Below are 55,692 nucleotides of genomic sequence, written 5' to 3' on the forward strand. Positions count from 1 at the left end.
AGCAGCTGATTAATCAAGTGAATGTTGCTGGTTTGAGACTGTTCAGATGCTGGCATCTCTGAAGTGAGATTCTGGTTGAACATAAACACTAAATGAACTTTGGATTAGATGGACAGGTCTTGGGCTGGCTGAGTCACATTTGCTCACAGCTAAACCCTTCTTTCTAATGAAATCTCTATATTTCTTTTCTTTTTCAGCACCGTAAATCATCTGACTCAGAACAAAGGCTACTGGAGATTTGAGAAGGCTGACCAGATGAATGCAAAGACATTAAGAACAGTTATTGCACACAGTATTTTACTAACAGCAGTTATTTTGTTTTTTTAAATGTACGTCACTGCTTTTCATATTTGTATTAAAGAAGCCAGTAAGACTAAAAGAAACATAAATGAACGATGTATCTCCATCTGCCACAGCTGTGCGAAAAATAAACACACAGCACCTGGAACACAAAACTTTGAAAATGCAGAGCTACATAAATCAGACACCTTTTCATTTGCCACCAGTTGGGACTGAACCAGCTAATATTCATCTGCACTAAGTTGCAGAATTACTTCCTAATTACCAGTGTTGGGCAAGTTACTTTGAAAAAGTATTTAATTATATTTACTAGTTACGTCTTCAAAAAAGTTAGTAACTGAGTTACAATATTCTAAAAGTAATCAATTACTTGAAAAGTAACTATTGCGTTACTTTAGAAAAAGTTTAACCCTCAGGGGTCCAGGGTATAATTGGCCATTTTTAACTACTTTTGATTTTCCCTCCACATTTCACCTCTAAAAACGATTTACTTTGCCTTGTTTGGTCTCATCCTTTTCAGCACAACCTCACGTGTCTGAATTTACAGTCATGTTTTCATTTTGACAGACTGTATTAACACAATTGAGCTAAAATCAGACAAAAAACATAAAATCAGAGTAGAAAAAGTTATATTTTTTACTGTAACAACCACAAACATGTTTGATGAATCATAATTCATAACTTTAAATCCAAATATAAATTGTCAATTTTAAAATCCTATGCACAAGTTTTGCTAACAACAGTTATTTGCAGCCATTTACCTTTTACTTCTTTTTTAAAATAACCATTTCAAACATTACAGAACAATCAGCTGTTCTTCACTAAGATGCCACAAATTATTTGTGCCACTCCAAAAAAATTATTTCTGTCCACTATAAAGGAAACATCACAGCCTGATACCTGCAGGTCTGACAGCAGCAGGTGTGTCACTCCTGTTTCTACCTGGAGACAGCAGTCGCCTCATTGTTCTGACACACAAAACTATCCACAACACTACACACTAACTACACAAGACAACACATTAACTACACACTGCAAACACGCTAAACGTCACAAATCTCTTACATCTCAAAACTCTCTCTCTCTCTCTCTCTCTCTCTCTCTCTCACTCCTAAAACTTCCCCTGTTTTTTGGGGGGTTTTTTTGCTCATGAGCAGAGCGTGCTCGCTGCGCTGTCCTTAGAGCGTAAACGTGACAAAACTATTGAGGAAAAAACACTGCGTATATATTGTTTATCGTGACTCTGGTTTTAAGTGGCCTATCAACAAAATTTAAAAACTGGTATATGTCACCTTGTTGCTTTGTCTTTAAGCGGTCATGTGATTGTCTTACCATGACTACTTTATTCTTCCTCAGTCAAACAGCAGCACTCATGCGATTGTTTTGCCCCCTTAGCTCCAGGTGTTATGCTAGACCAGGGGTCGGCAACCCTAGGCAGGGGTTAACAAGGGTTAACTGATGACACGGCCATAACTGGACTGGCCATCGGGCATACCGGGCATTTGCTTGGTGGGCCGATGATTTTTTTATTTTATTTTTTTTGTAACGGTATAAACAATGAAAGGTGGTGGATTGGCCAGATGCTGGCCGGTGTGTAAAAATAACTCAGTTGTTTGGTGGTGGCTATGGAGGAGCTTCCACAGATTCAGTAAGAAGTGGTGGAGGCCAGCTGTGGTCGACTCCTTTGTCACGTGGTGTGAACAGAATCATCTGCAGCTCAACGTGGCAAAGACCAAGGAACTGATCGTGGACTTCAGGAAGACCAGGAAACACTTGACCCCTGTTTCAATCCAGGGGGTCAGTGTTGACATTGTGGAGGACTATAAATACCTTGGAGTTCACATTGACAATAAACTGGACTGGGCTAAAAACACCACAGCACTTTACAGGAAGGGCCAGAGTCGTCTCTATTTTTTGAGGCGACTGAGGTCCTTCAACATCTGCCAGAAAATGCTGAGGATTTTCTATGAGTCTGTTGTGGCCAGTGCGATCCTCTATGCTGTTGCATAAAAATATTGACAAATTCACACACACACACACACACACACACACACACACACACACACACACACACACACACATTGGAGCCATTCAGGGATCATTAGCAATACAAAATAATACTTTTTTTTGCCTTAAAAATGCATCTGCAACACACACATAGACAAAACCTGGTCTGTGCTCTGCATATGGCTTATTTACAGAAGTAGAGCAGTGGCAGTAAACATGAAAGCTTTACAGTTTTACTATTATTTTCATTCATTAGATTTCTTGGATTGCTAATTTCAGGTTGGTGAGATTGTTCCAACTTTATGAATGGGGAATTTAGTTCCATGCCGTCTACATATAGAGGGATGTAGCTTTAATAGCGTAATACCCCGAACAGAACAGTGATCAGAGGTCATTAACTGGTCTCAGTCATGGTGGGAATTGCTAGCCACACTCAATACAGAACAAACAGCTGCAGTTACATTATAAATTAACAATAATAACGGTAGATCAACACAAGACAACTGGAATAGTTGTAATAACACTGAATGCAAGATCAACAGTCCTATGAGCCCTTGGGTTCCTCCCCTTGGCCTGCTACATAACCCCCACCTGAAGAGGTTGGTCATCCCTGACAACTGTGTCACCCCACACAAAGTCTTTCTTTCAGTGTCCTAGAGCCCATCTTAGGCGAGCAGGCTGATTGAGGCCAACGGGGGGAGAGTCATTCTGATCAGGACGCGGGGTCCAGCTGGCACCCCTTGTCCAATAGCAAGTGAGGCCAACAGAGAGAATATCCACATGACTACTCATAACTTGAAAAGTAATCTTAAATGATGTTGCAAGCCACAAATGTCAACCTGACACCTTAGCATTCTCATACACAGGCCACACAAAAAGGCCAATGTGACAACAACAATATTTATAGAAAACAAAAAGTGTTACTGCAAGCTACACACAAAATATGTGACAACAAGTCGAAATGCATTACAGGGAGTGCAGAATTATTAGGCAAATGAGTATTTTGTCCACATCATCCTCTTCATGCATGTTGTCTTACTCCAAGCTGTATAGGCTCAAAAGCCTACTACCAATTAAGCATATTAGGTGATGTGCATCTCTGTAATGAGAAGGGGTGTGGTCTAATGACATCAACACCCTATATCAAGTGTGCATAATTATTAGGCAACGTCCTTTCCTTTGGCAAAATGGGTCAAAAGAAGGACTTGACAGGCTCAGAAAAGTCAAAAATAGTGAGCTATCTTGCAGAGGGATGCAGCAGTCTCAAAATTGCAAAGCTTCTGAAGCGTGATCATCGAACAATCAAGCGTTTCATTCAAAACAGTCAACAGGGTCGCAAGAAGCGTGTGGAAAAACCAAGGCGCAAAATAACTGCCCATGAACTGAGAAAAGTCAAGCGTGCAGCTGCCAAGATGCCACTTGCCACCAGTTTGGCCATATTTCAGAGCTGCAACATCACTGGAGTGCCCAAAAGCACAAGGTGTGCAATACTCAGAGACATGGCCAAGGTAAGAAAGGCTGAAAGACGACCACCACTGAACAAGACACACAAGCTGAAACGTCAAGACTGGGCCAAGAAATATCTCAAGACTGGTTTTTCTAAGGTTTTATGGACTGATGAAATGAGAGCGAGTCTTGATGGGCCAGATGGATGGGCCCGTGGCTGGATTGGTAAAGGGCAGAGAGCTCCAGTCCGACTCAGACGCCAGCAAGGTGGAGGTGGAGTACTGGTTTGGGCTGGTATCATCAAAGATGAGCTCGTGGGGCCTTTTCGGGTTGAGGATGGAGTCAAGCTCAACTCCCAGTCCTACTGCCAGTTTCTGGAAGACACCTTCTTCAAGCAGTGGTACAGGAAGAAGTCTGCATCCTTCAAGAAAAACATGATTTTCATGCAGGACAATGCTCCATCACACGCGTCCAAGTACTCCACAGCGTGGCTGGCAAGAAAGGGTATAAAAGAAGAAAAACTAATGACATGGCCTCCTTGTTCACCTGATCTGAACCCCATTGAGAACCTGTGGTCCATCATCAAATGTGAGATTTACAAGGAGGGAAAACAGTACACCTCTCTGAACAGTGTCTGGGAGGCTGTGGTTGCTGCTGCACGCAATGTTGATGGTGAACAGATCAAAACACTGACAGAATCCATGGATGGCAGGCTTTTGAGTGTCCTTGCAAAGAAAGGTGGCTATATTGGTCGCTGATTTGTTTTTGTTTTGTTTTTGAATGTCAGAAATGTATATTTGTGAATGTGGAGATGTTATATTGGTTTCACTGGTGAAAATAAATAATTGAAATGGGTATATATTTGTTTTTTGTTAAGTTGCCTAATAATTATGCACAGTAATAGTCACCTGCACACACAGATATCCCCCTAAAATAGCTAAAACTAAAAACAAACTAAAAACTACTTCCAAAAACATTCAGCTTTGATATTAATGAGTTTTTTGGGTTCATTGAGAACATGGTTGTTGTTCAATAATAAAATTATTCCTCAAAAATACAACTTGCCTAATAATTCTGCACTCCCTGTAAAGGAGACTTTGATTAGCATTAGCAGATGATATGAAAGCAATCATCACTGACAAAGTACAGGGAGAAAGATGGAGAGAATGTGTTGGTGTTGCTGGAGGAATGACTGAAAACTCCAGTGAACCAAGACTCTCTGATCAGCAAAAAGAGAGAATTAGACAATGGCTAATGGAACAATAACAACAGGACCAAGACCATCAACAACAGCCAATGCATGAGTTGCAGCACCTGGAAGGATGAGGAGCACAACCTGATGGAGGAGCAACTGGAGAGATAACTACAGCAACTGCAAGAGATGAAGCTTATGTGCTTAAGTTCAATAAAGAAGGTCTCTAGTCACTCATATGTCTGCTCCCCAGGTGTTTGCAGCTAGTCTAAGCTTTACATCAAGCTAAAGATAAACAACTGCTGAAGTAGCTGTTGGTTTCATTTAACATTTTCTGGTTCCTTTTCAGACTATTGGCTCTCTTTCTGCTCTTTGGTATCATTTCTGTGCCCTGTGGTCAATAATTTAATGGAAGAGACCTTCGAGCTCAGAGAGGAAACATTTGTATTACAAACTGACATTGGAACAGCAGGAAAGTGTTCTGAAAGGTAAGCTGAGGAAATATGCAGGTTGAGCAATGAAGTTGAGACCAAAATACGTGCTGAACAATGGGAAGAGTGTTTCAATGTTGCTGAGGAACTGATTAGAGCGGGTGCTACACCGAGGATTTCTGAATAAGGAGCACGAGCAGCAAAGAACCAGATTAAATAATCACACTGTTAGATGCTTCATTACATTATTAATAACCTCTAATCAAAGCTGTAATCAAAAATGATTTCTTTTTTTAACACTCATGTGAAAAATTCTAAAGTACACAGTTTTTTTTTCACTTCGGTGGCCTCAGAATCTCATCTCTGCTTTTTGCGGATGATGTGGTTCTGTTGGCTTCATCGGGTGAAGACCTCCAGCTCGCACTGGAACACTTCGCAGCCGAATGTGAAGCAGCGAGAATGAGGACCAGCACCTCCAAATCTGAGGCCATGGTGGAGGGTGGAGTGCCCACTCCGGGTCGGGGATGACTTCCTGCCCCAGGTGGAGGAGTTCAAGTATTTCGGGGTCTTGTTCGCGAGTGATGGGAGAAGGGTGCTGCGGCGGATTGGTGCTGCGGCCACAGTGATGCAGACACTGCACCGGTCCGTCGTGGTGAAGAGAGAGCTAAGTGTAAAAGCAAAGCTTTCAATTTACCGGTCGATCTACGTCCCTACCCTCACCTATGGCCACGAGCTTTGGGTAGTGACCGAAAGAACGAGATCGCGGATACAAGCGGCAGAAATGAGCTTCCTCCGAAGGGTGGCTGGCCTCTCCCTTAGAGATAGGGTGAGAAGTTCAGCCATCCGGGAGTGGCTCAGAGTAGAGCAGCTGCTGCTCCACATCGAAAGGAGCCAGCTGAGGTGGTTCGGGCATCTGACAAGGATGCCTCCTGGGCGCCTCCTGGGCCCCCTGGGCAGACCCAAGACACGCTGGACAGAGTATATCGCGTCCTGGGCCCCGGGGCAGACCCAAGACACGCTGGACAGAGTATATCGCTCGGCTGGCCTGGGAACGCTTTGGTGTTCCCCCGGATAAGCTGGAGGAGGTGGCTGGGGAGAGGGAGGTCTGGGCTTCTCTGATTGGGCTGCTGCCCCCGCGACCCGGCCCCGGATAAGCGGAAGAAAATGGATGGATGGATGTTTTATAAAGAACAGAGAAAAAATGTGGTTGGTCTTGTTTTGTCAGCCTAAAAAAATTGTTTTTCTTTTGAAGAATAATATTTTTTCTTTCTTTTTCAATTTTAAGCTGTAATAAACTCACATGGGGATTGTTCATGTGTTTACTTTTAGGAAACAGCTGCCAATAATCATGCAGTAAAAATAAAAACTTCTCTACTTAGGCTGCTGCCCCCATGCCCTGGCCCCAGATAAAGCGGTAGAAGATGGTTGGATGGACATTTTTTTTCATTGTAATTATTCATTTTCTTTCATTTTGTTAATCGTGCATTTCAACCTTTGTATGTTCGATCAGTATACTCTGGTCCTAAAAGAAGAAGAAGAAAAGCTTAACACTATAAAACCCAACATATCAAATACTGGCCATTCATTTATATACATATAATATATATCATGTGATAAATTGAATTTGAATGGAAATTTACTGGTTTAATTAAAAAAATTTTAATCTTGAGCAAAAATTGTTGCATGAAAGAAATCCCCAAAAGGTCATTCTGTTCATCTGGACAGCTTTTTCAGGGGGTTTGATATGCAAATTGTCATGACCATTGATCAGTGTCTGTTGATCAATGGTCATGACAATTTGCATAATAATGACCAAGGAACTGACATTGCGCAAATGTACTGTTTATAAGGTTGGAGAGACCTGCCGTCAGCTGAGACTGAAGAAGTCACTTGAACGAGTGAAGAAATTTTCTCCCACTGATGAACAGAATTAACTTTGTAGATTTCCTTACCTGGATGATTGAGCATGCATACAGATTAATAAATAAATAAAAACATAATCTCATTCATTTCAGTCTTTAATTCATTTCAACAAATAATCAACACAGGTTTTATGGTAATTAGAATGCTGTAGTTTTGTAGTATTTAGAGGCAGTCCTATGTTACTCAATGATGTGCAGAATCATTTAAAGAATTAGATTACTGAACAGTTACAGTAATTACTCAGTAATGTGATTCAGACCACATAAATACGAAGGATGCAGGATAAACTACGTAGCAATGAAAGTTTATCTGCTTATAAATTCAGATCATTGCAGCTTTTATCTCTAAAAAAAATGTCAGGATATTCAGTTCCTGGGGTTGCAGAGTTCACAGGATACTGCTGTGTAGCATCTTTTTGTCTATAATGCCTCCCTGAGGGTAAAAGCTCAAAGTGCAGGTAGTTATCATTCACAACTCAGGGAGGTTTCCCCTTTAGGTTTAAATTCACCAGCTGAGACCACATCTTACTTTTAGCTCTGACAGCATTGCGAGTAGATTATTGCAGATGGCTTGGGCATGAATTGAGGCTGCTTTGTTGCAAATATGGGGAAGGAGCGACAGAAGAAGAGATCAGAAGAAATTCTGATGAGAGGGGGGAACCTGAATAAGGTAGCGATGGGGCTGGACTGAACATAAGCTCTGGTGGTGAAGCATGCTGGGAGTTTCGAGGCTTGAGGTAATGGGCCTGCCAGATCAGCTTGAGTTTATCATAAAAGCAGGAGATGGAGAGGGGGTTGACTTACTGTTTGTTTATTTCATTTGAACTGAACTGCTGTAATATGAATCCAGTTGAATTTCCACCTCAGCATGCATTCAAGTTGTACAGAGTCTTGCTAATGATCTACTAATTTTATTCAGGTGTGTTCAGGGATGCATGTAAAAGTTTCAGGACACCGGCCCTTGAGGACCAGAGTGTGACAACTGTGACAGATGATGCTGGTGAGAGCACATGAGAAATGAAGGGAGCATCTTGAGGAATTATGAGGGGAAGGATTTGGAACCAGTGGTTTGGGAGGATGAACTGCTGTTAAGTCAAATTGTTAAATGTGTCATTGTGGTTCTTAAATTTGTAAAGTCTTAGTTCAAGCAGTAGGATCAAAGCCATTCCTTTGTCTTTGACCACCTCTCCAGCCACTCTGTGCTGGGGGAGGTTTTATTGTAGATGCATCCTATCTGAAAGATCTGTTTCTTCTGTTGTAAGCTTCCTGCTTTTATGACCCTTTTGGTGAGCAGGAGGTCAAACAAACGCACCCCCATGACACACACGCATACACGTGCACACACATACACACACATAGTGCCTTGTCTTTGTAACCAAGGGGGGTTTTATGTAGGGTGGTGCTTACTTGTGTTGTATTGTGTGAACTGTAACTGTAATGGGAATAAAAGGCTACGAGGACAGCTGCTCGTTCAAGGATTTGGGCTAGAGACAGGTGATGAACATGGCTCCACTGCCTGGTTTTGACCAAAGCTTCCCTCGTTAGTGAGTTAAAGACCGGTTGAAGATATTCTGTCTTAATTTCACTCATCATGAGGAATAAGTCTCTAAACTAGCGGGGCCTGTGGAAACACAGACTCAGCAACTGCTGTAGCAAAGAGAGGCATGAATAGCATTTGACTGAAAAAAAAGACCTGAGCTGTAAACTTGGCCACATGTTACTGAGAGCTGCTCTGACTGTCCGGTGCCACAAAGGTTAGCTGCTGCTTTTTGTCAAGAAGGGAGCAGTAACAGAGAAACTGGCACCCTGGTGTAGTAATGAAACTACAATGAAACTAACTCAAACTAAACTGAATTTAAAAAAAAAAGTCTGATGGATTCATAATAGATGATATAGCAATTCTTAAAAAAAGGACTTTTATCAGTAGGTCATGAGCCCATAACTAGGATCGTTTCTATTCAGAAGCTTTGGCTGCAATAGCTGCTGTTTTCAATCTTTGTTTTTATCTCTTCATATTTACATAGTTTGATTTTCTTTGTTTTTCGTGTGAAAGCTCTCTTAGCTAGATTGGGAAGCCTTGGGTTGGTCATTGAGTTGATAACCACTTTTGTGCCACCACTTACACAGATTACACATAATGGGGTAACTTAACCCAGATGTGTAAAGATATTATGTGTTGTGAGGCAACAGTGCTAACCACCGTACTGCGCTGCATACAGACGAGTGAGGGGAAATGTAAACAGCATGCACTGCAGAGCTGGAGAAGCTGGCACCTTCAAGATGAAAAGGTATTAAGCAAACCCGTGTGGTTTTAATGCCATTTCCTCCTTGCACAATAAGATGTAGAGTATGTGAACATAAAACGCCTCCCTCCCGTCTCTGTATCTGCACCATCTTCACAGCTAAATACTTTGTTATTTTCATGTATTCTGAAAGAATAGAGGGAACAATTTATGTGTGAATTTTAGTGTAAATATTCAGCATGTCCTGGTACTGGGTGAAATCTGTTATGTCAAATAATGCCTGCTTCCTCCCAGTATACACAACGTGGCCTTTGCTGTCTGCAGTTCTGTTTTAGAGACCCATAAGAGCCATTTGAGAAGTTTAGTTACAGATTTCAGCTAACTGTGCATTGTATTTTTTGTTCCGCCCTTTTCCTACTTACAAATTTGTTTTATTGTCAACTTGCTTCTGACTTTCACTTTCACTAACTCTTTAGGTTTATGCACTGAATAGTAGGAAATACTAGGAAAAAATTAGGAAACATTTTTAGATTGTGGTCCACTGAAAACTGACAGACCCACCTCAGCGACGCTGATGGGATGAGACCATCCTCAGTCATGTTGTAGCTTAACAGAAAATTAAAGCTTAGATACAGTTAAAGTGATGTAATCTATCTCAAGTCACCTCACTATTTTTCAGGATATTACTAGAAAATAAAAGGTGAAGGTCTGTGAACCTCTTAAGCCCCAACGCTCCCTGATACGGGTGCAAAAGGCAGGAGATCAGGTAGGCTTGGGGCATTAACCTGAAATTTATTGTGCTGACACACAAGAACAAGGTTTGGAATTCACTGATGGTCTTTTTAACATCCATGTTTGTTATTGTTTTTCAATCTGGAGGCTATTAAGGCTTAAACTTTAGCGTCAGACTTCACAACAACAGTTGCCTCAAGGCGCTTTATATTGTACAGTAGATCGTACAATAATACATCCAAAGATTTCGGTTTTGGTGAGTAAGGTATTAATATTTTATTAGATTGTTTCTGCACTGATGAACAGCTTGTTACCTAAGTCTTCTATCATTAGTTTGTAGCTTAGTACTGTAAAATGGTCACTTCCGGTTAAAATAAAAACAAAAAACAAAGAAATAACAAACAACTGGCAGTCACACCTGCTCTTAAATTGAGACCTGATAATGCCAAATCTAGCTGATTGTACAGTGAGCACATCCATCATTTAAATTAGTGTATAAAACATTAAACTAAAGGAAGCACAGGCATGATCACGAAGGAAAATTGTAGCAAAACTCTAATTTAATAGACAACAAGAAAACGTTTAAAGATTGAGATTTTATACATTAACAATAACTCAATGAAATGCAAATATGCTTTAAGAAAAAAAAAACAGGAAATCCACGGTTTCCTGTGCATATATGCTTCGAAGGTATATACTGTTGCTCTGAGCAGATGCAAGATGCAAACCTCAGCCACTTTACATAATCTGCTACACTGACTGCTGTTTTGGGTCATCTCCATGAACAAATATCAAGCCCATCTACTGCAGCCTTTGCCAGTTGTCCCATGATGAACAGCAGAGTACACCCTGGGCAGGTCTCCAGTGTATTATAGGGCTAACACAGGGAGACAGACAACCTTCATTCATGCTCACATCACAACTGCAGGAAATACATGAATTGCATGTCTCTGGTCTGCGGTAGGAAGCCAGAATCCACAGAGAGAACCTGCAGGGAACAGGGAGAACATGCAAAACCAGCCCATAGATTCAACCTTAGGACCTTCTTGCTGTGAGGCAACAGTGCTAACCACTGCACCACCATGTAACCCCATTTTATCCATAATTCAAATAATAGTAATAAGAATGGTAAAATGTATTACATATGTAATAATTTTAAGTTATTTTCATTTTTTATCATTGTATTTAAAAATAAAAAAAAACAATATTATTCTGATGATCAGAAATGTTGCACAGAGAGCTGATTTTTCAAGAATACCTCTAAGCCCTCCCCTTTTCAGAAGAGCTTTCTACATTGTACAGTTTGATTTTCTCTTCTTTTTTTTTCAAAAAGGAAATGCTTGTGGTCTTCTTGATGCATCTTTACATTTCAAGCTGCAGCTCTCATCAGAAGTAAACTGTTGTCCAAAGATGAAGGACTTCCTGACAAATTTTCCCTTTCGGGAACTCAGCATCTTTGTCACCATCGTTGGCAGCTTTACTTACAATCTTTTGCTTGAGAGAGATATGGCGTGCACCTGCAAACAAGGAACTCCTGACTGTGGCATATACATGGCTCTGCCAACTTGTATTATCTTCATCTTAATACTTTGGACAGACAAGAAATTTAAGACAGCCTGCAAGTTTACGTTCGCGTGTAGATGTGAAAGTTCAAAAAAAGATGGTGACTCACCGTCACCATCACCTGCTGCTGTTGCATCACAGGAGCAGGAGCAACGGCAGGAGCAGACTAAATGCTGTAGGACAGAGTTATGTGGAGTTCTTCTCACTCGTATTCTCAAAGCAGGCTGTGTTGGTCTGCTGTGGGTCGTTTCTGTGCTCATGGATGGAGACTGGTATGTTTGCTGTAATCTAGAAAAGTCTAATAATCGGACAAACTTAGCATGCAAAGACAAACAAAACATCACAGCTGAGGAAAATATAATCATCATTGAAATGAAAAATTACTCAAGGGTGAGTAGTTCTTACCTTATTTTCAGGTTGTACATTGTTCTTATTCTGACCGATCAGCCTGATGTCTTCACGATTCCTTTTCAGAACATTGGCTTCGTTCTGCTCTTTGGCATCATTTTTCTGGCAGCCCTGATGTCACTGTTCGACTGGAAGAGATGCTGTGAATGCTGCTGTAGCAGAAGAATTGTATTTGACACAGTGATCTTGGAGGAGGGAGAATATTTACTGAAAGAGATTCTCACAGAAGCAGCAAAAGAAGAGCTAACCAGAACAATCTTTAACCAAATAAGTGAAACTCAAAAGGACTGGATAGAATGTCTCGACGCAGCTGCAAAAATGGTTGAAAAGTCAAGTGAACCAAAACTTTCTAAAAAACAAGAACAACTAAAAGATGAGCTACAGATGCGGCCGCAGGAGATGCTACCACCACCGAATCCAAAGCTTTGTCTACATCAACATATGCAGCGCTGATTGATTTTATTTTGTGAAATGCTGAATCATGGTGCAGTTTCCTGAAATCAAAATTTCAAAGTCCAGCTAAAAGTATATCTTGTTTTTACAGATTCATTTCATTTTTACTATACAGTTTAACATTTTTAACATTTTATATGAACTACGCCGGGCAGCTTTTTACCTCTCTCTTCCTCTTTTTTTGTTTCTTTGCTGTATGTTTTCTTTTTTTTTACATTGTTGTATATTACATTGTATTTTGGCAAATACGGCTGCAAATATATAATAATTGTTGCAAGAAGACAAAACATTATTTCTGTCAATCTTCCTGTCTGTTACTGCGATAAAGGTGCGTGATGATGAAATATTCATAGGATGTGATATCAATACACGGTCAAATACGCTTGCAAGTTTATTATATCGCTATTGTCAGAGTCGCTGTACACTACAAGTTGTGACTAATAAAAGTTTGATTTGAAATGACTTGAATATTTTTCATGATTTTACTAATCTTACAATTTAATACGATCATATAAATTGTATTGTTTGAGATATTCAAAGTTGGTGGGAGATCTCTCCTCTCCCTGTTTTTCAGCTACACAACATAGCAGGGGTGAGGAACTCCAGGCCTTGAGGGCGGGTGTCCTGTACATTTTAGATGTGTCCTTGTTCCAACACAGCTGATTTAAATTGCTAAATGACCTCCTCAACATGTCTTGACGTTCTCCAGAGGCCTGGTAATGAACTTGTCATGTGATTCAGCTGTGTTGACTCAGGGTGAGATCTAAAACCTGCAGGACACCGGCCCTTGAGGCCTGGAGTTCCCCACCCCCTGCACACTACATTGCCAAATGTATTCACTCAACCATCCAAACAACTCAATCCAGATGTTCCAATCACTTCCACAGCCACAGGTGTATAAAATCAAACACCCAGGCATGCAGAACATTTGTAAAAGACTGGTCACTCTCAGGAGCTCAGTGAACTCCAGTGTGGTACAGTGACAGGATACCACCTGTGCAACAAGTTCAGTCACGAAACTCTTAATGCTTTAGGATACCACCACAATTTGGACAATTTCCTGCTCGCAACTTTGCAGGAAAAGTTTGGGGATGGCTCCTTCCTGTTCCAACATGTCTGAGCACCAGTGCACAAAGCAAGCTCCATAAAGACATGGGTGAGCAAGTCTGGCCTTCACAGAGTCCTGCACAGAGCACCTCTGGGATCAGAGTGGAGACTGTGAGCCAGACCTTCTCGTCCAACATCAGTGTCTGCCCTCACAAATACGCTTTTAGAAGAACAGTCAAAAATTCCCATAAACACTCGTAAAACGTGTGGAAAGCCTTCCCAGAAGAGCCTAAGCTGTTATAGCTGCAAAGGGTGCGCTGACATCCAATAAACTCTATAGATTAATAATAAGATGCCACTCAAATATATGTGTGAACAACACGTGTGAAGGCAGACAAGCGAATATTTCTAGCAGTATAGTGTATGTGCCATATTGACAGGGGATTCCTAAGAATCTCCCAAACAGGTCACATAGACATGTGGTTTGCTTAGTGATCCTAAAAAGGGCACATTTCATGTAGCTGATCACACTATGTACAATTTTCTTTTAACACATATACTCGTCTGTCTGATGTTCTGTGGCATTTAGGGGTCAGTTAAGTCTGGCCTGACTTTGGTACCACAGCTTCTACAGAGTCAGTTGTGCATTGGTACCCTTTGAGAGCCACCCCACATCTAGACCGCTCTGAGAGCCAGTTGTTACATAAGAGATATCAGGGGAAATATATTGACTTTCTCACTGGGATAAAAGACCCAGTGTTATCTCATTTCTTTCTGATGCTAACGTATGCACCTTCAACCTACTTTCATTGCTCTAAACTCTGTATTTTCCTTGTTCTGCATTTCCTCAGTTCTGATGTATCTCCACGTCTCTGCTGCTGCTGAGTATCAGTTGAGTGGGATGAGACTGCACTTTGCGGCAGCAAACCTGGAGACTCGGCTCCACCCGGGGACGGAAACCCAGTAGAATCCACCCTCCATGCAACATGCAACTGAACACAGAGAGAAACAAAGACCTGCCCTGACCCTGACAAAGCCTAACTGAGCACCACTATTTTAATAATGACGTTGCAATGCAAAGAGAGAGCTAAAAAGAGCTGTGAACACAAACTATAACAAAACAAGCAGCTCTGCATTTCATTGTTATACAGAGATATGACAGTACATATAAACTAATTCGAAAACAGAAACTTTGTGGCATCTGTGGTGCAGATGTGGTTGTAACATCTGCACCACAGATGTGACAGTGTGATTAGTATCTGTTTACTATTGTGACAATAATTTTACTTTTTAGAATTTTGTGTTTGACAGCAAGACAGAAAGAGAACGTGAGAGGAAAGCAGGAAAAAACACATTTGTCTTTTCTATAGATTGTTCTCCTTCCTGTCACCCGGAGTCAGCCTCAGTACGCAATGCTGAAGGAACTTTTAGTTTAGTTTAGCTGAGAATGCACAGCAGAATGAAAGCTCGATCATATTGACTTCTCATTATATCATATCAGTGCTGTATAGTCACACCAGCACTTTTATTTGATGTTTTGCACCCTCTGCATGCTAAGTTACACACTGCACATTTTTTTAACTGAACCAAAGTCAAAGTGCAAACAGCATAGTATAAAAATAACTTCACAGACATGTTTTAAAGATGTTAAAGCCAAAATTCTCCTCCTGCAACTAGATTAAAAAAAAAAAAGCAGAAAACAACAGGCTTTAGGTAGTAAGAAAAAACAAAAGATTCACAAAGCTGTGCACCTGTAACCATGAACACTTGTGGTTTATGTTCAAATTTGTTCTCAGCCCAAATAGTTCCTCCTGAATACAGTTTCACACTTCCTGTGTCTTCGTCTTTGTGCCATCTTCATTTCTTCTTCTGAAGTTTTAAGATTCACTCAAACAAATTAATTTGAATTCACTGAATTATTCCATGTGCTGGACCCTGATCTTCATCCTCTTTTGCCCTACAAGTTACAAAAGTTTTTTAAAAAGTCAGCTGTCAATCCCACATCATATGTCTTTGTTTGCATATTGTCTTAAATGATGACAATATTGTCTCCATAGCTTGGTTAGCAACACTTTTGTTTGATTTAACCAAAATCTTTCCAAGTGAAGATTCTTTCTACTGAGATTTGAAGGACTGGGTCAAATGTGAAAGTGGTCACAAAAACATGCATGTTTTTAAAAGGCTTTACATTGTGCTACATTTTGTTCACTCTTTGCAGCTGCAGTGTTATCTGGCTGATTTCTTCAATAGTTTGTAATTTAGAAGCTTTTTCTTTTTCTTTTTTTAAGAACAACATACAGAAGAAATATTCAGAGAAATAAGAAAAAATGCTGGAAGAACTTCTCAAGATCAAAGCCCAGGAAGATAAAAAAGAGGCTTCAGTTATTCTTCTGTGTACAGGAAGAGCACAGTTTCCTCTCAGAATATTTAGTTTAAGTTTCAGCTCTCAGCAGACGCCAACTTCAGCACCCAAGATGAAGACCTTCTTCCCAAAATTTGCCATCAAACAATACAGCACGTATGTCGCAATGATTGTGATTTTTGTTCACAATTATGTGCTTGACGAGGATTTAAACTGCACTTGCGATGCTGATATAACAACCTGCTCTTTCTACTTGGTTCTACCTTTTTTAATTTTATTTTCTTTACAACTCTGGACAGACGAGCCATTCAAGAGAGTCTGGAAATACACATGTCCTACATGCACATGTTGTTGTTGTTTTTGCAAATGCAGGTGCAAACTTTTCTTGGTTTTGTGTTTACAAATTATGAAGGCAGTTTGCATTGGTCTGCTTTGGGTATTGTCCGTGTTCATCGATGGAGACTGGTTTGTTTGCTGTTGCAATACGTATAAAGAACATCCACAGTTAGGCTGCAAAGACAAAGAAAACATTACAGCTGAGGAACGAGTCCTGATTGCGAAGCTGAAAAACAAATCCATGGTGAGTAAAGTTGTTGTTCTTCACACATCATACAGTACCACTCTGTGTTGCTCTCTCGACTTATTGTGTTTTTTTACTCCTTTATCTACGATAAAGCTGAATATCTGCAGATATAGGGAGTTTGTAATAAGTTTATTTCACTTAAATTTTAGATCTCTTTCACTAATTATACTTGTAAATTACAAGTATAAATGGATGGTATGGATGGTTACATCTGACCTTGAAGAGTCCAGTTACCAATACAGGAAGACTTTGCATCAGAGAGCTGCTGAAACCATCCAATGTTTGGAACAAAACAACCAAATGTTGATATGTTTTCACGTGACTCTACACACTACACTTAATGAGCTGTTTTCTGTATGATTTTCATATCATTGTGGTCCAAATCCCTGGTCCACCTTTCTTTACAACATTGCTTCAGTTCATTGAGGTTCACAGATATTTGTTGATGAACGGCTCTCTTCGGGCAGTTCAGTCAGGTTGAGGTCTGGAGTTTGACTGGGCCAGAGCAGCATGTTGGTTTTTTTCTTTTTCAACCACTCTGCTGGAAATTTGCTGCTGTTCTTGGAATCTCTTTTCTGTTGTATGACTCAGTTGGGGCGAAGCTTTAGCTGTCAGCCAGACAGCCTCACATTAGGATACTTTAGCATACAGAGGAAATCACGGTTCCATCAAAGCAAGGTGACAAGACAAGTGGTTGCTAAACAGCCTCAAACCCTCACAACTCCACCACCATGCTTGGTAGTCGATTTCAGGTGTTCACCACCTAACCCTTGGGTCGCATTAATCCAAAGGATGTTGTTCCAGAAGTCTTCATCAGCTGATGAGGCTTTTGCACTCTAGTCTGTTCCACTTAATTTTTTTCTCTCTACTCTGACTTCACACCTACTTTATAGGAAGGGGTTAATTAGCAGATGCACACCAGATTTGCTGGTTTTTGTAACTGTACCGTCAATTGTCGATGAAACTGATGAGTTGAAAAGAAAAAAAGAACACAGACTGGATTCTTTCCAGATATCACCTGTTTAACTAAATACATGCCCTCTTTTACAGTTTTGTGATTTCAGAATATGAGTTTAAAATATAATCTTTGTTGCTTCTCCTTCAGCTTATTGGCTTGGGTGCACTCTTGGTTGGCTTTGTTTTTGTTACCTTTGTGTTACCACTTGGATGGAAGAAATGCTGTGAAAAGAGAGAGAATTGCCCAAGTTGCTGCGACAGAAAACTTCTCTACGACCAAATGATTTTGGAAGAGGAAGAAAATGTACTCACAGAGATGATAAGAAAAGCAGCAAAAGATAAGCTGACCGAAGAAATGCAGAAGAAACTTGGCAGTGGAACATGGGGGGAATGTTTTGATGTTGCTGAAAAGCTGATTGAAAACAAAACTCCACCAGGACAGAAGGTAATATCATGTTGCTCTATGAAGACTCCAGTGACTTTTTAAAAAAAACATGTAAACCACTTCAGTCCAGATGTGACTGAAGAACAAGTAAAATACATGATCCTCTGTTCTGTGCTGACTTTACTTTGTTTTTCTTTGTTTTCTATTCAAACTTAAGTAATCTAAGTTGTGTGTGTGTGTTTTAAATTTAAACAGGAGGACAAACTAATGGAGGAGTCTGATTCAGAAAAACGCACAACAGAAATGTGAGGAAATTATCGTCACTGCGACCGTCTTATCAGAATTCAGAAGTTTCATTTTCAGTTTATCAGAAAAAAAATATGTCTGTACGTCACAAGTGAAAGGAAACTATAGTAAGATTGTTATGTTATGCTTCTAAATACCATGTTGTGGTGATACATGTATGTTTCATATATTTCAAAGTTGTTTTTTTTATGTCACATGAGGGTAGATTTTTAATGGTGCTATTTTTACGCTATGATATTGTTTGAATTTCACAAATGTGAGCATGTTATAAGGAGCTTCTACAGAAAGCCTTAGAGTCATTGTGCATCACTTGGTAGCTGACAGCTTGTCTCTATCTTGTAGCCTTTGGTTGGCTTGGGAACACTTTCCCTTTATATTTGGATCAGCTGTAGTCTTCACTCTCCCTCGTGGCCACTTTATCACTCTGTTAGTTTAGTTTAACTTTTGACCTGCTGGCTTCACACTGACGTTGGCTATTTTGTTTCTAGTTGCTTTATGTGTGACCGTCTCTTTAAGCTCAAATTTTACCAGTAGCCTATTAAAGACATTAATAAGATAGTTTTCACTGTTCCTGTAACATTTAATGCCACCTGTGTATAAACAACATGCTCAAAGAAGCTGTGAAGTTTCAGGTTTGACAGAAATCATAAAAATGAAGCTTTTGGGTCTAGAAAGAGAAAAACAGAGATTTGGATTTTAATGTGCTAAGCTGATATTTTAATAAATACTTTCAAATGAAATGCACAATTTGAACTGTAATATGTGTTTCAGTAAAAATGAATAAAAAAAACATGAGCTTTGCATTTTGTTATTTGTCGTTCCTTTTTTCCACTGAACATTTAGCTGTTTGTGCTGTTTGTGGTTTAATACGAGATCGGCGGTGACATTCTGCATCTCAAATGTTTTCATACTTCAAGTTACAGGTAATGCTGAACTGTAACTGTTTCTGCTAATTGTGTTATCTGTATCTATAGGTTTCCAGAGGTTTTTAAGAGATGATTTCAGACCACATGAAGTCAGATGTTTTGGACACCAAAAGATTTCAATGGTTTTCAGCTATTATGTCAGTTATTTTTTTATTAAATAGTAGGAGGTCCTAACTGATGAATTCAATATTTAAGTATTTATCTAATCATCAGTTTAAAAAAAAAAGAATCTACTGACAGATCTCTTATTTTGGCGCCTCCTGGAGGACAAATGCTCAAAGTGCAAATATTTTTGCCTCATCATCCAGGAAACTTTGGTCCATATTGTATGTTTATATATATTTTTATTATTATTAATTGTCAAAAACAATTATTATGTATATTTAGCATATTCCTTCAGGTGTTGTGGCACACAGACTCACAAGGATGGCTTTTCAGTCTGCACTGCATCGAGAACAGATTCTGTAATGGCGATCACTGCATGGGCTCCTGAAAACCACTGAGTGTGAGTATATGAGATGGTGTCTCAGATACTGCAAGGTGGCCAGGTCCAAAATTTGATGTTTGGAGACAACATTATGATCTGTTGTTTGAGTGACAGCAGATGGAAGGGAAGATGGAGATGTGGGGCCATGTACTGCAGAGAAGAGGAATGAGAGTCAGTAGATGAAGACAGAAGATAAGTGTGTGAATGGGAGGGAGAGAGTGCACGTAGGGCGGAGTTGAGATGAGTGCAAGGAGTAATTTGTGAAAAGCAAAGTTTACAAGGTGGGAGTGAGACCTTGTATGTATGATGTGTGGTTTGTCTGTTTCCGGGACAAAAAGACAGGAGGTAGAGTTGGAGATTTTAAGATTTTCATTTGAAGTGACCAGAATCACTGGATTAGAAATGAATGGGTCAGAGGAACAGAGGACAAGTTAGAGAGGCAATGCTGGTGAGGTTTAGACATGTGGACAGGATTGATGGAAAGGTGGAAATATTGGACAAAGCCTTACAGCTCCATAAAACTTCATCATTCTGAGATGGACAGAGGTGGTCCTTGGTGGCGACTCTTGAAAGGAGCAAAAGAAGTCAAAATTCATAAAACCTTAGATATTAAAAAGGGTGTGCTTTTTTTTTTTTACCTTTGGCCTCCAAGGTATTACAAAAAGCCCCCCGAACATGACATGTGGACATCAGACTACTTCAAGATTTATATGTACACTGCCAGCCAAATGTTTGGACACACCTTCTCATTTAAAGGTTTTTCTTTATTTTTACTACTTCCTACATTGTTGATACATACTGAAGGCATTACATATATGAAGCAAGATATATGGAATTACTGTATGTAGCAATGAATAAATTGATAAATAACTCTAAATATGTCTTATATTTTAGATTCCTGAAAGAAGCCAGCATTTGCTTTGTTGACAGTGCTGCAAACTGGCCTTCTCTCAATGAGCTTCATGTTGTAGTCACCTGAAACGGTTTCCACTTGCCTTGTCAGGTTTTACATGTGAAATTTCTTTCTTTCCTAATGAGGTTTGAGACCATCAGTTGTGGAGTGCAGAAGTGCAGAGGATTAATTCATCCGAGTCACCAGCCTCAGAAATCGCAAGTTAACATCAGCTCTGATCAGAGCCCAGATAAATGCCACACAGAGGTCCAGTAGCAGAAATATCTCTACATCAACTGTTCAGAGGAGACTGTGTGAATCAGGCCTTTATGGTCAAAAACACCAAGCAGAAGTGATTTGTTTGGGGCAAGAAACAGAAGGAATGGACATTAGACCAGAGGAAATGTGTGCTTTGGTCTGATGAGTTCAAATCTGACATCTTTGGTTCCACCTGGCGTGTCTCTGTGTGATGCAGAAAAAGTAAAAAGATAGTCTTTTCATGCACAACCGTGAAGCATGGAGGAGGAGGTGCTTTGCTGAATTTATTCCAAACTGAAGGCACAGTTTGGAATAATAAACATTATTTATTTTTCAACAGCAAAATGAACCCAAACACACCTCCAGGCTGTGTAACGGCTATTTGACCGAGAAGGAGAGTGATGGAGTGCTGCACAGGATGGCCTGGCCTCCACAGTCACCTGGCCAAAAGCCAGTGGAGATGGTTTGGGATGAGATGGAGCGCAGAGTAAAGGCAAAAGGACCAACAAGTGCTCAGCATCTCTGGGAACTCATTCAAGACTGTTGGAAAACCATTTCAGGTGACGACCTCATGAAACTCAATGAGAGAAGCCCAAGAGTGAGCAAAGCAGTAATTAAAGCAAAGGGTTGATATTTTGAAGACTCTAAAATCTAAAACATGTTTTGAATTTAATTTTTCTATCAAAATATCAGATATGTTGAATGAAGAAATCACTTATATAAAATCCTTCTAATGAAGCAAACAACAACACATCATGCCAAAATCTTATTAAACAGCTGAGAAACAAAGTCTGCGATATCTATCAGTCTGGAAACGATTATAAAGCCCTTTCTCTGCCTCTGGGACCCCAGTGAACCATGGTGAGAGCTATTATCCACAATTAGAGAAAACTGGAACAGCAGTTAAACTTTCCATTAATAGTTGCTGACCAAAAGTACTTAAAGAATGAATAATGACTCATTAATGACTCATTCAGGAGGTCAAAAGAACCCAGAACAATATCAAAAGAACTGCAGGCCTCAGCACAAAAAACAAAATGGGCAAAATCTACACACATGCAAGGGTTCCAACATGAAAATGACTTCTGAGCAACAATAGTTTAATAATAGTTTAATAATTTATATAGCACATTTAATTACAGCAGGAGCATTGACCAAAGTGCTGAACAAGAATACAACATACATAATAAAATAACTTCGAGTATTGATAGCAAACACCAAATATGGATTAACAAATAACTCTCATGCTGTATTAAAAGCCGGTAAATAAAAATGTGTTTTAAGATAAGATTGAAAAGATTGACAGTAGGAGCCTGTCTGACGTATAGGGGCAAATTATTCCACAGCTTAGGTGCTGCGACTGCAAATGCTCGATCGCCTCTATGAACCAGCCTCGACCTTGGTACGGCTGAAAGCCAAAGATCACTTGATCTAAGAGATCTAAGGGGGTATAAGTCTGCAAGAGGTCAGACAAATACCCGGGAGCCTGTCCATTCAGGGCTTTGTAAGTCAACAATAAAATTTTAAAATTAATTCTGAAGTGGACAGGGAGCCAATGAAGACAGGCAAGCACCGGGGAAATGTGCTCACATCTTTTATTACGTGTCAGAAGACGAGCTGCAGCATTCTGGACTAACTGCAGCCTTGCCAGGCAAGTCTGGCTGACTCCAGCATATAAGGAGTTACAATAGTCCAGCTGGGATATAATAAAAGCATGAATCACCCGTTCAAAAATGATCTCACCTTAGATAAAAGCCTCGGTTTGAAGAAAGACCGCTGTACGACTGAGTTTATGTGTTTTTCAAAGGTGAAATTGCTGTCAAATATAACCCCCAAATTTTTGGCATGTGATTTGACAAAAGGTTCAAGACTGTGCAGGTTAAAATTAGAGGTGCTGGGATAGCCGCTTGGTCCAAACATTATCACTTCGGTTTTGTTCTCATTGAAGTTAAGGAAGTTAGAGGTCATCTAATGGGGAACACAAAAGCTTGTTTTGTATTTGCCAAAACTGTTCATGCTCAAACTCTCCAGTGGGGCTGAATTAATGCAATTCAGCAAAGAAGTCTATTGCGGCCACCGGTGGCACAAGCAGTCTTTTTCAGACAGAGCTAGGAGCATTTAGTTGGATTTCCACTGTCTACTATTAAAATTTGTTTAAGGATCTGAAACATTTAGGTGTGGCTGGCTGCCTCTATGTCACAGCTAAGAGTGGTTAAAGTATCAATATTTTATCATGGTTAGATTGACACTTTTAAATTTGTTTCAGTAACTATACTTCAAAGTACCGTTGAAAGTATTCTGGAGTCCAATAAGGGCTTTTTCAAAATGGAATCAACAGAGCACCACTGTGATGTTGAACAGGAGATTCTCAACATCTCAACAAGTTCTGAAGGCAAAAGGCGCTCCAACATGATACTAGCAAGGTGCACCTAATAAAGTGTCAGGTAAATGTTTAATAAAAATGATAAAAATAATAGAAAATAAACAGATAACAGAGATACCAAATACAGCTGTAGGTATCTCAATATATTTGCTTGTATTTATACTTCGTATTTACACTTATTGAAAAAAATGCAAAAACTGATTAAAAAAACACCTGATCAATATGCAGCACACACTCCATATTTGATTATACACTCAACAAAAATATAAACGCAACACCTTTGTTACTGCTCCCATTCCCCATGGGATGGACGTAGAGACCTAAAATTCATTCCAGATACACAATATAACCATCCCTCCCAAACAGTGGTCACAAATCAGTCCAAATGTGTGGTAGTGGGCACATCTGCTATATTGAGATAATCCATCCCACCTCACAGGTGTGCCACATCAGGATGCTGATCTGACATCATGAGTAGTGCACAGGTGTACCTCAGACTGCCCACAACAAAAGGCCACCCTGGAATGTGCAGTTTTTTGCGCTATTGGGGGTCTGGGGACCCAGAACCGGTCAGTATCTGGTGTGACCACCATTTGCCTCATGCAGTGCAACACATCGTCGCATGGAGTCTATCAGATTGTCAATTGTGGCCTGTGGAATGTTGGTCCACTCCACTTCAATGGCTGTGCGAGGTTGTTGGATATTCGTGGGAACTGGTACACGCTGTCGTATACGCCGGTCAAGCACATCCCGAACATGCTCAATGGGTGACATGTCCGGTGAGTATGCTGGCCATGCAAGAACTGGGACATTCTCAGCTGCCATCTGCCCTGAACAATGTGAACCATGATTCATCCGTGAAGCGCACACCTCTCCAACGTGCCAGACGCCATCGAATGTGAGCATTTGCCCACACAAGTCTGTTACGGCGACGAGCTGGAGTCAGGTCAAGACCCCGATGAGGACGACGGGCATGCAGTTGAGCGTCCCTGAGACGGTTTCTGACAGTTTGTGCAGAAATTGTTTGGTTGTGCAAACCAATTGTTCCAGCAGCTGTCTGGGTGGCTGGTCTCAGACGATCTTGGAGGTGAACCTGCTGGATGTGGAGGTCCTGGGCTGGTGTGGTTACACGAGGTCTGCGGTTGTGAGGCCGGTTGGATGTGCTGCCATATTCTCTGAAACGCCTGTGGAGACGGCTTATGGTTGAGAAATGAACATTCAATGCACGGGCGACAGATCTGGTTGACATTCCTGCTGTCAGCATGCCAGTTGCACGCTCCCTCATTGCTTGTGGCATCTGTGGCATTTTGCTGTGAGACAAAACTGCACATTCCAGGGTGGCCTTTTGTTGTGGGCAGTCTGAGGTACACCTGTGCACTACTCATGATGTCAGATCAGCATCCTGATGTGGCACACCTGTGAGGTGGGATGGATTATCTCAATATGGCAGATGTGCCCACTACCACACATTTGGACTGATTTGTGACCACTGTTTGGGAGGGATGGTTATATTGTGTATCTGGAATGAATTTTAGGTCTCTAAGTCCATCCCATGGGGAATGGGAGCAAAAACAAAAGTGTTGCGTTTATATTTTTGTTGAGTGTAAATACTAGGATCTATGACCAAATAACCACCCAAATGCCACAGGTTCCTATTTCAACCAATTCATCTGTCAGTGTAGCAAATACTAAATCTTCATATTTTTCTTTTCATCCATTCAACTTAAGAGTAAATGTGATCATAAATCCTTAATATAGGTTGTCAAAGGATCTTGCAAAGAAAAGCGTCTGGACTTCTGCCTTCTGAGGCCCTGGGACCATTTTTGTACATTTTAGTTTTTCGGTTACAAGCCATTTGCACTGTGTTGAACAGAATATAGCCAAATTCTCTAAAAAAAAGTTTGGCATAATTTCATTTCAAAATTCAAGTCTGACTTCCTTAAATTAGCTTCAGTGGCTAAGCTAACAATACACATCCTCTTAGAGCCCTAGGGGCCGTTTGCGGCCCCATTGACTTCCATTATAAACGCTATTTTTCACTGCAGAATTATTACCGTTAACGTCTTGGTGATTACTTAAGTTTCGGTTTCGTTTTGGACTAGGGGCCTTAGAATTGTAATTTTTTTATTTGTCCACCGGGTGGCGCCCTTGCTTCACATTTGACCCCTGCTGGAAAACAGCGGGCTGCTTAGACAGACCTGCGGGAAAGGAAGCCTCATTCCCGGCGTGCAGCAGCGGCTTTGCCCGCTGATCGGGCGGGACCATTTTCGGTCCCTAGGGCCATGAGAGGGTGCTTTTTTTTTTTTAGTCAACAGGAAATGACGTATTTGTTGTCACGTGGTATCGGACGTGTGTGCTGTAGAAAGGAGTCCCACGCAACATGCCCCGGTGATCGTCGCGACTTACCCCGGGAAGATGCACTCCTTTCGGCCTAGAGGAGCAGCATTGGGCGCCTGGGGACCATTTTCTGGTCCTGAAAAAAAAAATAAAAGTGGATCGAAATTAATGTTGGTGCCAATCTTTGGTCCATCTAAAGGCCTAATTATAATAACAATCAAATATTACTTCAAATGTTTTTTTTTGGAAAATATTTAGTTTTTTTGTTTTTTGGGGCTAAAAAACAGGGCGCTCATGTAATACAACTGGGATTTAAAGGGTTAAAACAACGAAAATATAATTAAAGCTTTGTATGAATATTTCAGGGAGAAGTAGTTTTAAAAGACTGACCAATTTAAAGTGAAAAAAAATATGAATATATAAAGTTTTTATAGCACTTTTTGGGGAATTGTCCTTAGGCATAAAGGTGGATGCATTTTTTTTAAAATCTGCTCCTGCAAAAAAAATAAAAGTGGATCGAAATGAATGTTGGTGCCAATCTTTGGTCCATTTAAGGCCTAATTATAATAACAAACAAATATTACTTCAAATGTTTTTTTTGGAAAATATTTAGTTTTTTTGTTTTTTGGGGCTAAAAAAACAGTGCGCTCATGTAATAAAACTGGGATTTAAAGGGTTAAAACAACGAAAATATAATCAAAACTTTATATGAATATTTCAGGGAGAAGTAGTTTTAAAAGACTGACCAATTTAAAGTGGAAAAAAATATGAATATATAATCTTTTTATTGCACTTTTGGGGCGGGACCATTTTTGGTCCCTAGGGCCTTAAAAGGATGCATTTTTAAGGGCCAGTCAGGATTAAGTTGCTTGAAGACGTTTCACCTCTCATCCGAGAAGGTCAAATGGTGGGGAGTCCCAGATTTAAACCTTGAAGGACATGTCCTGGTCAAAAATGACTCCAAGGTTCCTCACAGCATTACTGGAGGCCAAGGTAATGCCATCCAGAGTAAGAATCTGGTTAGATACAATATTTCTAAGATTTTCAGGGCCAAGTACAATAACCTCAGTTTGATCTGAATTAAGAAGCAGAAAATTAGCGGTAGAGTTGGATGTCTCGAGACCACTTTTATGTACCTGCAGGGGCGCACGTGTTCATGAAGTTTTTAATTTGAGGATCGATGAAAACGGAGTCACTTGGACAGGAGGACGTGATAATTTCACAGCAGTACAGGACTGAGGCTGAATTTTTAAATAGTCACCATGTTAACAAAAACTGTGATACTTAGATACAGGAAATAATTTTACTGCTTTAGTTTTAGAGGAAGGAAGCTTCACTCTCAGCACACAGGATGGTAAATAAACAAAAACAAAAAAAACCTCTTTCAATGTATTCGTCGTGACCCATCCTGGTAGGTATTGTCGTTTTTTTCATTACCAGTACCTCTCCTGTTGCAGCACCAAAACTTTCCGATGCACTGAAGCTATAGGTGTGCAGTTTTTAATATTTAATATTTTTCTTAATGCTGCTGACAAACACGACATTCCGAAGTGCTGCAAAACACGCTGGGACACTTCTGTTGTTGTCAAGCGCGTTATCAGAGCCTTTTTTAATTGCTTTGCTGTGGATTGCAGCTGTGTTAGTTCATGGTGTCTGGTACTTCTGCTGTAAGACTGACGAGAAAAACATCAACAACAGAGCAACTCAGGCTTGTTAAATTTGTCAGGCAACTGAAATTACAGCAATAAGCATCCTGAGCAACATCCATTATCATAGCATTTGTCTCAATACTGGCTAAATTATTACCATAATAAGCAGATGCATTTAGTGGAATTATTGAAACAACAAACAGATGAACAGCTGTTCTCTTTTTTTTTTTCTAGGGCAGTGATCCGCCTGCACCCTTTACAATATACCAAGACCTGTCTTGGTTTAGTAACACGTCCATATCGAGTTGTGTATCTGGGTGTTGTAGTGTCTTTGTCAGGGGGCTCCACAGGCGGAGGCTGGGATACCACAGTGCTGTCATGACTGTTGACTGTCGGTTGAATGGACTCCTCTCTTCCTACACTGTTTCTGCCTTCGCGGTGGTGTTGGCGGTTACGATGATAAACTTGTCCTGTAACTGTGGTTATGTTGTAGCTTCTGAGCGTGTCGGCACAACGCGTGACCACAGCTGGTTTCTAGGAACCTTCTTGTTGAGGGAACTAGACCGGTGTGCCAGGATGTAGTTGAGGCAGAGGTCGGGCCGCCCTGTTGAAATAAGTCTGCTGGCGCTGCTGGCAGACTTCTCTCCTCTCACATACTGTTTGCTGGCAAACTACTTGTGGTTCCAGCTGTTTTGGTGTTGCAGGGAGGATGGAGTGGAGTCTCTGGCTCATGAGTAGTTTTGCAGGCGACTTTAAGTTGTCCACAGGGGTGTTCCGATATTCCAATAGGCTCAAGTAAGGGTCCTTATGTTCAGCTTTGGCCTTGTGTTCTACGTTTTTTTTTTTCGGCTAGGCCGTTGCTCTGTGGGTAATGGGGGCTAGTAGCGGTGTGGGTGAAACTCCATGTCTTTGCGAACTGTTGGAACTTACTTGAAGCCATGTGGTGTAGCTCTGGTCCCTGAGACACCCTTTTGTATTTTGGTTTGGGTTCTTGCTACAAACAACAAGACTATCTACTATTTAGCAGAGATCTGTGCTGTTTGTGCAACAACCACAGTCTGTGGATTCACTTTGCTAGCCTAGCTAACTTAGCATTCCACCCTCTCATCCAAAACAGTGACTTCTGTTGCCGGTCATCTTGTGAAGTATAAGTATTGTAAATAATGCTGTGAAAATAAATTGAAAAAGGAAACAGTTCAAATTTTGCTCATTCATTACAGGTACATATGTGTCCTACTGCTTGCCTGATTTTTATGTCAATACCTGCTATGTGAATGTTTTTTGTCCTCAATTGTAGTCAAGTTACCATTTTCTTTTGGACTGCAGAACCTGCCGCTCATTTCATAGTCTACAATATAACCAGAAGTAGAAATATAAATGTTCTGAGGCTGAATTTTAAAAGTATCACAAGAGAAATTTTACTTGAAAAACAGCATGCTTGTTTTCCCATGATTATAACTTTAGTGAACACAAGCTGCAGCTAACTACTCAGGATGAAGCATCACCTGAACAATATTCTTACAGAACTTTTTAGGGACCTTCAGCACAATTACCAGGATGTTTGCCTTCAGTTTATTTTCCTTGATGTGCACATGCAAAGCCATCACCATCACTTTTATTTATATGTATTTATTTTGCTTTGTTGTGCACATTTTTCATCATTTTATTTTGCTTGAACACAGTGAGATTTTTCCATCTGCATCCGTTTTCTTTTTTGTGGAATTGTTTTAGGCTATGTTGATGTTTTGCTTCCCTTTTTTTGCATTTAGCATTTTGTGATATCAAATGGATCAAATATTGTGGCAAAAATAAAATGTTTAGGAAAATTCTTATTCATGGCATTTAAACCTAAAAAGTGAAAGGTTGTCATTACACTTTAAAAGCAGCTGTAAGAGAAGGAGGAACTTGGAGAACCTGTAATTCAGACAGCAGCCACTCGAGGTCGCTGCTGCATCACAGTCCTTTCACATACTGTCATTTTACTTTGTTCTGTCTTTATGTTATCTCGTGATTTTATAAATATGACTCTTTGGTCAGCAGCTGATGTTTTTTAATGTGTTATTTAAATAACTTTCCTGATTCCTTCCCTTCACTTCACATTTAAATAAGGACATGAAATTACCCTTAGTAAAATGCCCAGCAGCTGACTGGACACTGACTGCTCTTCAGTAAAATCATATACACTCAAATCACACACACACACACACACACACACACACACACACACACACACACACACACACAGAGTTAGTTTTGACAAAAGTAAGAACTAAATGTGAAGATTATTGGCCATTCAGACTAACAATTGTTATTTTCTTCTAAAATTCTACATTTAAATTAATTATTTCATTGAGCAGATGATACAAATAACCAACAAACTTGTAGTCAAGCTGAAAAAAAAATAAAAACAAATTTTTACGTTATGCACAAACTGTGTGTCACACAGTGGAAATTTGTGTTTTTATGTTTTATCAGTCTGTGTATTGGTACATAGTGTTGATTTTATTTGCATGAATTTATTGTGAAATTTATATTGCATGGTTTTATCCTCATCTTTATATAATATTATGTATTTTAGTGTTGTTGCACAATATTCTTCTAATCCACTGTGGACGAAGAGGACAATTGTAGGCACTTGTGAGGTGGGGGCGTTCCCCGAGGTGGCCTATCAGCCGCCAGATTGACCTTTTAAAGGGGATAGTGAGCGCAGAGACAAGAGGAGCGACGCACGAAAGGTGAGCAGGAGATAAAGAAACGCGTGTAAGCCCGCACATGTGTTGGAGGAACTGCTGCCTGACTGTGGGGGGCCACGAGTCGTTCGGCGATCCGGTCCCAATGGCAGGAACAACAACAGTGAGTGGCGATGGCCGCAATTCACAGCAGGGCAGGGGTGCCCCTCTGCCTGCATGTGGCTGTGCTACGAGGGAGGCCGTGTTCAGGTGTGGAGTGGGGCGGGACTGCAGTGACGCGCTGTCAGGAGGAGACATGTCTGCGACAGCAGCCCCCTCCTTGTTCTTCTGGCCGGCGTGGTTTCCACCCCAAAGAGAAATTCCTGTCCTGTTTCAGAAGAGCAACATGCTGGACTGTGGGATTATGGGACCGTGGGAGCGAATTTTAAAACTGTGTGTTTAACTCTGTGCCCTGAGCGCTGACTCACTCACTCCCCTCCCTCTTGTATGTGAACGGACTTGGAGGTGAACATTTAGGTCCACCAGCTTTAGCAGCCACATGTGCATTCACAGGAACACTTGTGGTTTAGGTTCAAGGTTCCTAAGCCAAATGTTTCCTCCTGCAAATATTTATTCAAGTTGGTGCATCATGTCCTGTCATCTTATCTTTGCACAATCTTGACTTTTTCCTCTCCCTGGGTGAGGGTGGATGTCTTTGGTATTCATTTATGTTCTTTACTTCTTTCACATCTTCATTTGATCCGGCTGCTTTTTCTATACTTTATGTTCTAAGTTCTACTTAGAGAAGTTAGAAGTTCTACTTAGAACATAAGGTAGAACTTAAGTTTTACTGTTCTAAGAAGTCATTTTCTAACATCAAGAGATATATAATGAAATCTTCTCTGCCACTCTGAAGAAAAACAATAACTTTAAATAGGCCCAAACTCAGTGCTGAAAATGTTGGGAAGCTGTGGAAAATGCAAATAAAAACAGGGTTCCAACTCTCACAAACTCATATTTTACTCAGAGCAATACACAGAATCAGACATTTAAACTGAAATATTTTATTATTTAATGAAAAATATAAGATCAATTTGAATTTGTAGATACATATCAAAAGCTGCGATGGTGGTAACCCACCACTTGAGAAAAAAGGGCTCCTAAAAACAAATCGCTGGATGAAGATTTTGCAATAATAACAAGGATGCCCCTTGGGCGCCTCCTGGGCGAGGTTTTCCAGGCATGTCCCACTGGGAGAAGGCAGACCCAGAACACGCTGGAGAGATTATATCTCTCTGCTGGCCTAGGAGCACCAAGGCGTTCCCCTGGATAAGCTGGAGGGGGTGGCTGGGGAGAGGGAGGTCTGAGCTTCTCTGCTTGGGCTGCTGCCCCCACAACCCGGCCCCAGATAAGCGGAAGAAAGAGGATGGATGGAACATTTTGCAACCTGGGCCGGTTCTAGACAGGCATATATGAGGGGGCAGACGGAAATGTAAAGGAGGCAAAGGATGGCAACAGAGACAGGAAAGGGGTGGGGTGGTGGTGGGGTGCTCTGAATAACTGTTTTTGTCATGTAATTGGATTGTCAGGCATCTACCCTAAGAACTGACCAATGTTGGTGTCCCACCTGAAGACTAAGCCTCTGCTGGTCCAGCTCTTAGGGTCATTGAGGCACGCAACCCCCCCGCCCTCAACCATGTCAAGGGGGCTAAGAAACTGAAAAACACTTCTCATTATAGCCAACATACTAAAAAGTGTAAGCCAAGTTGTAAAAATAAAGGTCAATTCACCAAGTCTTGGAAAATAAAACTGAAAAACAGGATAAAAAATTACAATAAAGAATAAAGTAAAAAATAATCCAGATCTTTAGAACCAACAAAATAACATTTATCCTAGGATAGCCTAATTTAAATAAATTTGCAAAATAAAGTCAAAATAAAATAAGAGTTATCCATACATTATAGCCAATATTTACAAAGCTAAAAAGAGTTGGCATAGGATTTAAAAACAAAAACAAAAAAAATATGTCTTTTCCTATTTCCTTTTCCAATTCTCGAATAATTTGTAGAACACAACAGATTTAGAACAAAACATTTGAACTTTTTTTCTTCTTTTTTCTTCTCTTGTTTTAAACGTGTTTGCTTTGCAAGGAACTGAACTCTCTGTTGGCAACTGAACAGCTTCAGTCTCATCAATCCACTCTACAACAACAGTCTCCTGCTTCCCTTTCCAAAAACCTTTTTGCAGATTCATCCCAATCCATTTATAATCACATAAGGCTGGATATTAAGAACTTTTATCCGACCTCTCTCTCTCTAGACCTCACGTCGCCTGACAAGGTGTATAACATGTCTGTGGTCACTTGCGATGTTTCTGGAGCTGCATCACTTGATGTTCTTTTAGGTGGATTCGTTAAATAACGGCATGGTGTCTCTGTTTTCTACAGGGCAGAAAAATGTTTTTGTCAGAAAACAAAGAATTGTGTCTGTACAGAGCAAACTTATTATATTTAAACTGGAGTGAAAACCAAAATGAACTGTTTAACTGAATGAAAATAAACAAGACTTGAAAAATGAAATCCAAGAAATGAACATAAAATAAAGATATACTGGAAATGGTTTGACTGTTTAACTTGAGCCTGAGGAGTCATTTACTGAGCCGTGTACAGGGTGTTTTGTGATCTTCTAAAGTTGTACTTTGAACTGTGTACTTCTGGACCCTGTTACAGGAAGCATGCTGAGTTAAGTACATGGATGACTAGAAGAGGAAAAGATTCATCAGAGGAGCTCTGATATCATGATTCACCATGGCAACATGTAAAAAAACAGAGCCTCCATTTTAATAGACTGAGGAATGTGAGCATGTGACACTGTGTCATTTAGAGGGAATAAAAAAGTCTTTTTAATCATGGTCATCGTCATCATCATCATCATCATCGTCATGAGATATTAATATCCAAACTCAGGTGATTTTTTTTTATTAAATAAAAAACTATTGAAAAACTATTTCATTTTTTAAATAATTATTCAGTAAGAACTTAAACATAACACCTCTGTTTTTAAGAGCATTTCAATATTTCTGTCATTACTGGATTAACCTCCTAGGTGGACGCCAGATTTTGGGATGTCTAGACCAAAATACAAAATTTTACTCCACAAGGGCCTGATATCCACTTACGAGAATGTTATACTGACACTGTTCTATCGAAATTTAAAGAAAATGTCCTCATATGTTGATATAGGGAAAAAAGAAATATCTGGAAATTCTTTGTTTTTACATTCATCAGGTCCCAAACAGCCCAAATAGCAAAGAGAATTTAAAAATGCATGCCATATAAGAGTTCGGGTCTTAGGAGGTTAAAATGTTTTGTCCCCAGTTTAAATATTTACAATCTGATCTCATTTCTGCCTCACTGATATATGACGGCTGTCTTACACCATCTCTGCTATAGAGATGTTTTACTGAGTTACTGTTAATGGTCAGACTTCAACTGTAGTAACTGTTTCAGGTGTAGCTGAAGAAAAATACAAAAAGTTTTTAATTGATGTAAAGTTTAATGAGTTAAGGCGCACATGTGATGAGACGTGTCTGAGCTTTTATAGAACTATCTACATGTCAGTCACTCAATTTAAGATATTTCAGTATAATTTTAGAAGGATGAGACATTTTGTCTAAATCTGAGACTTTTATCATATTTGGATCCATCCTGCAGTGCAAGTGGACTCTGACCATGTAAGAGCACCTGAGCTGCCATTTCAGGGAATGTCACATGAGCAACTCCTGCACATATAAGGTTTCCACTGTTTTCAATCCACAGCCTAGTTTTAAAAATGTTAACTGTTATTATGATGATGATGATGATGATGATGATGATGATGATGATGATGATGATGATGATATAGAAGTGAGGACAGTGTCAACAACTGGAAAATATTTACACAGTTAAAAAAATCCTAACAGTTCCAAAATGTTCTTGCTATTTAACCTTTTATATATTTATATTAGTATGGTTGTTTTGCTGTCATGTCTCCAAAATCAAGTGTTGCAAAGGACCCAGAATTCTCTCTGCTCTCAAAAAGATTAATTTAGGATGAATCATTAATTTATTATAACGTCAGATTATTATATCTGTAGATAAAAATTTATTGTAGACTCTCGTTACGAAGGAATTCTTTGCCTGGGTCCAAACTACCCTGAATGCTGTGAATATGAAGAGTAAGGAAGGGTAAACCAGAGACTGTTGCAGTGATAAACAGTAAATGTTTTCAGTGCAGAGAAACTGCCTCACAGTCTGTCGTCTGCATTACTGTCGACAGAGTTGTTAAAAAGATGGAGACCATAAATTTTATTTTACAGATTTTATTCTGATTCCAACAGACTGATCATCACATCAGTCATCATAAGTAAAACAAAAGGGGAAATAAGAGGACTGGGAGGTGCTAAATACAGATTTGCTTCACTCTGAGCTTTGATAGCAACTTTATAAATGAAAACATAAATGGTGCAGCAGGAGGGCAGGAGACAAACAACGTGTGAAAGTTTTATACAGTAACACATTGTGGCCAATCTCTAAAGTGATTAAAATTAACTCCAACCCTCAACAGTGCAATATTAAAAATCTCATTATGAGATATAAGATATTTCAACCCTGTGAAAGAGATTATTATTGTTGTTATCATTTTAGTTTTTAAAGTAAATGGCTAAACTGAGTTACAGCTCCTGACAAAATTTAGACATTTAGAGTCTGTCGTGTCTTTATGCAAAAGAGGCTTTGCATGGAGCTGGGCCAAAGCAAGCCCTCAATGTGAGACAGTCTCAGTGAAAACAAGAAAATGCATAGTGCTAACTATGCAGACCACCATCCTCACATCAGTGACAGTTTTTAGTATTATCACTGTAAAAGTGAAGTTAGGTGATGTTAAGGGAGCTGTACGGTGAATTAAGGAGTGTTGGTGCGTTTACCTTGTGCCACTGCTTCAAGTTCATAGTTTTGTGCCTGCAAAAGATTTTTATCAATTAGCAAGAAAGTTAACTCTGATAGAAAAAGTAAAAAACAGAATCTCTGTGCACTAATTGTTCACTCTTCATTGTATTTCTGCACAGTGTTAGTAGTTAGAGCAAACATAGATCATATTTGCAACCAGGCAGGAAACACAGAGTGCTCTAATGATGGTCTCAAGCCCAGATTAATCAGAGAGTTACATCAGGATAGCATAGCAATCTGTGTCTTTTTGGTTTCATAGTTAACTAAACAACAACAACACATGTTAATGCTATTAATAATGAGTAGAGTTGGATTCATGGCGACCTGGATGACTGTGCAGGTCAGAATGCAACAATGAAATAGTTTCATTAATTTAGACTGACAGAGTCTGGCAGCTGTAACATCTGTATATAACAGAGCCTTTTACCTGCTGATGTGCTGCTGCTTGATGATGCTGCCCCCCTCTGCTGGAGCTCCCCTCACTGATCCAGTTGATCTGCTGGTTGGTTGCTTCTGGTTTTTGATGTTTTGCTTTACTGATCATTTGTTGAGCAACGTTAAAACAGCCGTCCCAGTCTTTCCTTTTTATGTTGCTCGTGATTTCTTTAGTCAAAGTCTCATTTGCTTCTTTCCTCAAAAGCTCCTCCAGAACCTTTTTCTCTTCTTCCAAAATCAGTTTGTAGTAAAAAGTTTTCTTGTTGCACCAACTGTATTTTTTTATAAACCATTTTCTCCACCCACTCCAAGTCATGAAGAAAGCGACAACAGTCATGCCCAGGAGCAGAGAGTAACCAGCAAGCTGAAAAAGAAGCAACAAACATGCAAAACATAACAGCATTAATGTGTGTTTGCTGTAAATTTGTAAATTAAAAGTAGAATAAGAGCACATATATATACAAGAAGAAATCCTCACCTTTGACTTGATTTGCGCTTCAGTTTTTTGAGCTTCTTCTTCAGCTGTGTGGCTCCCAGGTTCACAGAACAGCTTACTCGTGTTTTCATCAGTGGTACAACAACCATACCAGTCTGTGAAAATCAATACAGCTACAATCCACAGCAGGCTGATTAGAAACGCTCTGATAACGCGCTTGAGTACAAGGCATAAAAACGTGGATGGATGTTTCGCGGTGCTCCGAAATGTCTGGTCTATCAGGAGCATCAGGAAAAATATTAAAAAAACAGGCACGACGACGATTTCATTGCATTCAAAAGTTCTGCAAGCGCACATCATACTCCGCAGAAAGAAAGCCATGGCGACCATCCCGATGACTGTCCCGGGGGTACCGATTTTTTCAGTACGAACATATTGCAGGAGTTTTTTAAACATCTTGAGCAGTTAGGTGCCTGCTGAGGCTGCAGCTTCTGTCCTGTAAAATTACAGCCACGGAAATATTTCCTATTTTCACACCAAGTATCACAGACTCTTTGAAATTCAGTTTAATATCTCAGTCCTATAGCAGCTGTGAAATGTGATGTGAGAATGTCCTTCAGTCCAACTGACGATAAGAACCCTCTTCTCCCACCCTCACATGAACGCTGCTCCCACAGGCAGCAGGACGCTAACGCAACGTGACGTCATGAGAAGGCGTTTATACAGCATTCAGTTCAAAACCATTTAAACTGTCGTGTCAATGAATTTCACGCTTTTCGTTCAGCATCTAAGGTGATTTAATCCACATAAATTTTATGCTGTGAAGAAATCACGTGTCACAACGAACTTTTTATTAATAACGAAAAATCCCAGAAGACAGAAGTGTGACAGATGGCAGAGAGACATGTTATGATGCATGGTTTAGGGCAGGAGGCAGAGCTGGAGTTGACAGATATATTTTAACTTAATGTTTGCACTGACTTTAAGTACATATGCTAGAAAGACTTCGTTCATTTGAAATGCTTGGACATTTGGCTAACAACAGCAGCAAGTCGATCTATAAGTGCTCTTTGGTTTGTCAGCGTTTTACACTGAATCTATCCCCAACACCACAGGAAGACAAATGTTTCCTGTCTTTCATACCAACTATCACCGGATGATCTCTAATTTCCTGCTTCTAATTAGGAAAGACTGAGCTCAGTCTGGAAGATTTTTAGGACAATAACCTAGGTTATTGTCCTAAAAATCTTCCAGGTCAACAGTTGCCTTCAGACCCTTTATTTTAAAAGATAAAGACCCTAAAATAATGGTGTAGGACAGAAACGTGGTTTCGAACTAGATACTTACTTCAGTAAGTAAAATGACAGTATGTGAAAGGACTGTGATGCAGCAGCGACCTCGAGTGGCTGCTGTCTGAATTACAGGTTTTCCAAGTTCCTCCTTCTCTTACAGCTGCTTTTAAAGTGTAATGACAACCTTTCACTTTTTAGGTTTAAATGCCATGAATAAGAATTTTCCTAAACATTTTATTTTTGCCACAATATTTGATCCATTTGATATCACAAAATGCTAAATGCAAAAAAAGGGAAGCAAAACATCAACATAGCCTAAAACAATTCCACAAAAAAGAAAACGGATGCAGATGGAAAAATCTCACTGTGTTCAAGCAAAATAAAATGATGAAAAATGTGCACAACAAAGCAAAATAAATACATATAAATAAAAGTGATGGCGATGGCTTTGCATGTGCACATCAAGGAAAATAAACTGAAGGCAAACATCCTGGTAATTGTGCTGAAGGTCCCTAAAAAGTTCTTAAATGTTTCAGTACAAAAAAACAAGTTTTTTTTACAGCACTTTCTTGATTTGTTTTTTACACATTTCTCACACTTAAATGTTTCAGATTATTAAACAGATTTTAATATTAGACAAAGGAAATACAAAATGCAGTTTTTAAATGATGGGTTTTTTGTAAAGGGGAAAAAGTTATCTAAAGCTAACAGAATGTTCATTGGGCAGCGCCAGAGGAGGCTGACAGAAACAGCTCACTCCTGTCACACTTATTATGCTTTCCCCCTATTTCACTAGCTGTTGGGGTCTGAGGTCTCTACCAGAGAAGCGGTTTCACCATCTCCCCATGTTTTTAAGAGGTTGATAAAACTGAGTGGCTCCTCCCATGTCTGACTGTGCCACTTCATAGTCGGCATAGCCCACTAGCCATGTGACCACAAAGGGCATCTCGATGCATGCTCAATCATCCATGTAAGTAAATCCCATAAATTCATACAACTCTTGCAGTGTGGCCCTTTAAACATCCACAAAGCTGCCCCTCGATGCCAGCTGCAGGCTCACTGTTACCGTTTGGGCTTTGCCCTATAAGAGGGGCAGCAGCTGCAATACCCAATCCTCTGGAAGCCATCGTTGCCTGAAACTCCTCTATGAAAGACTAGGTAACGTCCCCCTGTCCCATCTTGTGTAGCACCACTGCTGAAGCAGGAGGGAGTGAACAATGATCCCAGACTGAGTGATCATGTTTTCGAGCACCTGCATCTGCTGCTCAATCATGGCCATCAAAACATAGACACATGAGAAGGTGGCTGTAGCTCAGGTGGCAGAGCAGGTCAGCCACTAATCAGATGGTCGGTGGTTCGATTCCAGCCAAATATCCTTGGGCAAGATACTAACCCCATGTTTGCCTACTGGTGGTGGTCAGAGGGCCCAGTGCTGCCAGTGTCCGGCAGCCTCGCCTCTGTCAGTGCACCCCAGGGCAGCTGTGGCTACAATGTAGCTGCCATCACCAGTGTGTGAATGACTGAATGTAGTGTAAAGCGCTTTGGGGTCCTCAGGGACTGAGTAAAGGGCTATACAAATGCATTTATATCAGGGACCATTTGGAGCCAGAAAGTGGCTGAGTTCTTACAAACTTCTCTTTCTAATCACCATCTTTCTTCTTCGTTTTACTATCTCCTCATGTATAACTTACTAACTCTCAGCTGTCAACACTGTAAAGCCCCAGTGTTTACCACCCGGGATGCACAGAGTTGATTGACTCCAAACGGTTTATCCATTTATTAGAATGTTTTGATTTTAAACACACATTCCAAAGGGGACATCCTCGATTTGATTTTTTTTCCACAGAGTTTTCAATGTCACAGTTGCAATGTTCAAGATGTGACTGTCTCTGATCATTACTGCATATTTTCAGAAGTATTTTGTTCATCTGTCAAAAAAAAAAAATACAAACCAAATTATCAACAAGTATCATGTCAGTGATAGCAACGTGTACATTATCATTATGGTCATAATGTGAGGAAATGATGGAGAACTTCTCTAATACAATTTCCCAGATTATTGACCACATTTATCCTGTCAAACTGTAATGTATGCTGCCCACCAAAAGCTCCCCGGAGAAACAATTCAAAGGTAAAGATGCCAAAAAGAATCTACAGGAGCGATGAAAGAATTTATTAGTCCTTTATCTTTCCAGGTAAAAATTTCCCTTGAGGTTAAAATCTCATTTCCAAGAGAGACTTGGCATCATGGTCATGGCAATAAATTACATTTTGAAAACTACAAAAATGCACTTTACTGCTACAACAATCAAATCAAATCAGCCAGCCAATCATCTCCCAGCTAATCAACTGGTCTAATTCTGCTTTTTATTTTCATTCACTGATAAACTGAATCCCTCCAAAACCATACCAACTGAATTTCTTTCAGTAAATAATTGTGATGAATTTGGATCTTTCTACAACAACAACAACATTTCTAATATTAGAGGTAATATCCACATTCTGTGGAGCTGAGTATTTATACATGCATGTGGTGCTGCTCTCTCTCCCACTCTCTTTCTCTCTCCCTTTGCTCTCTTGAGGACTCAGATGCTGCTCATTATCCCCAGTTGGTACCTGGGCTCACTCAATAACCTGTATGGATTTTATGTAGTGCAGGCAGGGGTGGGCAACTCCAGGCCTCGAGGGACAGTGTCCTGCAGGTTTTAGATGTGTCCTTGATCCAGCACAGCTCATTCAAATGGCTGAATGACTTCCTCAACATGTCCTGAAGTTCTCCAGAGGCCTGGTAACGAACTGATCATTTCATTCAGGTGTGTTGACCCAGGGTAATCTCTAAAACCTGCAGGACACTGGCCTTCGACACCTATAAAGCACAGTTCCTGTGATTTGGTGCTGTACAAATTAAATTGAATTGAATTTAACCAATTCAGACATTATAAAGGCTAGGTTAGGCTTCCGAACAATCTGAAACCCATCTCCACAGGTGTTACTGTGGAGATGGGAGACAAGCCCTGCACAATTCCAATCAAAGCTACTTATTACACCAGCCAGCCAGCAATTGTGATCGATACTTATTTTGAAGAAAAATAATGTTAACATTCGTGTTGCTCACAATAAGTCAATTTAAAAAGAAAAACATTAGGAAATGATGCTGTGTTTACTGTAGTAACCACGCAGGTTTACCGCCGTTCGTGGGGTCAGTCGACTTTCCTTCTGTGCACAGCCCTCAACTTTGGTTATGTTTAGCTGATTTTTGAACTTTCCAGGTGTTCGTGTCACCAAGTCTGTTCTTCGTACTATCAAGCTAGAACCTGGCATAGTTGTTCTAGCTTGATAATGTTCTGAACCATGAACAACCTTTCCTGTTGTTTATTCTGCAATGAATGCTGCATCCTGTAACACTGGCATGAAGTTTTCCTGTGAGTCTGGTGTTTTGGTTAAAGTGTTTCTGAGATATTCAAACCAGAAGCATAAGGGAGAATTTTAAAAAAAGGAAAAGCGAAAAACTGATTTTCCACTAAAAATGTTAAGAGATCACCTGTAATTATTGGATTTGTTTTCTTAATATGTTTTAACAGTATAAATATATTCCTTATGGCAGCACAGTATGTGAGTAATGGATCATAGTGAGGATGACATCACCTGATACACCAAATAAAGTTTTCTGGTGAAAGTTGAAAAAAAAACCCCCAAAAAACAGAGAATAGCATCGTATCTGGCGGCGCCTAGAAGCAGTCTGTACGCCACCTGTTGAAAATGGGGTGACGCGCTCCAAAAACTCGTTTAGTCATGTTCGCATGATCTGGGTGTTTTGAACCTGCGCTTCAGACGCTCAAGACAGTGTTGAAACATCTATTTCGAGCTTACCATCTCTATCTACTGTGATAAAGTCTACTCTCCACTGCTGTGTAATCAATTATTGTAAATGTAAATGTTATCAGGAAATGATCAGACAGGAGAGGGTTTTCAGGAAACACTGTTAAATGTTCAGTTTCTATGCCATATGTTAAAACAAGATCTAGAGTGTGATTAAAGTGGTGGGTGGGTTCTTTTACATTTTGAGAGAAGCCAATTGAGTCTAATAACAGATTAAATGCCATGTTGAGGCTGTCATTCTTAGCATCTACATGGATGTTAAAATCACCCACAATAATTATTTTATCTGAGCTCAGAACTAAATTAGATATAAAGTCTGAGAAATCAGAAACTTTGTGTAAGGCCCAGGTGGGCGATAGATGATAACAAGTAAGACTGGTTTTTGAGTTTCACAGCTGGGGTGGACGAGGCGAAGCATCAGGCTTTCAAATGAATTAAAAGTCTGTCTTGGTCTTTCATTTTACAGCTGGCAATAAAGCACCGAAATAAAGCACTGAAATGTGCGCTGCTTTTCGGTCTGGTTACTACCGTTTATGACAGAACCGGTGCCATCATGGCACTGGATACCGGTACCCATCCCTACTTCGCTGTGTATTTTGTCTTCCAGGTTTCCTTCAGTTGCGCGATTTTGCTTCCTTGGTTGTTCCGGGTCACCTTTTGTTAAATCAATAAAATCTGTAAACTGGTGCGAAATGACGTGCACCTGCACTACAGCGATGTTAAGAGTTTACTTCTATGTTTAGAAGATAAATTATTGAAATTAAACAATGATATTCAGCGAGTTTAATTATTTTACAATGTAACGCAAGTACATTGTAAGTAACTGTAATTAAAATACCTAAAAATGAACAGTAATTAGTTACTCTACTTTTTCAGTGGAAAAGTAATTTAATTACAGTAACGCTTTACTTAGTAACGCATTACACCAAACACTGCTTACAACACTTTATACCTTAAAATATAAAGTGCCTTGAGGCAACTGTCGTTGTGATTTGGTGCTATTTTGACCCGTGGGAGGCACCTATTGCAATAGGATGGAGCCGTAGCCATACAGTCAGTTCACAAGGCTTTAATATTAATATGAAACTCAACAGGTAACGGTAGAACCTAAAAAAAATTAAAACTCTACTTTATTAAATACGGGTAAAACTGTAAAATTGTATGATTGTAAGTGTATGTAAATAAGATTTAATTTAATTAAATGTTGACTAGAACTATAAACATTAGCTGAGTAACTAAATCCATGAACACAATTCAAGGGTTAACAGAGACTGTGATACTTGGTATGAAAAACAGGATACATTTGGCTTCCTGTGATATGGAGTTGTGTCAGGAAGAGCATCCGGGGTAAATTTCTGCCAGATCAAACATCACTTTCAAACCTGACTGAGCTGCTGCTGTTAGACAAATGTGCCACTGCTTGAAAGGAAAACTGACCAACAGCTAAAGTCTAAGTATTATTTTCATCCCTCACTCAGATTTATTTATGGCATGATTTTATCAATTTTGGATCAATTCACCTAACTGAGATTTAACATGTAATCATATAAAATAGTGTGTCTATACTGGTAAAGGTAAATGTGCTTTCTGGCCTCTGCTGGGTCCCAACAGGACCCCTGAACACTGATGGGGACCTCCCTGTATGTTTCCTGCTCAACACGCTAACACTCTTTGTCTTTACTGTTGGGGTTTCTGAGCACACACAGGTTCTACCGGTGCTCTATGTTCTCATATTTAAATGCTGGGGATTTATGTGACCTTGGTGGAGGTGAAAATATCTTCACAATATAAACCTACCTGTTGATCTTTGTGTGTTCCTCCGTGTCCTCTGATTTTTTTGCTCTCTTGGACAGGAAATAAATAGGTTACTAGCTAAAGTGGATTCACAAAGACAAATGACGTGTGAGGAAAATGACAGCTGGCTCAACCTGTATTTGATCTTCTCTTGCAGGAGCAGGACACTTGTCAATACATCCCTGAAACCCATTAAAATCTAATAATGATAAAAATAAATAAACAAGTAGCCTATACGAAGACATAACGTTAACGATGACTAGATTACTGTATTCCAATGCATTTTAGATAGCTGTACACAATACGCGTGCATTTTAAATTTATCTGCGGAGTTAATTCGATAATAAAACATAAATAAGTTATATTGTAAGATATGTATTGGAGTAGTACTTTGATAAAGAAGAATGATCTGTAACCCCTTACTGTTTGTCTGTTTGGGGCTTTTCATCTTTATCCATTCCTGATCTGGATTTTTAGTTTCAACATGGTTTCATTAATAAAAAGTCAGTCATGTTACGCCATCTTTTCACAAAATAAAACAGGAAACATGGAAACTAGACATGATAACACAAACTTAAACCTAAAACACATAAAACTAGACAAGAACCCAAACATAGAGACCAAGGACACAATAATAAATAATTCCTGCCTTTAACCTCAACTAAAAGCTAAATATGAATAACACAAGAACTATAATCACAAATCTAACATGAACTGAATAAAAAACTATACTCAGAGCGCTGGGACACCAAAAATAACTGGATCAACTTATATTGCTGTTACAGGTTACATGATTGTTTTGTCCACGACATTTGCACATTCCTTACCTCTACGAGAATCCTCCACTGCTCTGAGGATTACCCAGAATTTCTTACCCTTTGTAAATATTGCAGGGTGACTTTTGCAACAGTAGGTGGTGCCAATGTCCCATTTAGCGGGATTTAACTTGAACTCTATTTAACTATGTTACACTTCCATGGCCTTTAAAAAAAAAAAACTGTTCTAACAAACCGAATCATAGACTCAATGCTTTGTCATGCAAACACATTTTCTTTCACAAGAGGAGCACTATGGCACTATCCACTCTTTGTAGGCTCATCTTTTAATCTTGTTTTCATAATATTATCTGTGTGGAAAATGAAAAGAAGAGACAGAAAGAGAGAAAAGAGGCAGGAGGTGGGTTGAGGCTGAAACAGAGAGACATGCTGCATCTTTAACAAAACACACTCAAACCATACACAGCACCTGAAAGATAAAGACAAAGAAAGGTACACAAACAAACACTGCGTTTTCTGTGTGTGTAAGACAGCGAATGTTCTTGAAAACGAGGGTGATAGACTGCTATAATGCCCCCAGTGAGGCAGGTAAAGACCCCGGATACATGGCCTTCCACAGCTCCACAAGAGTGCTGAAGACCTGAGGCCACACATCTTAAAAAAAAATGCCGCCCTGTCGTGCTTGAACATGTTGCTGGTTTTTCAAAGTAGCATGCTGATGGTCTAAAACTGTGGGAGCAATAGGTTGGTATTTTATGTGTGTGGGTGTGTTCCCTGTCTTGCTTCAACATGCTGATGCCTCAAATAACAAATGAAATGCATCCCAAAGCATAAACTGTTTGAACATCTAGGTTTGTCATTAAAAGTAAAAGATCCTAAAGAGAAACAAGTAGTTGGGGATGTTTGGTTTAAATTTATGGTAAATGGGCTGATTCTTACTCTCGGGCAGCACTCAAAGCGCTTTATACAACATACCACATTTACACAATCCGTTTTTTCTATGCTTTTAAGTGCTTCCAAACCAACATTCAAACATTGACACACCGATGGATGCATCAGAGAGCAACTTGGGGTTAGTATCTTCCCCAAGGACATTTAGCATGCAGACTGTGGGAACCAGAGATCAAACTACCAACCTTCTGATTCGCAGATGACCTGCTGTACCTCCTGAGCTATAGCCATCCCAACCTGTATCTATTCATGTAGATACAGGTTGGTTTTCCAAAGCATTTGTTTTTCCTACCTTTTTCATAACATTATTAAACATATATAGTTCTACTGCCTTGTGCTGAATGAGCCAATCACATGACCAAGTCTTGATTGGAAAATGTATTTATTTATTTATTCAAGTTCAAAAAGTAATGGTGTACTTGAGTAAGTACAAATTAGTCTTGATGCGTGCTCAATCATCCAGGTAAGTAAATCCCAAAAAGTTGATTCTGTTCATCTGGACGTTGCGTTTTCAGTGAGAGAAACATTTCATCAGTCATCCAGGTGACTTATTAAGTCTCAGCAGACTGGCTCAGCAGGTTTCCCCAATCTTATAAACATTTGCACAATGACTGAGACTAGCACCACCGAATGAACAATGGACTGTGAGGTCAGTTCTTTGATCATTAATATGCAAATTGTCATGACCATTGATCAACAACTACTGATCAAAGACCATTGATTAATGGCCACGAGTACTATTCACAGAGAGTTGGGGAATGGCTGCAAACAACCTCTGGCAAAGCAGATGGCACAACACAGAAGAGCTAACTCATCAGGCCAGGACTCTGCAGTCTGTTTACACCTACAGGCCAGTGGACAGTCTTCAATGATGAGGATGTAACATCCTGGACAGGGAGGAACGCTGGTTTGAGCGCGGAGTCAAGGAGGCCATTGATCAATGGCTAGCCAAGTGGGGTTTTTTTGTTTTTGTTTTTTAAGTTTGATACTTGCCATAAATCTCTAAAAATCAAACCTTGGCTTAATTTCTTTTCCTAAATCCCTCTTCCTCCTCATCTGTCTGTAGCTCTGATGTATCACAGGTCAGTGATGCTTTTAGTTTTTCTCTTGACTTTAGGTAATCACCTACTCAGAATTCACAAAAGATTAACAATTACTTCGTTGCCACAAATTCACATAAATGTTCTGATGCAAAGCTCTACTTCAGTTTCTTTGAAGAGGTAGGGAATGTGACCAAAGTGAAGCTTTATGGATAACGCAGAACAAAGCAACTGGTACAATTTTCATCTCTAAATGAATATTTACCAGTTCTTGGGAGGACTGGAATCGTTCTTGAGTTTCTAGTCTTCTCCTGTCCTCATTTTTTTTTTTTCATACGTTTCATACGCAACTACAGCAAGTTAGCTACACCACTCACCACGCTCACATCCACTAAGAGACCATTTCTTTGGACTCCTGAGGCTGAAGCTGCCTTCGAGAGATTCAAGGACCTGTTTACCTCTGCCCCGGTGTTGCAACACCCTGACCCTAATAAACCATTTGTCCTAGAGGTAGACACTTCTGACATTGCTGTTGGTGCCATTCTCTCGCAACGCACTGGGCCACGAGCCAAGTTAAAGCACTGTGCCTTTTTCTCACGGCGCCTGTCGCCTGCCGAACGCAACTACTGTGTTGGTGATCGAGAGCTGTTAGCCATAAAGTTGGCCTTGGAGGAATGGCGCCACCTTCTGGAGGGAGCAGAGCACCCTTTTGTTATTTTCACTGATCACAAAAACCTCATTTACCTCAGAACGACGAAACGGCTTAACGCCCGCCAAGCCCGATGGTCTCTGTTTTTTGACCGTTTCAACTTCTCCCTCTCTTTCCGCCCAGGTCATAAGAATGCTAAAGCTGATGCTCTTTCCCCGCAATTTGCTCCAGACACGGACCAGACCGTACCTCCTTCAGTGCTGCCCATGGCTTGTCAAGTGGCGTTTCTGGCCCTCCAGGATGAACCCGACCCAGGAACACGGCCTCCCGGACGCTGGTTCATTCCTTCGGCTGCTCGTGCTCCAGTGATCACATGGGCATGCGACTCTCGATTCTCCTGTCACCCTGGAACTGCCCGTACCACTGCCCTGATCAAGCGCCACTTTTGGTGGGAGTCCCTTGGAGCGCTTCATGTCCATGATTCTCAAGTGCTTTACTAACCCAGGATTCTGGGAAGTAGCTAGCCGGTCGTCACGGCAAAGCTACGAGAGCGTCTCTCAGCATGGGCCCGAAAAAAGTTCTGTCAGCCGAGGAAGGAGACGATATTAAGAAGTCGCTGGAGTTTATGACAGAGGAGATTTCTACTGTCAAACTGCAGCAGAAAGCCATCCTGGACCTGGTCGAGGAAGTTAAGGCTCTCCGCATCCAGAACGCCGAGAAGGATCGGCGGCTGGCGTACCTGGAGAACAGAGTGGCGGATTTGGAGCAGTACACCTGGATGAACGATGTTATCATCACGGGGCTTCGCATCAAACCCCGGTCATACGCCCGGGCGGTCGCCACTGACAATGTAGGAGGGCCAGGAGAGGAAGATGTCAACTCCACGGAGCATCAAGTGGTTACCTTTCTACGGTCCAAAGGCGTGGAAGTGGATTATAACAACATTGAGGCTTGCCACCCTCTACCCCGAAAAAATGACAGTAACAAACCAGCCATCATTGTGAGATTTGCAAACAGAAAACAGAAAACAGCACTGTTAAAACAAGGAAGGAAACTGAAAGGATCCGATGTCTTCATGAACGAACATCTGATAAAAAGAAATGCGGACATTGCCAGGAAAGCACGTTACTTGAAGAAACAGGGAAAAATTCAAAATACATGGACCACCAACTGCAAAGTATTCATTAAACTCAATGGAACACCGGAACAAGCCAAAGTGTTGGTCATCAGAAATATGGAAGAGCTGGACAAATACTGAGGTCAACTTACTCTGGAGGTATGAATACACATGTGACGTGACACACAACACAACACATGGCACAGTCCAAAAGAACTTCATCTGCATCCGGCAACAATATCAACATGACTCATTGGAATTCTCTTTATGATAATCTGGAACTGAGAACATTTCGATACACAGACCATAATGTTCTAGACTTAGAAAAGGATATAGACCCGGAAAATAATTTCTTCTACAACATCAGCTGTAACTGCTGCTACTTCACTGATGAACAGTTTAAGCACACTGTTGTAGAGACCCACCTTTTAGCACATCCCAGCACACCCACTCACTTCACCAGATGCACCTTGTTTAGTTCTCTCACCTTTGATTGGGTGTGGTGCTTGTCCTTGATTGCACTCACCTGTCACACATTATATGTCACACAGTATATAAGGACTGCATTCACTTTTGGCTCACTCTTTCCGCACTTCCACACGGGGCGGCAGCTGAGGTGAGGTTCTGTTTGGGTTTTTATTTTATGTAATGTTAAGGTAATGAGTAACTTGAATCTCTGTTTTCTTTCAGCATTGGCAGTCCATGTGTGTCTTTGTTTCCTTCCTTTTTTGCCTTATTTATTTGAGAATAAAAGGAGTACCCTGAAAATAATTCTGCATTAGATGGCTGCTTTTCTTATTCTAACCGGATGAGCCCATGAAGCTGATTGCTTCAGCCCTGAACCTTCCTTCCTCCAAAACATGGTCCTCCGAGCCGGAGAGGTATTAGCATCATGGATACACAGCAGCCATCTAGAAAATCCAGTCGTGATAGTAGACCTCCTGCCTACCTGCAACAGTATGAAGTTCAGTACCCTGGAGCTAGAAGAGCTACATGTGAGACAGAGAGCCAAACTGAATGTCAGCACAGTGATAAAGACACACATGGGCTGCAGGATCCTGTCGGAGAGTCAGAAAGACCACCAGAGACATCCCTTGTTCCTTTACCCACCACCCAAGATGAGGTCATGAGGGAACTCCTAACGACCATGAGGGAGATTAAGCAATTTATGGTTCAATCATCTCCTTCCCATTCTTGTAGCTCCAGATCTTCCATTCGCACAGTCTCATCTGAGGGAATCAAAGCTTCTGTATGCAGTATACGAGCCAGTCCTCAAACACATCAACAACATGAGCAGCTCCCAGTAACTGATACAGCAACCTGTCAATCACCAATCCAGCCCCCGCAGATTAGCTGTCAGCCTGGCCTAGTTGCAGCTGCCAGCCCTCCCGTACCTAATGCAACAATACTAGATGCTGCAATCCCTTCCACTGGTTTGCCTAGACCAGTCCTTGCTACAGAAGATGAGACTCCCTTTGATTTCCTGGCCTTATCACGGCAGGATCCCCACCAGATCTCATGTGTTCAACCTGCTGTTCCTTTAGCTGAAGACCCTGTTCAACCTCTCATTCGCATATCTGACCACAAGCATTGCCCTCCTCTAGAGCAGCAACCAGCTACATCCAATACCTCATATGAACAGAAACCTTTGATATCTGGTACTGCTAGCTCGGGTCACTCCTCTAGCACGAGAACACATGTATATAAGCTTGAAGGTCCTTCATTTCCAGACCTTAGTAGAGAAGACGAAATGCAATACAGGATGTTACGGATGGCCCTTACAAACCTTCTTGATCCTCATGAGACAGAGCACTTCAAATATCATGTCCTTCTTGATCACCTCAAAGTAGACCAAGCTAAACGATTAGCTCTTGCCTTTTCCTACGCTCCTGACCCATACACTCAAGCCATCAAAGCCCTTGATGAGCGTTATGGGCAACCAAGACAGCTGGCATTGAAAGAGCTAAAGAATATACTGGAACTGCCTCCTATCAGAGCAGGTGATGGTCAGAGCCTTGATAATTTTGCTCTTCGAGTACAGGCTTTAGTTGGGTTGCTTAGCACTATGGGAGAACAAGGACGTGCAGAACTAGACTGTGGCTCCCATGTCGATCGCTTGTTAGTGAAGTTGCCTGCAGAGCATTTCAGTCGCTTCAAACGGCATGTTTACAGGGAACAGGGAGAAATGACGTATACCTTGCCTTTGTTCTCATCCTGGTTGCAAATGGAATGCAGGTGTCAACCAAAGAAGGCCAGTCCTGTTCCATCCTTCAACCAGACACGACCTGCCCGTAAGTACGCTTCTCCACTTACAACAATATTACATGAAGCAAATACATCTGATGATTCTGTACATGCAACACAGCCGATCATGACAACTAAGGCTACATGTGCATATTGCTGCTCACCAGAACATCACATTAGTAAGTGTCCTGGGTTTATTCAGAAGACAAAGGATGAGAAAACAAACTGGATAAAAGTAAACAAACGGTGTTGGCGTTGTGCTAGGAATCATCAGGCCGCAAAGTGTGACCTAAAGAAAGCATGTGCCACCTGTATGGGACTACATCTCCAGATCCTATGCGATGTAAATAAGAGATCTAAAACTGACACTCATCCTGTAGTGAGGACGCTATACTTTGATAGACCTAGTGATTGTCCTAGTGTCCTTTTAAAGGTCGTGAAAGTGCTCCTGCGAAATGGCAAAAGAACCCTTGAAACATATGCAGTACTTGACGATGGCTCCCAGCGTACCATTCTTCTGACATCAGCTGCACAGCATCTCAACCTAACTGGGGAAGCAGAGAGATTATCACTTAGAACGGTCCGTCAAGAAGTTGAAACTATTCATGGTTCTTCCGTAAGTTTCAAAATCTCACCCATCGCACACCCAGAGAAAACCTACACAATTACTAATGCCTTCACTGCAAATCACCTAGCACTTTCAGACCACACCTACCCTGTATCATCTCTCCAACGGAGATACAAGCATCTTCAAGGTATCCCATTACCCATTATTAATAAAGCAGCGCCACTCCTGCTCATAGGCTCAGATCATACTCACCTCATCACGCCTACTGCTCCATTGAGACAGGGACCATATGGGTCTCCTGCAGGAGTTAAAACCCAATTAGGATGGACACTTCAAGGCCCGATCACAGATTTTCATCCCCAGAGCAGTACAGAGCACGTGCAGTGTTTGTTCACATCTCTCAGTTCATCTGCAGATGTACTGCGTTATCATGTTGAGAAGCTATGGCAACTAGACACTTTACCTGAATACAGTGAGAAATCTGTGATCCGATCAAAGCAAGATCAACTGGCACTGGAACTCCTTGAACAGGCCACAAAAAGGGTTGAGATCAATGGTGTTAATCGCTACGCCACTCCTCTTCTTCGGATGGCAAACTTTCCTCCTTTGAATGTCCCTCCAAATGTAGTCATGTCTAGACTCCGCAACACTGAGGCTCGGTTAGCTAAAGATCCTGGCAAAGCCATGTCTTACAAGGATCAGATTTTGAAATTGGAGCAAGCAGGCTATATAGTCAAACTTAGCCCAGAGGAGATGCACAATAGCAAAGAAACCTGGTATATCCCACATCATATGACAAGTCACAACAATAAAGATCGCATAGTCTTTGACTGCTCTTTCACATTTCAAGGTCAGTGTCTCAATAAGTACCTATTGCCAGGACCAATCCTAGGCCCAACACTTCTTGGTGTTTTGTTGCGTTTTAGGCAACATTCAGTAGCAATAAGTGGCGACATCAAAGGCATGTTTCACCAAGTCCGTCTTCTGCCTCCTGATAAACCACTCCTCCGATTCCTGTGGCGTGACATGAACAAAGCAGCTCCCCCTTCAGTGTATGAGTGGCAGGTACTCCCCTTTGGTACGACCTGCAGCCCTTGTTGTGCAATCTATGCACTGCAGAGACATGTGAAGGAATATCAATCTGACAAAGATGTGCAGTCTTCAGTAATGCAGTGTTTCTATGTTGATAACTGCTTGCAGAGTTTTCCATCAGCAGAGTTAGCTCGAACACTCCTAGACAAATTAAGAAACCATCTATCAGAAGGAGGCTTCGACCTTCGCCAGTGGGCCAGCAATAATCCTGTTGTGATTAGCCATCTACCATCTGAGGTAAGAACGGCAAGTAATGAACTTTGCCTGACTGAAGACAAGCCATCTGGCCCACATGAACGCACATTAGGATTATTGTGGAATTGTGAGACTGATTTGTTTGCCTATAAATACAGAACTCTAGCCTCACACCCCACCACAATGCGTCGTATCTATGCAGTACTTGCTCGTCTGTATGACCCATTAGGCTACTTACTCCCATTCACAACACGCGCCAAAACCTTGGTGCAAGAGCTATGGAGAAAAGAGAGAGATTGGGACGACCCTTCCCTTCCACACGACCTCTTAGAGGCATGGAAGTCCTGGGAAGAAGAACTTTTATCTCCCACAAATTGCCATCCCACGTTGCTATACTTCTAAGGAAATGGATGTTTCTACCACAGTTCGAGACATTCATATCTTCTGTGACGCTTCAGAGCGAGCATATGGTGCTGTCGCATATTTGAGATCAGATGATCTTGAAGGCCATGTAGAACTGAGTTTCTTGTTAGCTCGCTCACGTGTTGCTCCTAAACGGCATTTAACAATACCCAGACTGGAGCTATGCGCAGCCCTACTAGGCGCACGCCTCAGTGAGCTCATACAAACAGAACTCACCTTACCAGTCAGGACTACCACCCTTTGGTCTGACTCGACAACTGTACTTCACTGGCTTCAGTCAGATTCCTGCCGTTTCAAGGTATTCGTAGGAGCCAGAGTCTCAGAAATTCAAAACCTCACAAACAGTCAAGACTGGAGATACATCAATTCAGCCACAAATCCTGCTGATGATGTTACGAGAGGTAAATCCCTGAAAGAGTTCCTTAGCCCAAACAGGTGGACTGAGGGTCCCTCGTTTCTGCATGAACCTCCAAATAACTGGCCCACAGTTACAGATCTCCATCCTGATGATGATCAGACTGAGTTAAAGAAATCCTACTTTTTTGGTATTGTCAGTATACCCTCCCATACATACACACCCAGCTTCAGGACGTATCAAGAGCTATTGGATTTCACGGCTCATTCACTCTCCAACCAAAAGGGTAACATTCCTTCTGCAGCTGATTATCAAACAGCAGAACAAGAAATCCTTCGTCAGGCACAACTGGACAGTTTCGGTGAAGATTTAGCCCGTTTACAGTCAGACAAACCCCTCTCATCTGACAGCCGTCTATTGTGTTTGTCACCAGTGTTGTGCAGGAATTCTGGACTTATCCTTGTAGGAGGCCGACTACGGCAAAGCCCAGACTTGGAATTAAATGTCATTCACCCAATAGTACTTGATCCTGCTCATCCAGTGACCAAACTGATCATACAAAATTATGATGACAAACTGCATCATGCTGGTTCAGAAAGACTTTTTGCTGAACTACGTCGGAAATTCTGGATTCTCAGAGGAAGGGAAGCCGTACGCAGGCATCGGTATAGCTGCGTCGCATGTCAGAAATGGAGAGCACAGCCCATCATTCCAAAAATGTCAGACTTGCCTGCTGCTCGTCTTAGGTTATTCAAACCACCTTTCTACTCCACAGGAATAGACTGCTTTGGACCATACAAGGTCAAGACAGGCCGCAGATCGGAGAAAAGGTGGGGAATAATATTCAAATGTCTCACCACTCGGTGTATACATCTTGACCTCCTAAACAGTATGGATACAGACTCCTTCCTCATGGCCCTCCAACGATTCATTTCTCGACGAGGAACACCCCTGGAAATTATATGTGATCAAGGAACTAACTTCAAAGGAGGAGATAAGGAACTACGGGCAGCTTTTAACAACCTTGCTCCGACTCTGCAGCCGGTCCTAATGACTAAAAGAATCCATTTCAAATTCAATCCCCCGCATGCACCCCATTTCGGCGGAGCCTGGGAGAGGGAGATACGTTCTGTGAAGAATGCTCTGAAGAGAACCATTGGTGCCCAACTGGTCACTGAAGAGGTCATTGACCCCGTAACCCCAAACCTTCTCCTTATGGGCCAACATGATTCATCACTCCCCCTGGTATCCTATTCTGATTCTGACCTCCTAGGCCGACGACGATGGCGACATGCACAAATATTGGCAGATCACTTCTGGCGACACTTCATAAGAGACTATCTACCATCCCTCCAAAGAAGACCCAAATGGCAGAAGGAAAAACCAGATCTCACATTGAACTCTGTCGTCATGATTATGGATTCACACCTTCCACGAGCCCTTTGGCCTGTAGGAAGAGTGACGCGCTTGCTGAAAAGCCCAGATGACCACATCAGAACTGTGGAGGTCTTAGTACAGGATAAAACCTATATCCGCCCTGTCTCCTGTCTGATCCCCCTGCCCTCGCTTCCTGACGAAGACTGATCCTGATCATATCAACATATTTCTCACTAGAAATATGGGGGCGGCTGTTGTAGAGACCCACCTTTTAGCACATCCCAGCACACCCACTCACTTCACCAGATGCACCTTGTTTAGTTCTCTCACCTTTGATTGGGTGTGGTGCTTGTCCTTGATTGCACTCACCTGTCACACATTATATGTCACACAGTATATAAGGACTGCATTCACTTTTGGCTCACTCTTTCCGCACTTCCACACGGGGCGGCAGCTGAGGTGAGGTTCTGTTTGGGTTTTTATTTTATGTAATGTTAAGGTAATGAGTAACTTGAATCTCTGTTTTCTTTCAGCATTGGCAGTCCATGTGTGTCTTTGTTTCCTTCCTTTTTTGCCTTATTTATTTGAGAATAAAAGGAGTACCCTGAAAATAATTCTGCATTAGATGGCTGCTTTTCTTATTCTAACCGGATGAGCCCATGAAGCTGATTGCTTCAGCCCTGAACCTTCCTTCCTCCAAAACACACACCATCAACACGGAAAATAAATTATCAATAATCCATTTTAATAGCAGAAGTCTGTATGCCAACTTCAACAATATAAAGGAATATCTAAATGAGTTGACAAATCCATTTGGAATTATTGCCATTTCTGAAACATGGATCAATGCGGAGAAAGGAATGGACTTTGGACTGGAGGGATATGAAGTGAATTTTGTAAATAGAAGGAACAAGAGTGGAGGGGGAGTAGCTGTGTATGTGGATAAAAACCTAAACTACAAGGTGGTAGAAAGTATGACAACTGTAATTGATAATTTACTAGAATGTATAACAATTGAAATTTATAAGGAAAAAGAAAAAAATGTAATAATTAGCTGTATATATAGAACACCTGGCTCTAGTATTCAAGTATTTAATGACTTCATAGAGGAAATATTCTCTAAAACAAATCAAAAAGTTATGTTTATCTGTGGTGATTTTAATATTGACCTGTTGAATCCAAAAAAGCATAAAATGAGCGACGAATTCCTAAACACTATGTACAGTTTGAGTTTACATCCTAAAATAACCAGGCCTAGCAGAATTACACCACATTGTGCCACCTTACTTGACAATATTTTCACTAACAATATGGAAAACAACATTGTGAGTGGAATATTAATTAATGACATCAGTGATCACCTACCAGTTTTTGCAGTTTATGACACTAATTATAAGAAAAATCAGCATGAAGAACAACTGAGATACAGACGTGTAAGGACGGAAGAAACGATGACTGCATTTAAGAACGATCTATTAAATCAGGACTGGGACAAGGTGTACAAAGAAGCTGATATTGATATTGCATATGGCATATTTTTAAGAATATTCATGGAGTTGTACGATAAAAACTGTCCAACAATAAAATACAACAGAAAGCACAAATATTCAGATAGACCATGGCTCACTAAGGGTTTACAAAATGCATGTAAAAAGAAAAATACACTCTATAGGGAATACCTAAAACAAAGAACAAAAGAAGCTGAAAATAAATATAAAAAATACAAAAATAAGTTGACCAATATTATACGTGTATGTAGAAAGGAGTATTATAGTAAAATATTGAACAACAATAAACATAATATGAAAGGAATATGGGATGTTTTAAACGGTATCATTAAAAATAATTCTGGACAACAAAGTTATCCACAATACTTTATTGATAATGGCAATATTATGGAAAACACTGCTGATAAGGTCAACAGCTTTAATCATTATTTTGTAAATATTGGACCAAAACTGGCAGAACAAATTCCTGAGTCACTGCCATCAGTAGAATGTAGTGAAAACCTGATTGATAGGAACCCTAACTCAATGTTCCTCACATCAGTGGAGGAAAAAGAAATAATTGACATTGTACACATGTGTAAATATAAAACATCCACTGATTGTAATGATATTGACATGAAAATCGTCAAGAAGGTCATT

General features: G+C 40.6%; 2 protein-coding genes across 2 annotated transcripts; one reads left to right on the forward strand and one right to left on the reverse strand.

Annotated features, from left to right (window-relative positions):
* Window positions 1–16,213: 16,213 nt before the first annotated feature.
* On the forward strand, window positions 16,214–19,329 carry LOC146645860 (uncharacterized). The gene is made up of 3 exons (XM_085392606.1): window positions 16,214–16,686; window positions 17,795–18,091; window positions 19,312–19,329. The coding sequence occupies exons 1-3, from the start codon at window positions 16,219–16,221 to the stop codon at window positions 19,327–19,329; spliced, it is 783 nt and encodes a 260-aa protein (XP_085248732.1). The 5' UTR covers window positions 16,214–16,218.
* A 10,650-nt stretch (window positions 19,330–29,979) lies between these two features.
* LOC146645861 (uncharacterized) lies at window positions 29,980–36,439 on the reverse strand. The gene is made up of 4 exons (XM_085394661.1): window positions 35,836–36,439; window positions 35,350–35,721; window positions 34,901–34,934; window positions 29,980–32,378 (listed from the first exon to the last, which is right to left on the reverse strand). Exons 1-4 carry the CDS (start codon window positions 36,247–36,249, stop codon window positions 32,338–32,340), a joined length of 861 nt encoding a protein of 286 aa, XP_085250787.1. The 5' UTR covers window positions 36,250–36,439; the 3' UTR covers window positions 29,980–32,337.
* Window positions 36,440–55,692: the final 19,253 nt, after the last annotated feature.

The sequence above is a fragment of the Rhamphochromis longiceps genome, linkage group LG20, assembly GCF_057381845.1.
Source record: "Rhamphochromis longiceps isolate RC_006_pf linkage group LG20, R_longiceps_female_GT1.1, whole genome shotgun sequence".
Classification (NCBI taxonomy): Eukaryota; Metazoa; Chordata; class Actinopteri; order Cichliformes; family Cichlidae; genus Rhamphochromis; species Rhamphochromis longiceps.

Coding starts and splice junctions, on each gene's coding strand:
- LOC146645860 (XM_085392606.1), top strand. CDS start 16,219: ATGAAGACCTTCTTCCCAAAATTTGCCATCAAACAATACAGCACGTAT. Junction 16,687..17,794: donor AGCTGAAAAACAAATCCATG/GTGAGTAAAGTT, acceptor CTTCTCCTTCAG/CTTATTGGCTTGGGTGCACT.
- LOC146645861 (XM_085394661.1), bottom strand. CDS start 36,249: ATGTTTAAAAAACTCCTGCAATATGTTCGTACTGAAAAAATCGGTACC. Junction 34,935..35,349: donor AAGCAGCAGCACATCAGCAG/GTAAAAGGCTCT, acceptor AATCTTTTGCAG/GCACAAAACTATGAACTTGA. Junction 32,379..34,900: donor ACTTGAAGCAGTGGCACAAG/GTAAACGCACCA, acceptor TCTGCCCTGTAG/AAAACAGAGACACCATGCCG.